The 72,089-nt window shown below is 48.8% G+C and overlaps 1 protein-coding gene across 1 annotated transcript; it reads right to left on the reverse strand.

The window, feature by feature from the left end:
• Positions 1 to 234: 234 nt before the first annotated feature.
• On the reverse strand, positions 235 to 33,851 carry LOC127568680 (L-gulonolactone oxidase-like). The gene is made up of 12 exons (XM_052012706.1): positions 33,720 to 33,851; positions 28,772 to 28,873; positions 27,702 to 27,827; positions 25,763 to 25,857; positions 19,433 to 19,523; positions 17,479 to 17,664; positions 10,423 to 10,530; positions 8,518 to 8,594; positions 4,426 to 4,575; positions 1,950 to 2,114; positions 994 to 1,084; positions 235 to 414 (listed from the first exon to the last, which is right to left on the reverse strand). The coding sequence occupies exons 1-12, from the start codon at positions 33,720 to 33,722 to the stop codon at positions 286 to 288; spliced, it is 1,323 nt and encodes a 440-aa protein (XP_051868666.1). The 5' UTR covers positions 33,723 to 33,851; the 3' UTR covers positions 235 to 285.
• Between the last annotated feature and the right edge of the window lie 38,238 nt (positions 33,852 to 72,089).

Genomic DNA, 72,089 nt, shown 5'->3' on the forward strand with positions numbered 1-72,089 from the left:
AACAGGCAGGGAATGGAGGAATATGGATGGTGTGCAGGCAGATGGGATTAGTTTGTTCGGCTCAGGGTTAGCACAGACATGGTGGGCCGAAGGGCCTGTTCCTGTGCTGTACCGTTCTATGAACTGAGTCATACAGCACAGAAACAGGCCCTTTGGCCCACCATGTCTGTGCCGGCCATCAAGTATCATCTGTACTGATCCCAGATCTGAAAGAATGAATCCATTGAAGTCCTGAACGGTCACCAATAACTTTGTTTATTGAGGGAGAGACAAAACCATTAATTCTTAGAAAAAGGCTTTTTCCAGAAAGTTGTTGAGGAACATGCCTGAAGGATCCAGCTTCTCACGGATGCTGCAGAAATTCTTGAAAGCAGGATACATGTTTTCAAAGTCCTTGCGGACGCAGCTGTTGGCCTGGATTGTTAACAGAAAGCAGATTAGTACAAAAACAGCAAACTCTGCAAATACCCAGCAGGTCAGGCAGCATCTGTGGAGAGAGGAGCAGAGTTAACCTCTCAGATCGACCAGAGGTTTAGGCTGAGGAGGAATTGAATAAATGACCTGTATTCTCATAGAACACAGAACAGCACAGCCCAGGAACCGGCCCACCGTGTCTGTGCTGATCATGATGGCAAATGAAACTAACCCCACCTGCCTGCATGTGGTCCAAATGCCTCCATTCAAGAGATTCTGCAGATGCTGGAAGTCTGGAGCAACACACACAAAATACTGGAGGAACTCAGCAGATCAGGCAGCATCCATGGAGGGCAATGAACAGTCGAAGTTTTGGGCCGAGACCCTTCACCAGGACTGGGCAGATGGTCTGGGAGTTAGTTGGCAGATGGTCTTTGGAATGTTGCAAGAGGCCATGGGATCCATTGTTTCTTCTGTTCTTATGGGGTAAGGATCTTGTGATGAAGGTTTCTGACCTCTCTGCTTTGTCTGGCTGTGGCCAGTTCCATTTCCTTGGGGAGTGTGAACAATGTTACTCACCTTGGCCCAGTGTGGTCTCCCCCCGTTCCTCCTCATGATCTCTTCATACATCGCCCAGTACTTCTCGCGGGGAACTTCCTTCCCATAGGGTCTGAGAGGGAGAGAGAGAGAGAGAGAGAGAGAGAGAGAGAGATAGATCACACCAGTCACAGGGGAGATGCACAGGACCAGTGGATCAGCACACTTATCCCACACTCTGGGATGACATTGTCCGAAATGTTGGCTCCGTTCCTTGCCAGAACTATTCACAGTTTGTCACTAACTCGCAAACTGGGTATACAGGAGCTGAGACACACACACACACACACACACACACACATACACACACACATGGCATACAGTGTCTGACACTGGGACACACACGCATGGGGTGTACAGTGTCTGACACTGGGACACACACATGGGGTGTACAGTATCTGACACTGGGGGACACACATGGGGTGTACAGTGTCTGACACTGGGACACACACGCATGGGGTGTACAGTGTCTGACACTGGGACACACACATGGGGTGTACAGTATCTGACACTGGGACACACACATGGGGTGTACAGTATCTGACACTGGGACACACACACACACACACACACACACACACACACACACAGGGGGTGTACAGTGTCTGACACTGGGACACACACACACACACACACACAGGGGGTGTACAGTGTCTGACACTGGGACACACACACACACACACACACAGGGGGTGTACAGTGTCTGACACTGGGACACACACACACACACACACACACACACACACACACACACGGGGTGTACAGTGTCTGACACTGGGACACACACACACACACACACACACACACACAGGGGGTGTACAGTGTCTGACACTGGGACACACACACAGGGTGTACAGTGGACTGTCCCCGACATGGTATCCTATTGGTGAAGCTGATCCCGTTGCCTTGCTCTCTCTCTCGGCTGCCTCTCCCGTTACCTGTACATGATAATGTTGATGAAGCAGCTGTCTTGCTTGTAGCAGGGGCTGAGCAAAATCTCATCAGCACGAACAAACCGGACCTCGACCGGAAAATGGACCCGCACGTCAGGATTTCTGTCCAGCCACTCGCTCAGTTGCCCCAGCACCACACCCGTCTTCTCACTGCACCCAACAAAGTGTGGTTCAGAAACGTTTCGTCTCAGTCTTCCCCAGACTCCGTTGAGGGGACACCGACCCACTGATCCCGGGAATATTGTGCCCAGATCTCCTAAAGCAAAGTCTGGGCTGATATTGAAGCAGCAGGAAGATACAGAAAGAGGTAGAGGCAGAAACAGAGATGTGGGATGTGATTGTGGGAGCAGGGGTCTGGCAGAGAGGTTAAACTAATCTTTGGATCTGTCTTCACTGTAGAAAATAGTCAAAACACAAGGTGGTGCATCTGCTGGTGTGGCTGGTGGACACTTTCAGTGACCCTGGTTCGATCCTGACCTCAGGTGCTGTCCTTGTGGAGTTTGCATGTTCTCCCTGTGACTGAGAATTTCCCCTGGGTGCTCCAGTTTCCTCCCACGTCCCAAAGACGTGCAGGTCGGCGGGTTAATCGGCCGCTGTGAACTTCCTCCCGGTGTGTAGGTGAATCTGGGCGTATATGGTTACTGATGGTCGGTGTGGAGTTGTAAGCCAGAGGGCAAGTGCCCGTGTTCCATAACTCTACATTCATTAGTGTTCTTGGAGGGTAAATAAAGGGGAAGTGGTAGATGTAATATATTTGGATGTCCAAAACTGTATTTGATAAGGAGCCACATGAATCCCAAAAGATAAAATATAAAATAGTAACAGATGAAAAACTGGCTAACTGTCAGAAAGTCGGAATAAAAAGACTGTTTGGAAAACTGTAACTGCAACTACTTATTGTCCGTGTTAACGACATAGCTGAAGAGAGTGTAATGTATTACAGCTTGCTGATGACACAAAAATAAGAGAGAAAGGAAACTGTGAGACTACAGTGACTGCAGAGGGCTACAGACTGGTTAGTGAGAGGGCAAAGGCAGCTGGCAGATGGAATACGAGGGCAAAAGTCAGGTTGCGACAAGGAGAAAGAATGCAAAGTCAGAATATGAACCAAACAGGGTGAGACCTTTGGTGTTCAGAGATATTTGCAGTATTGTTCTGGGAGCATTGAATGGAAACACACAAAGTTAGCATGTACTGCAAGTAATTGACATATTGTACAGTCTGTTGATCGCAGTCCAGAAGGAAGGATGGCTTGAGGTGGCAGTGTGGAGGAACAGAGGGATCTTGGGGTCCACGTCCATAGATCCCTCAAGGTTGCCATGCAGGTCGATAGGGTTGTTAAGAAGGTGTATGGAGTATTGGCCTTCATTAGTCGGGGTATTGAGTTCAAGAGCCGTGAGGTGATGTTGCAGCTCTATAGAACTCTGGTTAGACCACACTTGGAGTATTGTGTTCAGTTCTGGTCACCTCATTATAGGAAGGATGTGGAAGCTTTAGAGAGGGTGCAGAGGAGATTTACCAGGATGCTGCCTGGATTGGAGAGCATGTCTTATGAGGATAGGTTGAGTGAGCTAGGGCTGTTCTCTTTGGAGAGAAGATGGATGAGAGGTGACTTGATAGAGGTGTACAAGATGATAAGAGGCATAGACCGAGTGGACAGTCAGAGACTTTTTCCCAGGGCGACAATGGCTAACACAAGGGGGCATAATTTTAAGGTGATTGGAGGAAGGTGTAAGGGGGATGTCAGAGGTAAGTTTCTTATACAGAGAGTGGTGGGTGCATGGTACGCACTGCTGGCAGAGGTTGTGGGGGCAGATACATTAGGGACATTTAAGAAACTCTTAGACACAATGGGTGATAGAAAAATAAGGGGCTATGTGGGAGGGAAGGGTTAGACAGATCTTAGAGCAGGATAACATGTCGGCACAATATTGTGGGCCAAAGGGCCTGCACTGTGCTGTAGCGTTCTATGTTCTATGTTCACATTGGACTTCAAGCAGGGCCTCGTGGGTCCCTAAACACTGGGTGCCAATCTTTCCCCTGCAAAGAATAAATATTGAAGTCCCTCAGAAAATGTCTATCACTCCCCCAGGAGCTGGTACAAAAACAGGAGGACTCTCAGCCACACAACTGCTCACTGAATAATTAGATCTGTGCCTCAGCGGTATTTATCCATCTTGTTCAGGAACCCTTAAAACCCCTGCCTTAGAAAGCCCTCCAAATATACAACACGAGCCAGAGAGACTAGGAGAGAGAGGGAGAGAGGGGAGTGAGATAGTGAAGAGTGTGAGAGGCTCGAGAGGGAAAGACGGACACGGGAGGGGCGAGGGGTAAGAGGAGTGGGAAGGAAGGAGGAAGAGAAACCGGTTAATGTGGGGAGGCTGAGAGGAAGGAGAAACAGAAACCGAGCGAGGCTTAGGTTGGTGGAACCCCATCACCACGGGATGGATGAGCTACTTACATGGGGACGGCCCAGTCCGATACGTGTTGCTTGAAGAGGCACTCAAAGTTGAAAGCTTTGTCGCTCCGTTTGACCTGTGTGACCTTTGCTGAATAAACCAGCCAATAGAAGAAGCGGGTGACCCAGGGCAACAAGCAGGGCAAGAAGGTGCTGCAAGAGAAGGTCATTGGTTAGTGTTTGACACAGGCACCTCACTGACCATTGGTTGGACGTCGTTGACCCAAAGTCTGAGGGTCAAAGCCCAAGAGGAAACAAGAGGGCAGTCTCATTTAGTGAGGTCATGGATGTGGGTGTGGGAACATGGTTGGTGGGGGCCACTGCTTTAGCAGGGAAACTGAGGAAGACCATCGGCTGATGGACATGGGATTTTAGATCCATGGAGTCCAACAGCACAGAACAGACCCTTCAGACCAGTTCTGTGCAAACTATCAATGACCCATTCACACTAATTCTATACTAATCCCATTTTACTCTCCCCACATTCCCACCAACTCCCCCCAGATTTTACCCCTCAACCACACAGAAGGGGCAATTTACAGCAGCCAATTAACCCACCAACCTGCACATCATTGGGATGTGGGAGGAAGCCGGAGCATCCGGGGGAAACCCACGGGGTCACATGCAAACTCCACATAGACAGCACCGGAGGTTGGGATTGAACATGGGTCTCTGGAGCTGTGAGGCAGCACCTCTACCAGCTATGTCACGGTGTGGCCCTATCTTTAATGTATTCAAAGGATTTGTCCAAGACCATTGCCTGTCTCTGTTGTCCATTGACGGAATAGCTTCTGAGGAATATTTTCATAAGGCAGTTAAAAGTTAACAATTGGTATTGGAATTGGTTTATTATTGTCACATGTACCGAGGTGCAGTGAAAAACCTGTCTTGCATACCGATCGTACAGGTCAATTCATTACACAGTGCATTGAAGTAGTACAGGGTAAAATAATTACAGAATACAGAGTAAAGTGTCACAGTTACAGAGAAAGTGCAGTGCAGGCAGACAATAAGGTGTAAGGTCATAAGGAGGTAGATTGTGAGGTCAAGGTCAACAACATTGGTGGGTCTGAAATCACAAGCAGTCAGACGGGGTAAAGACAACAGATTTCCATCCCTGAGGACATTAGTGAACCAACAGTCTGGTAACTGCATCTTCACTTACTTCCCCAGCTGCCGTGTCAGATTTGAGCACACGGTAGTGTAGCGGTTAGCGTAACGTTTTACAGCACCAGCGACCCGGGTTCAAATCCGGCCTCTGTCTGTAAGGAGTTTTTACGTTCTCCCCGTGTCTGCGTGGGTTTCCTCCGGGTGCGCCGGTTTCTTCCCACATTCCAAAGACGTATGGGTTAGGAAGTTGTGGGCAAGCTATGTTGGTGCCGGAAGCGTGGCGACACTTGCGGGCTGCCCCCAGAACACTCTACGCAAAAGATGCATTTCACTGTGTGTTTCGATGTACATGTGATGAATAAAGAGATCTTATCTTTAAACTGGCTCTGGTCTCCTGCTCCACTGGCAGCAGTGATCCCTGCCCTACAGAGGTGGACAACTTCCAGTAGGAATCTCACCGGAGATTGACCACCAATTCCCTAAATCCACCGAGGGGACTTGCGGGTGGACACCTCAGCATCCGAGGCTGTGCTCACCTTCAGCCTGCCTCGATGGACAGACCTCATCCACCTGCCAGCAGTCAGACTCCCAGCACAAGCACACTCTGCTCAATCAGCACAAAGAAAATGCTGAACAACACTCTCAAAGAATCCTTGCAACATTTTACCACCCCCCATCCTCTCGTGGGTATTCCTGGCCAAAGGTGACTCCAGCTGAGAGAGACGCATCAGGCTGACACTGATCCTCTCCAGTGTCCCCAGAAGGAGTACATGGAAGTGTCTGATCTTCCTGCCCGCCCATCACTATCCACCTACCCCAGCTATGGCTTCCACATCGGCCTCATCAGTTGCCCCAGAGCCCAGGGCACCAGCGTGGGAGCAAGTCTCCCTTGATGGTGTGTGTGTGTGTGGCGTCACACTCTGATACCCCAGCAGAGGGCAGCACATGGCCAATATTAAATCCATGGCTCTGCATGCCAATGGATTGGGCTGTCTCTGACTTTACTGACCCCACCACCCCATCCCACCCCCAACTCCCAGCTCAAGTGAGGCAACTCGATAAGTTCTACAACTGCTCTCTGAGCTGGGCTTAATCCCGATAAAGAGCAAAAACGCCTTTCGGGGAATAGATAAGGGGGATGGTCGCAGTCTTTCCCCAGGGTAGGGGAGTCTGAACCTAGAGGGTACAGGTTTAAGGTGAGAATGGAAAGGTGTAAAAGGGACCTGAAGTGCAACTTTTTCCACACAGAGGGTGGTGGGTATATGGAATGAGCTGCCAGAGGAAGTGGTAGATGTGAGGACAATTGCAATATTTAAAAGACACTTGCTCTACTTCATTAGGAGTTTGGGGAGATTTGGTACGTCACCAAAGACCCTTGCAAATTTCTACAGATGTACGGTGGAGAGTATTCTGACTGGCTGCATCACCGCCTGGTATGGTGGCTCCAATGTGCAGGATTGAAGGAGGCTGCAGAGGGTTGTAGACTCAGCCAGCTCCATCACGGGCACAACCCTCCCCACCATCGAGGACATCTTCAAGAGACGGTGCCTCAAGAACGCGGCATCCGTCACTAAGGACCCTCACCACCCGGGACATGCCCTCTTCTCGTTACTACCATTGGGGAGGAGGTACAGGAGCCTGAAGACCCACACTCAAAGATTCAGGAACAGCTTCTTCCCCTCTGCCATCAGATCTCTGAACAGTCCGTGAACCCATGAACACTATTATTCCATTTTTTTGCACTATTTATTTATTTTTGTAACTTATAGTAATTTTATGCCTTGCGCTGTACTGCTGCTGCAAAACAACACATTTCACGTCATATGTCAGTGATGATAAACCTGATTTTGATTCTGACTCAGACAGGTCCATGGATAGGAAAGGTTTAGAGGGACATGGGCCAAACACAGCAAATTTGACTAGCTCAGATAGACAACTTAGTTGGCAAGCACGAGTTGGGCTGAAGGGTCTGTTTCTGTGCTGTGTGACTCTATGACCCTATACCAGACTACAACACACACACAGTATCCAATGCTCCCCACAGGACTGTCTGAGGTTGGCCCATGTGCAGAGATGTTAGAGGACACACCTAAAACCTGGAGGTGTTTAGGGTCATCTTAAATGTTGACAGAGAGGTGGTGACGAGCAGGGTTTTCCAGAGCCCAGGGTCTGGGCAGCTGAAGACGTGAACACACCAGTGGAGAGGTTAACATCAGGGGTCATCAGACGGACAGGGTTGGAGGAACACAGGGATCCCCGGATTTTCCCAGAGCTGTGGCAGGTTACAGAGAGTGGGAGGGCAAAGACCAGGGAGGAATTTGAAGATGAAGACGAGAACTTTAAATTTGAGACATTGTTTAATGCAGAGTCAATGTGGGCCTTGTGGGGAGGTGTGAGTCATGGGATGGGCAGCAGATGCCCTGAGTGAGGTTAGCATTTTACTGTCCCTTGAATCAAGTGTTTGATTCAGAGGGCAGTTAAACATCAACCATGTTGGTGGTCAGGAGTCACAAACAGGCCAGGCATCAACTCTCCTTCCCTACAGGACCCAAATGGATTTTTTAGTGAGTTATGTGTAATTTATGTTAATTCAAGTTTATGTTAACACGTTTGTCCTGTCTGCAACGTACTGAGCTGCTGCTGCAAAAAGCTGATCTTCATGGCACGTATACCCTGGGTGTGTCTGCCTGTGACAACAGACTTGAACTTGATACAGAGGGTAGGTGGAGGGGCTGTGTTGCAATGGTTATGTCTCGGTGTGACCAGGAACCTTTTCCCCATGTATTCACAGCCGGAAGATTCGCTCCCAGTTCCAGACACACTTGCTGTTGTGCGTTTGCTTTGATTGATGTATAACGTGGACTTCGATGGGCTTGGGGCTTAGGTGGAGCGATCAGTGACGTTTGACCAGAGGGATTTGGTGGTTTAAGGAGTGGTCGCTGACCTTTGACCCCAGGCTGGTGGTCTGGGCAATGTCTGACTGACCTGATCCACAGAAGCAGCTCCAACAGGTAATAGCCGATGGCATAGTCCCACAGCCAGTTGGAAGTGGTCTTGATTGGCTGAAAAACACAGAACACACAGCAGCCGTCAGACAGCGGTGGAGTGTGAACACCTCCAGATGGGGAGTGAGGGCACATTCCCTGCCATCCCCCGGGCACAGTGTGGGGGCTTCAGGAGGTGACAGTTGGCAGGGCACCAGCTTCCATGGGCTCTGTCCTGAAGCTGTTGTTGATGGAGTCATTGTGTCATGCAGCACAGAAACAGGCCCTTTGGCCCAACGCATCCATACCGACCAAGATGTCCACGTAAGCCAGTCCCATTTCCTCATGTTTGGCCCACATCCCTCTAAACCCTTCCTATCCATGTACCTGTCCAAGTGTCTTTTAAAGCTTGTTCCACACACCCACCACCCTCTGTGTGAAAAAGTTGCCCCTCAGGTCCCTTTAAATCTTTCCCTTTCACCCTAAACCTGTGCCCTCTAGTTTTGGACTCCCTTACCCTGGGGAAAAGACTGTTACCGTCCACCTTATCTCTGCCTCTCATGATTTTATAAACCTCCATCAGGTCACCCCTCAGCCTCCTTCACTCCAGGGAAAACAGTCCCGGCCTGTCCATTCTCTCTGTATAACTCAAGTTCTCCAGTCCCGGCAACATCCTGTGAATCATTGTGACGTTCCATCCCCTGCTCCCCCCCCTCCCCCAGTGCACCCCACCCCAGCCCACCCACACCGTGCCTCCAGTCCTGTCAGAGGGCCCAGACACCTCTTCAGCAGCAAAGCCCCATTCACCCTAAACTCTTGCAGTACAGTGAGAAGGTCGGTTGATGCTGGGGTTCAGTCTGGGTTACAGGGGATGGAGGCTTATGGCAGGGATGTTGGGGGGAGGTGTGTGGGTGGTGGGATGTTGTTGGGAAGATGCCTTCAGGGAAAGGAACCCTGGAGATGTCACATCCCTCTGCATGACCTGCACGCTGAGGCTAGCCCACCAACAGCAGGGTAAGGCAAACGCCCAATGCAATTACCCAAGACTCCCCTCCTCCTCTCCCCTCCTCCTCTCCCCTCCTCCTCCTCCCCCTCCTCCTCCTCTCCCCTCCTCCTCTCCCCTCCTCCTCCTCCCCCTCCTCCTCCTCTCCCCTCCTCCTCTCCCCTCCTCCTCCTCCCCCTCCTCCTCTACCCTCCCTTTACCCCTCTCCCACCTTTCTGTCTCTCTACCTCTCTCTGTCTTGCTTTCTCTCTCTTGGTGTTCTTTCCCTCTCTCCCTCTCCCCTCCTCTCTCCCTCTCCCTCTCCCTCTCTTGCACTCTCTCTGATTCTCTGTCTCTGTCTCTCTGTCCAAGCTTTCTTTCTCATTCTGTCTCCCCTTGTACTACCTCCATGTACTTATGTACGGAATGATCTGTCTGGATGGCACGCAGACAGAAGCTGTTCACTGTATCTCAGTACGTGTGACAATAATAAACCAATTCTTTGGTTCACTCTCTCTCGGCCCCTCTACCCTCACCTCCCCATCCCCTCACTAAACAAATATTTGCAAGTGGACAGCAGGAGTTCAGAGCCTGTGTTGCCTCTGTGGTGTTTGTGTAATGAGGTGTGGAGGGGAGCGAGAGATCTCACTGGGAGGACTGTCTCCACTGTTTCCCTGAGTTTTTGAAGTTGTGATTGATCTTGAAAAAGCTGAGTTGGGCTGAGGAGCCTGTTTCTATGCTGTTTGATGCAATGACTGAGCGATTTTTGGTCTGTCTAAGAAAGCAGCCATGATATTTTGGTAGCAAGGATGTCTCCCCGGGTCACACACCCGTCAGAGCAGTGCATGCCATGACATCAGGGAGTGAGGTCCCCCTACCGCAGTGATACAGAAACTCAGAGAGCAAACGCACAGCACACTGCACCTTGTCCGTGTGATCGCCGTAGAAAACTGTGGTCTTGTCTGTGTGAGGAAACCAGATGAAACGGAAGTACTCTGTCTGTTTCAGGTGAATGTCCAGCTCATTCAGAACCTGCAGAAGTTCAAAGACAATTGTTCAGAGCTACAACAGAACTCTGAGCTCAGGAGTAAATACTGAGCCAATGTTTACACCACATCCAACATCGCTGAACAGATTGCCAGTTCATCAGTCTCATTACTCTTCGTAGGAGTTTGCCACATACAAACTGGATGCATCCCAACATTACAGGACTGTCTATATAACAAGACCGCTCATTGTCTGATTGATACCCTGAGGTTGAAGAACTCTGTGATGCAGCATTATCTTCTTGCCTGGATGTCACTCACAAAACTCCAAGGCAGAGCAGCCTGCTTGACTGGCACCCCATTCCTCGTGGGTCTCCTGCTGGGCCTGGCCAAGCTGGCCATCCACGGGACGCGGCGGCGGGTGGCCGAGGGTACCGGCAGGTCGGCCTGCCTGCCCGTCTTCCACGCTTACGTGCGCGTGCGGGTGTGTTTAGAGAGGGAGCACGCAGTTTCCGCGCTCGGTGGGCCCCTCAGGGGATCGCGTGTGTGGTGGACGGCACGAACGCGATTCTTATTTGAAGTGTCGCGTGTTGCGTTAACGGGTGTAGCGTTGCGTGTTTCGTTAGTATTAGTTTGCATTCTCTACTGTAGTATGTCGTTGCCTAGTTTCTTCTTCTCTGTATTAGATGTAGTGTATTGACACTGGTTGTCTTTTTGTAGTGCTTTTAGTGAATAAACGTTTATATATAAACAAAAAAAAACTGGCACCCCATTTCATCACGTCAAACGTTCACTCCCTCCAACACTGGCAGGCAGTGGCTGCAGTGTGTACCAGCTACAAAACGCACTTCAGTTACTCACCCAGGCTACTCCCACACCTCCTCCTAAACCTGGATCCCCACCATCCGGGCCATGCCATCTTCCCGCAGCTCCCATCGGGCAGGAGGTACAGAAGCCTGAAGTCCCAGACCACCAGGTTCAGGAACAGCTACTTCCCTTCAACCATTCAGTTCTTGAACCAACCGGCACAACCCTAATCACTGCCTCAGTACAGCAACACTATGAATGCTTCGATCACTTTGCACTGAAATAGACTTCGTTTTCCTTTGTTCTAATTGTTTTGTTTCTTGTAAAAGTCGTGTATAATTTATGTCTAATTTATGTTTTTCTTGTGAACGCTGCTTATCTGATGCTCTGTGCCTGTGATGCTGCTGCAGGTAAGCTTTTCGTCGCACCTGTGCACACCTGGACTTGTGCAGATGACAATAAGCTCGACTCTGACTTTGACTGTCACCTCTGATATCAGATCAAGAGCAGCAGATCCGTGAGTATACCTGCAAGTTCCACACCATCCTGACTTGGAAATATATCCCTGTTCCTTCATTGTTGCCAGTCTAACCCCTGGAACCCCCTCCCCAAGAGAAAGCGCCTTCACCAGAAGGACTGCAGTAGTTTGCTCCTACTTTCTCGAGGGCAGTCGTCAGTGGGCATTGAGTGATGGACTTGCCAGCAATGCCTACAACTCATAAGTGAATGTTAATTTGTACTTAGATAGCCAGAGTCTGCTTCCCATAGCAGGGATGCCTAAAACTAGAGGGCAAGAGGTTGAAAGGGGGAGGTTTAAAGGGGATCTGAGGGGTAAATCTCCCACACACAGGGTAGTTGGTATCTGGAATGAGCTGCCCGAGGATATGGTGTGGGCAGGAAGAGTAACAACATTTAAGAAATACCTGGAGAGGTAATTGAATGAGCAGGGCCTAGAGGGAGATGGAATTAATGCAGGAAAGTGGGATTAGTATAGATAGGCATGATGGTCGGCATAGACACAGTGGGCAGAAGGGCCTGTTTCTATGCTGTACAGCTCTGTGACTCCATGCAGTGGGCGTGTGATTAGCTGCTGAGTTGGTGGGTGTGAAGGTCTGTCAGAGTGATGGGCTGTGTTGTATAACAAGAGGTGCAGATTTGAAGATAAAAGATACGGATTTTGGAAGTTTGCATTAACTGGGAGCTGAACTTGCAGAGAAATAGAGCAGAAGGAATTGAATGAAGAAAGAGTGAAGCTGTCTGGTGCAGAATCTCACAGCAGTCTGAGCCCGAGGCTGACTGAGGCCCATCCTTATATGGGTCACTGTCCTCAGGCACACACGACTACACTGCACACATTAGGACAATGAAGGCAGGCGAGTGTAACTAACAGAGAAAGAGCATCTTCGAGACTCTGTGCCTCACACAATTTATTCATGTGTGCTTTGGGAATACAGACACAGGCATCCTCACAGACACAGATGGAGAGGAATTACTGTACACAGTGTGCACGGCAAGTACGGACATGTACAGACACATCCAATCATATGCCTCCTGTTCACACTCATACACCCGTCACACTCAAACACAGCCTTTGCTCTCCGGGACTTTTACACTAAGTGTGACCATTCACACAGCTTCTGTTCACACTTAAAGTCATGCAGCATGGAAACCACACTGAACATCACTCATGGAACAGTACAGCACAGGAACAGGCCTTTCGGCCCACCGTGTCTGTGCTGACCACGATACCAATCTAAACTTAATCCCATTTGCCTGTGCATTAAATTGGTAGATTTACCAATTTTTAATTTAATCCCATCTGCCTGCACATGGTCAATACCCCTCCATTCCCTGCCTGATCATGTGCTCTCCAAATGCCTCTTAAATGTTGCTACTGTATCTGCCTCCACCCCCACCCCAGGCAGCCCGTTCCAGGCACCCACCGCTCTCTGTGTAAAACACTTGCTCCACACATCTCCTTTAAATTTTCCTCCCCTCACCTGAGATCCGAGCAGTCACTGGTTGCCTCTTCTCCTTCTAAATCAGGAAAGGTGGGGTGGTACAGAGGCTAATTTTCACCCGCGTCGATTATTGGTGACGACGCCCTCTGAAACCATAGACATCTCCACCTCTGCCGAGACCCCCATCTCCAGTGACAGTACTGAGTCCCACCCTGTTCCAGATCTGACGAACGAGAGGGGATCTCACTGAAAGGAACCAAGGTCTGAGGGGCTCCACAGGCTAGGTGTGAAGTTCCCACTGGGTGGGAAGTCTAGAACTGGGTCAGTCGCAGTCTCAGGTTACAGGCAAGAGATTTAGATGAGACCTTAGATGTCTTCCCATAGAGGGGGTGGACCTGTGGAATCCCCACCTCAGCAGGACTGCTGAATATACTTGCGAAGGAGGTGGGTGAGTTTCTAAATAAAACAACAGGATACAAGGAGGGAGTGGGAGGATGGTGTTGAATAGAAAATGGCTGCTCCTCCTCCTATAAACCAGGGTTTTAAGACATCTGGTCATTGTCAGGACACACCGGTCACTGTCGGTCACTCTCGTCACTGTTGGGACGCATTGGACATTATCGGGATACTGGTCACTCTCGGGACTGGGCACTGTTGGTCACTCTGGTCACTGTCGGGACACAGTCATTATTGGGACACTGGTCATTGTTGGTCACTGGTTATTGTTGGTCACTGGTCACTGTGGGACACTAGTGACTGTCGGGACCCTCTGGTCACTGTCCCTGTTACTGAGACTTGTTCTCCACACTTATGTTTGCATGCCCCGGTTGCCATGGTGAGATTCCAGCTCCTGTTACAGGACCAATAGACCAGGGCTGTGAATCCCTGTGCACTAAGTGAGCACCGACCACCCACCACTGCTGGTCAGACAGAAGGAAATGCAAGGAATGAAATCAATTTGCAATCTTCCCCTGACAGGACCTCTCACCTCCACCTTCTCTGGGCTGCTGACCCTCTGTAACGGGTTTCCTGGTCTGAGCTGCCGGCACCACAGGTTGCCGACCCGACCAAACATCACAAATAAAATAATCTAAACACAAGCGCTACAAATTATACTGCATGACGTTTCCTGAAATTATATCCCTTCAACCCTTATCTGCAACTCTCTCTCTCTCTCTCTCATCTCCCCTCCCCCTCCTTTTTCTCTCTACTCTTCCCCCTCTCCTTCTCCAGCTCTGGCCCTTTACTGCAGATTTTAGTGAAAAGTTTAAAATGCAGTGTCTGAGGTTCCACTGCATGGATCCCCACAGCAGAGGACAGGACAGTTCCTCCCTACACACAGGGCAGCTTCCCATCACGGAGAGCCATCAGACTGAATGCTGCAGTCCCAAGGAGGTACATGTGCATAAATCCTTCAAAGTGCCAGGGCCTGTGACAGAGGTAGTTGTAAAACTCCTGGGATCCTGAAATTTATTAGCAGACGCTTAGAGAACGGAAGCAAGGAAGTCTGTTGTGCAAGACACTGGTTAGACCAGATGTGGAGTAGAGTGTCCAGGTGTGATCTGGAAGCCCTGGAGAGGGTACAGAGGAGGTTTACCAGCATGGTACCAGGGGTGAGGGATTTCAGCCACAACAGGGGGTGGGATTGTCCTCCTCGGAGTACAGGAGGTTGAGGGGAGGTATACGAGGTCATGAGTGGTTTAGACCTGGTAAAGGGGAGGGAAGCTGGTCCCAATTGGCAGATGTTCAGGGAGACGGATTTACAGCTATAGGTGTAAGGAGGTGTGTGGGAAAGGTGGTGCTGATCTGAATGTGAGGGTGATTGGCTGTCAGCCCCTTCACAGGGAGTTAGATAAGAACTGGAGAGTGTATCATTTGTGGGACCATGGGGCGATAGGGTGTATGTATGAGACCAACAGGATTAGTCTAGCAAGGGCCAGTATACACTCAATGGGCTGAGTAGTCTCATGTAGAAAAATGAGAAACTGCCAGCGTCAAGTGTTAGTTATCGCTGGCGGCAGAGGAAGGCCAGACTTGTGAAATGAATGGACTCCCCCCCCCCCTCTCTCTCTCTCTCTCTCTCTCTCTCTCTCTCCCGAACTCTCAGTTTAAACCACGATTGATTCACCTTCTGTATTGTTAAAAAACAATACTTTTGTGAGGAAGTGTAATTTGCTTTTTTGATTTAGACCGGAGGGATTTAAAATTGCTCTTACGGCTGTGGCTTTTAATTCCTTCTGTAAACAATTGCTTTGTCACAGTTCAGCTCTGAAGAGATAATTTAATGATTGTGATCTTCATTGTCGACAAGCCCCACTGGTTTGAGGAGGAAATAACTCTCCATGTTAGAGGGCTGGATGCCACCGGCAACACCAGCATTTATTGCCCACCCTCACTGCCCCTTGAGGAGGAGGTACCTCCTTCAACCGCTGCAGTGCTCCTGGTGAAGGGGCTCCCATGGTGCTGTGGGGAGGGAGTTCCAGGATTTAGACCCGGTGACGGTGAAGGAACGGTGATGGTTTTTCCATTCAGGATGGTGTGTACTTGGAGGGAACCTGCGGGTGGTGGTGTTCCCAGGGATAAAAGACTCTTCTGTAGCACGAAGGTATCCTGCCTCTTATCAGCCCGTGCCTGAACGTTGTCCAGGCATTGCCGCCTGCAGGCATGGGCTGCTTCACTGATTGAAGAGGTGTGTCTGGTACGAGCCTTGTGCAATCATGGGCAAACATCCCCACTTCTGACCTTACGACAGAAGGAAGGTCACTGATGAAGCAGCTGTTGGGCCCAGGACACTGCCCGGACGGACTCCTACAGAGATGTCCCGGGACTGAGACGACTGACCTCCAGCACCCACACCCCCCTCCCTCTGTGTGAGGGACAGCTCCAACCACTTTGATGCCCACTGACCAGTTTTACCAGGACTTTGAGTCCACACTGGGTCAAACAATGCCTTCATGGCAAGGGCTGTCTTATCTCATCTCATCTCTGGGTTTCAGCTATTTTGTCTGTTTGGACCAGGGATCTGGGGCTGAGGGGTAACTGGGCATCAGGGGGCAGGGGAGTCAATGCCAATTCAACCCACACTCAGTCATGCCTTTTCTGGTGAGAGTAGACTGGATGGTCATTAGCTAGATTGGATAGGTGCTCCCTGAAAATGGCAATGCAAGTCGATAGGGTGGTAAAGAAGGTGTACGGCATGCTTACCTTCATTGCAAAGGGCATAGAGTATGAGAGTCAGGAAGTCATGTTGCAGCTGTATAAACCTTTGGTTATGCTGCACTTGGAGTATTGTGTGCAGTTCTGGTCGCCCCGTTACAGGAAGGATGTGGAGGCTTTGGAGAGGGTGCAGAAGAGGTTCACCAGGATGCTGCCTGGATTAAAGGGTATGAGCTTTAAGGAGCAGTTGGACAGACTTGGGTTGTTTTCTCTAGAGCGGCGGAGGCTGAGGGGAGACCTGATAGAGGTTTATAAAATTATGAGAGGCATAGACAGGCTAGACAGTCAAAATTTTTCTCCCAGGGTAGAAATGTCGACTTTAAGGTGAGAGTGGGCAAGTTTAAAGGAGATGTGCGGGGCAAGTTCTTTCACACACAGAGTGGTGGGTGTCTGGAACGGGCTTCCAGGGGTGGTAGTGCAGGCAGATACGATAGTGAAGGTGAAGAGGCCTTAAGACAGATACATGAATGTGCAGGAAATGGAGAGCTGTGGATACACACAGAAGGGATTAGTTTAGTTTGGCATCGTGTTCTTCTCAGACATGGTGGGTTGAAGAGCCCGTTCCTGTCCTGTTCTGTGCTCGACCTTTTGTAGGAACACCCTTCATCAGTCCATCCATTCTCCCTTCATCCTACCTTTGCAACATCATCCGTCCTCTGCAACAGTGGGACGGAGAAGCTGAAAGGAATTTCCCCCATTCCTGACCTTACAAACTCGAAAGGTCATCAGGGACTGGTGCTGAGTCTAGAGGTTCGATCACCCGTGGTCAACCTTTATATGAGAGAGGTGAGGTCGCGGATCAAGCACAGCCTTGTGTCTGGGCTCTCATTTATGTGCAGGATGTACAAGCAAGTGATCCCAAACAGAACAAAACACCCAGTGGAGTCACTCCCCCACCCCCACCAACATGATCCACCTGATCCCACCCCTGTATCAGGAGCAAGACCTTGGTCCCCAACGCAGGCTCACCCCCCCACTGCTGTGCCCGGTGGTGGCGGACGATACCGTACCTCTGTCAGAGTTTTCGGAAATTGCTGGAGTTGAATGTGGAAGGCCGGCATGCACTGGATGGTGACGGTGAGAATCACCCCCAGCGCACCGAGGTGCAGCCGGGCAGCCTGGAATATCTCATGGTTCACGGAGTCCGAGCATTCGAGAACCTCACCGGCCGCGGTCATCAGGGTCAGAGACACCACCTGGGGGTGCAGAGCCAAGTTAGTGGTCTGGGTTACAGCAACGGGAGCCATGGGTGGTAAGAACATGAAGACCCCAGGAAAGTCTCTCAACAGCCTGGTCCTGGTGCCAATCAGCAAGCTGTTGCTGGTGTCCTGCTCGAGGGGATTGGAATTGGTTTATTATTGTCACTTGTACCGAGGTGCAGTGAAAAACTTGTCTTGCAAACCGATCGTACAGATCAACTCATTACACAGTGCATCGAGGTAGTACAAGGTAAACAATACAGAATGCAGAATAAAGTGTTACAACTACAGAGAAAGTGCAGTGCAGGCAGACAATAAGGTCCAAGGCCATAACGAGGTAGATTGTGAGGTTAAGAGTCCACCTTATCGTACTAGGTGACCGTTCAATAGTTTTATAACAGCAGGATAGAAGCTGTCCTTGAGCCTGGTGGTACGTGCTTTCAGGCTTTTGTATCTTCTGCCCTGTGGGAGACGGGAAAAGAGGGAATGTCTGGGGTGGGAGGGGTCTTTGATTATGCTGGCTGCTTTACCGAGGCAATGGGAAATGTAGACAAGAGTCAAAGGTGGGGAGGCTGGTTTCCGTGATGTGCTGAGCTGTGTCCACAGCTCTCTGCAGTTTCTTGTGGTCCCGGGCAGAGCATTTACCATACCAGGAGGAGCAGGACATCGACTTCAGGAAGGGGGCACATTGCACACACTCCTGTTTACATCAATGGTGCTGAGGTCAAAAGGATTGCGAGCTTCCTCAAACATCACCAACAGCCTGCCCTGGTCCAACCACGTAGATGCCACGGCCCAGAAAGCAAACCAGCGCCTCTACTTCCTCAGGTGGCTTAAGAAATTTGGCATATCCCCTTTGACACTCACCAACTTTTATCGATGCACCATAGAAAGCATCCTATCTGGATGCAACACGGCTTGGTACGGCAACTGGTCTCCCTGGGACTGCAAGAAACTGCAGGGAGTTGTGGACACAGCCCTGCACATCACGGACACCAGACTCCCCTCAATGGACTCTGTCTATACCTCCCTCCGCCTTGGTAAAGCAGCCAGCACAATCAAAGACCCCACCCACCCCGGACATTCTCTCTTCTCCCCCCTCCCATCAGGCAGAAGATACAAAGGCCTGAAAGCACGTACCACCAGGCTCAAGGACAGCTTCTATCCCGCTGTTATAAGACTATTGAACGGTTCTCTAGTACGATAAGATGGACTCTTGACCTCACAATCTACCTCATCATAGCCTTGCACCTTGTTGTCTGCCTGCACTGCACTTTATCTGTATCAGTAACACTCTACTCTGCATTCTGTTACTGTTTTCCCTTGTACTACCTCAATGCACTGTGTGATGAAATGATCTGTATGGACGGCATCAAGACAAAGTTTTTCACTGCACGTCGGTACGTGCGACAATAATAAACCAATTCACCAACATCCATGGAGTCTGGTGGGTCAGAGGAACTGGGTGAAACTAGTCCCCGGCCCTCCTAACCCAGCCTTTCTGATGAAAACATTGACCAATCTCAGTGAACCTCAGTCAGGTTCAGACATGAGGTGCAGCAGCCCCATGTCAGGGAGTCAGTGCTGGTGGAGGGACAACCGCCAACAACATCAGCTGGCTCCCTCTCCACAGCTGCTGCCTGGCCTGCTGAGTATTTCCAGTATTTGCTGTCTTTGCTTTCAGAGACCCCAGAGCAGAGAGAGAGAGACTGTGAGAGGGGCAGTTTCTGTGCTTCACTGGATTGTTGAGGGGCAGGGCTGGTACCTGGGTTGCCAGAATGCCGTGCTTGATGCCGGTGTTGTGGGTGCCAGTTCCAATCACTCCAGCGACAGACACGTTGGACACTGCGCCGATACTGCAAGAGCAAAGACACACCATTAGTGTACACACAGGCGCAGTCCCCCCCGCTCATCCGGTTCTCGGGGAAACGAGCAGGTCGGCAGAGAAGGGATAGCAGGCGGCAGGGACCAAATGGCCTCCTTGGGTCTGCCTGGATCTGTTCTCGGTGCTGGGGCCTGGCTGTAACACTGAGCAGCAAACCGCCTCTGTGGGGACAGAGTGAGAGGAGGGAGGAAACACGGGCTCAGCAGCAGTCTGCACACAGCACACACACACAACACACATCACACATGCACATAGCATGCACACAACACACTGAAAACACACATAAGCACACGGAACACACAGAGCAAATGCACCGTGCATACACACTAGCACAGAACATGCATCTGCATAACGCAAGCACCATGGATGCATCTCACACACACACACACACACACACACACACACACACACACACACACTCACACACACTCACACACACTCACACACATACACACATACACACACACACTCACAGAACTACAAACATTGCACACTTGTACAGAGACACCCACATGTGCCCATGCACCCCTCTCCCCCACCAACAGACATGACCAGTATGACAGTCTAACCCTGAACGTAAATTCATCAAACGTGTCTTTGCCTGTTCCTGAGGCAGGTTATGAAGAGACACACTGACCAACTTCTTAGTTAGGTCCCCCTTCCCCCCCCCACCCCAGCCCCAGCCCCCGGCCCAGCCCCAGCCCCAGCCCCCAACCACTCCCGGAGACTGATGGAGTTGATTTTGTGCCTGTGTAATCTCCCTGCTTGTGTGAAAACAATGATGAAGAGCACACTTATCAAGACTGATCAGCACCCAAGGATTTTAATGACTCAGGGAGAGAACAGAAATCAAATCTTGTCAGATTGCATTTCAGATCCTGTTCAAAAGCCTTTCTGCTGTTTTATGAGACTGACAATTAAATAAGTGGTGAGCCAGGGCTGGAAGCTGGGCTCCTGGCAGTAACTCAGAGCTCCTGACACCCAAGCTCTGGTGTGTTCCTCTCACTGGGCCTCTACGTCTTCACCTGGATTCACCCCTCACCTCCAGCCGTCTTCCTCACTCTGGGGGCTCACATTCATTGCAGGTCATGATGGACTTCACCATGGATCAGCCCCACCTCTGTGCTCTCGGTCAGTGCCCATCCCCCCCTGGCGCTACCCTCCACTCTCCCGTCCCTCCACTACTGGAGAGAGTGCAGAGGAGATTCACCAGGATGTTGCCTGGATCGGAGGACTTTAGTTATGGGGAGAGATGGGACAGGCTGGGCTTGTTTTCCCTGGAGCGAAGGAGGCTGTGGGGTGACCTGATGTATAAAATAATAAGAGACATAGATAAACTAGAGAGTCAGTCTTTAGGCAGGCACGGTAGTGTAGCGGTTAGCGTAACACTTTACAGCACCAGCGACCCGGGTTCAATTCCGCCCGCTGTCTGTAAGGAGTTTGTACGTTCTCCCCGTGTCTGCGTGGGTTTCCTCCGGGTGCTCCGGTTTCCTCCCACATTCCAAAGATGTAGGGGTTAGGAAATTGTGGACATGCTATGTTGGTGCCAGAAGTGTGGCGACACTTGTGGGCTGCCCCCAAAACACTCTACGCAAAAGATGTATTTCACTGTGTGTTCGATGTACATGTGACTAATAAAGAAGTCTTGTCTTGTTTTATCTTATCATCTTATCTTTTTCCCATGGTAGGGCTATCAAAAACAAGAGACCGTAGGTTTGAGGAAGGAGATTTAAAGGGATTTGAGAGGAAAGTTTCTTACGCAGAGAGCGGGTGATATCTGGAACTTGCTGCCAGAGGAGGGTGGGTGGAATCAGATACACACCACACAAGAGATATTTTAGACAAGCAGGGTATAGAAGGATATGGTCCTAATGTTGGCAAATAGGATTGGTGTAGATGGGCAGAAAGGTCAGCATGGATGTGATGGGCTGAAGGGCCTGTTATTGTACTGTACAGCTCTGACTGTGACACCTCCCCCTCAGGTCTGTCTGTCCTGGTGTGAGAGGTGGTGGGGGCGCTGTGAGTGTTCACAGGCTCAGAGAGAGTCTGGTTTCCTGCGTCTGCTCCTGTGCCTGGAGTCAGTTGTAATGGGAGCGTTGAGGCACTGGTGCTATTGCAAAGCTCTGATGTTCAACAACTCATGATGTTGCAGAAATCTCACAGCAGGCAGTCAATAAATAACCTTTATTTAATAACCTCACTGTAAAATATTGATAGTTGCTGAACGCAGTTTGTTGTATGCTGTGATAATTAATTGGCAAAGTTCCACTGGGGCAGTAACCACACGAGTGTATCCCCAGCTGTAATCATTAAGGTCAGTACATGACACATGTTAATTACTCACACTCTCTGTGCAGTAAGGTCACTAACCTGCAAGATTTCAGTGAAAGAATACAAGTAATTTATAAACTATTCATCGGTCTTGTGTACCACTTTAATCCTGATCAAGGCAGAGTATGTTCTTGGAAATGGTGAACGTGGTTGTTTGAACCCTGATCTATCACCCCAAACATGTGCATGAATGTCCATCTCTCTGCCTGGTCAGGGTGAAAGGTTATGGGAGGAGACTGCGTGGAGAGAGGCTCTTGTCAGGTCTGACCGTTTCTGCTATTTAAGGATCCTCTGGGGAATAGTGATCACAATGCGGTAGAATTCTGGATAGAGACTCTCAGGAATTGCAGCTGCAAACCTCACTGTGCAACTACAAAAATATGAAGGTGGAGTTGTCTGGACAGTCATGGAGTTACACAGCACGGAAACAGGCCCTTCAGCCCAAATGGTCCGTGCTGACCAAGATGCCCCATCCAAGCTAGTCCCATTTGCCAGCATTTGGCCCATAACCATCTAAACCTTCCCAATCCATGGACCTGTCCAACTGGCTTTTAAAAGTTGTTATTGTACCTGTCTCAACCACTTCCTCTGGCAACTTGTTCCACAAAGATACCACCCCCTGTGTAAAAGAAAGTTGCACTCAAGTTCCTATTAAATCTCTCCTCTCTCATGTAAAACCTGTGCCCTCTAGTTCTTGATTCCCCAACCCTGGGAAAAAGACTGAGTGTCTTCACCCTATCTATGCCCCTCACGATTTTATACACCTCTATAAAATCACCTCTCAGTCTCCTACACTCCAAGGGATAAAGTCCTAGCATGTCCAACCTGTCCTTATAACTCAGTCCCTCAAAGTCCTAGCAACATCCTCGTAAATCTTTTCTGCACTCTTTCCAATTTAATAACACCTTTTCTATAGCAGAGCGACCAAAACTGAACACAATACTCCAAGTGCAGCCTCACCAGCATCTTATACAACCACACCATGACCTCCCAACTTTTATGCTCAATGCCCTGACTTATGAAGGCCAGTTTGCCAAAAGCTTACTTCATCACCTTGTCTACCTCAGTGAACCTGTCTCTGTCTCCTGTCTCCCTGTCTATGTACATGTACTCCAAGGTCCTTCCGTTCTACAACACTCCCCAGGGCCCTGCTGTTCTGCGGGCTGGGGAAATAGGCTAAAGGAAAAGTCAGTTGATGAGCAGTGGCAGATATTTATGCAATAATTTCATCAGTCTCAGCAGAAATTTATCCCAATTAGAAAGTGGGACTCAATAAGAATGACAAACCATTTGAGGTCAAGAAAAGTATTAATTCACACAAAGTGGGAAGGGTTAGTGGTAGACCGGAGGAGTGGGGATTTTGCAGGAAACAACAGAGAGCAAAAAGTTAATAAGAAGGAGAAAATAGTTCACGAGAGAAAACTGGGAAGTAATATCAAAGCAAACAGCAAGGGCTTCTCAGGATTTATAAAAAGGAAGAGGGTAGCGAGGGTACCTGTGGAACCCCTGGGCAATTAATATTGGGAAACAAAGGAACGGCAGATAATTTAAACCAACACTTTGCATCAATGTGATGGTGGAGGACGCTGAGAGTAGCCCAGGGGTAACAGACCCTCCAAATGACGTGGAAGGGTTTACAACAGTCCTTGTTGTGAGAGGTAGGTATCAGAAAAGCTGAAGCAGTAAAGGTGGGCACGTCACCAGGACCCAAAGGGAGGTGGAGGCAGTGGTTGAGGATCTTCACAGCGCACAGTTCTGGGAGGATTTCTGTGGCTTTGTTGTTCGAGAAGGAGGGAGAAGAGAGCGGGAAACCTTAGGCTTAAGTCTGTTGTTGGCAAGATGCTGGAGTCGGTAATCAAGGAAGAAACAGCGAGTCACTTAGGGAAGCTGAATGTAATCCGAGTCAGCATGGTTTTATAAATGGTTAATCATTCTGACAAATTTGCCTGAGTTCTTTGAGTTTATAACAAGCAAAGTCAATGGAGAGGAACTTGTATATGGTATAGAGTCATAGAGTCAGTGAGCAATACAGAACTGATACAGGCTCTTCGGCCCAACCAGTCCATGCTGACCACAGTACCCACCCAGTTAGTCCCAATTTCCTGCGTTCGGCCCATATCCCTCCAAGCCCCACCTCTCCATGTCCCTATCCAAGTGCTTCTAAAATGATCCTGTTGTGCCTGCCTCACCCACTTCCTCTGGCAGCTCGTTCCACACACTCACCACCCTCTGTGTGAAAAAGTTGCCCCTCAGGTCCCTTTTAAATCTTTCCCCTCTCACCCTAAACCAATGTCCCCTAGTTTTGGACTCCCCTACCCTTGGGAAAAGACTGTTACCGTCCACCTTGTCTATGCCTCTAATAATTTTAAACACTTCTATAAGGTCGCCCCTCATTCTCCTACATTCCAAGGAATAAAGACCCAGCCTGACCAACCTCTCCCTATAACTCAGGCCCTCGAGTCCTGGCAACATCCTCGTAAATCTTCTCTGCACTCTTTCCAGTGTAACCACATCTTTCCTATAACAGGGCGACCAAACTGTACACAGTGCTCCAAGTGCGGCCTCACCAACGGCTTATACAACTGCAACATAATGTCTCGGCTCCTGTACTCAGAGTCCTGACTGATGAAGGCCAACGTCATAAACACCTTTTTCACCATCCTGTGTACCTGTGATGCTGCTTTCATCGAGCTATGCATTTGTACTCGTAGGATTTTGGAATTCCAGAAAGAATTTGACAAGGTGCCACATTAAGGCTGGTGCAAAGGTGCTTATGATACAGGAGAAGGGTGTCAGCACGGATTGAAGACTAGTTATCACATAGAACTGGAGTAAACCTCAGGCTGGAAAGACGCAATTAGTAGAGTGCCCCAGGGACCAGTTCTTGGCCCTCAATTATTTACGATTTGTATTGATGACCTGGAGGAGGGTTCAGAGTGTCAGGTATCTGAAGCAAAAAACAAGATGCTGGAGGAACTCAGCGGGTCGGGCAGCATCTGTGGAGGGAAGTGGACAGTCGACATTTCGGGTTGAGAACTTGTTGAGGGCACAACAAAAGATAAGAGGGCATGTTGGAATGAGGGTCGTGTAACTCTGCAATGGGATATAGAGAGGTTGAGTAAGTGGGTGAAAATTTGGCAAATAGAGTTTTAAGTGTGAGGTCATGCACTTCAGTAAGAGAAATGTGAATGGAGGGAGACTGTAGATGAGTGGTGCATGGAAGACTCTGGCTGTTCCTGTGCATGAATCACAAAATATCAGCAGACAGCTGCTGCAAGTGGTTAAGAGGACAAATGGCAGGTTGGCTGATATCGCTGGAGGGTTGGTTTAAAAATAGGGAAGTGTTGTCACAGTTGTACAGGGTATTGGTGAGGCCTCGCTGGAATTCTGTGCTCAGTTTTGTTCCACTTACTGAAGAAAAGATTTACTGGTGTTGGAGGGAGTCCAGGAAAGATTTGTTTGGCTAATTCCTGGGATGAGAGGTTTGTCCTTTCACCAGCAGCTGAAAGTTTGGTCGTGTATTCTTTGGAGTTCTGAAGAATGAGGAGGGGACATGACAGGGCAGATGTTGAGATGTTTCCACGAGTGCAAGAGTCACAAAGATGGGGACATAGTTAGAAGATAAGGGGACAGTCATTTAAAACGAAGCTGTGAAGGAAATTCTTCTCACAGAGGGAGGTGAATCTCTGGAATCCTCTAACCCAGAGGGTGGTGGATACTGGATCACTAAGGGGCTTGAGGGAGGAGGGAGATAGATAGTTGAAGGATCATCCTGCCTCCCCAGCCCTGGCTTTGGATGCTGGCCAGTTCAACCCGGTGTGGATGGTTGGAGGGTGTGTGGGAAGGTTGTGCGAGGTAGCCCCCAGCTTGCACACTCACTTGGACAGCGCCAGTCCGAGCGAAGCCAGCTCCTCGTTCAGGTCAGACAGCACCATTCCTGCCTCCACTGTCACTTGCTGCTTCTCCTTATCCACCTGCCAAGGAAGGGCATCAATCAGCACTCTCTCACTGCCGGGCAGCTGACGGAGGCAACCCCAGCACAACCCCCACAAAATAGGCACAGCAGGAGACCACTCTGCCCATCCTCCCTGCTCTACCATTCTATAAGATCAGGACTGATCTGTCTCAAACACCATTTCCTTGCCATATCCCCATATCCTTGGTTCCCCAGATACCCAGAAACTCAACAACCTGAGACCTCACAGCATTTCAGGGTGGAGGATTCCTAAGATCCTCCTTTGTTGGGAAAGGTACAAATATGTTGGAAGCAGTTCTGAGACTGGCTGCTGGAATGGGTGAGTTCTCATAGGGAAAGGTTGAACAGGCTGGGCTTGTGTCCACTGGAGTTTAGAAGAGGGAGAGAGGAGGCTTGGAGACATGGGAGACTGCAGATGCTGGAATTAGGAGCCACACACAAGCTATCGGAGGAACTCAGCGGGTCGGGCAGCATCTGTGGAGGGAGATGGACAGTTGATGTTTCGGTTCGAGACCCTTCATCTGGACAAAGATAGTCAGTGTAAAGAGGTGGAGAGAAGGGGTGGGGTAAGAGCTGACAGGTGGATCCGGGTGAGGAGGGGCGATAGGCTGATGGAGGGAGGGGAGAGTGGGAATAGTGACAGAGGTGGAGGTGAGGGCTGCAGATGGTGGGATCTGATAGGGGACGAAAGTGGAGCCTGGAACCAAATGAGCGAGGTGGGGAGGGCAGTTGGGAACAGTGGGGGGAGGGGACCCAGTGGGAGGGGTGTGTGGGCGGTGGGCAGATGGAGGGGGTGGGGAGGGGAACGAGACAGGGTGATGGGGGCTGGGAGGGTGGAGGAGGAACTGGGTAGATCAGGAGGAGAGAGGAGGGGCAGAGGGGGGAGCTGGTTGCCGAAGTTGGAGAATTCACTGTCCACGCCGTCGGGTTGTAGACGACCCAGGCGGGATACGAGGGGCTGTTCCTCCGGTTTGCGCTTAGCCTCACCCTGGCAGTGGAGGAGGCCGAAGACAGACACGTCGGTGCCGGAACGAGGAGGTGAATTAAGACAGCCATGGCTGAAGGAGCGCAGGTGTTCACCAAAGCGGTCGCCTGGTCTGTGCCTGGTCTCGCCGATGTAGAAGTCGCATTGGGACCTCCGGATGCATTGAACAAGGATGGACGGGGAGCACGGGAATGTCTGCCTCACCTGGAAGGGCTGTTCAGTGCCCTGGATGGTGGTGAGGGGATTTGACTGAAACATGTTAGATCCCGAGGAGTCTTAGCACAAGAATGTGGAGAGGGTGTTTCTTCGTCTGAGAATCTATAACCAGGGCTTAAAAATAAGGGGTTGTCGATTTAAGTCAGGAATAAGGTGACATTTTGTGAGTTTTTGGAACTGTCTTCCTCTGAGGACAATGGAAGCAGAGTTTTGGCTTCATGCTGAGATAAGAACATCAGAACGGGAGATCCCCACCATCACTGGAGCCAGTCTCCAGACAATTCTATTCATTCTTTGGGATATCAGGAACCAGCGGAGAGCCCTGGATACAGGAAGGTCCCGGGATCAGACAACGTCCCAGCTGTAGACCTGTAGACCTCTGCTCCAGAACTGGATGCGCCTCCAGCCAAACCGTTCCCGAACAGTTGCAGCACCGCTGTCTACCTGACAATGTGGAAAATTACGGAAAGTAGGACAAATCCAATCCATCAACACTGGGCTTGGGTTAATCTCCTGCACTTTGTACACACAGCTCGATTGCTGTGAGATTTTGACAGACCTGTCCCTGAGTAGTCCCAGGGCAGATTACCCATGCCCTGCCCAGGGATGACCTGGACACTGAGCTGTGGTGTGAACCTAACCTTAATCAGCTTGTTGAGATGGTTGAGCCTGATGAGGTAGTCGTCAGTGCACACGATGTCCGAGGGCGAGTGCCCACAGCCCACGATCTTCACACGCTTGCTGCGCTGCTTGGCCAGGTCCAGGATCTGCGGAGAGGGACACAGGCAGTGTGAGGGGCAACTGCCCTCGTCTCGCTGGGGCCTGAACCAGGACGAGGTCCATCCAGGGGTGACAGCCGGAGAAACCGGGATCACAACTGGACAACTGGGAGCAGTCAGCTGAAGAAGCCCCTTCCAATGGGTGCATCCTGTACCTCACTGTCCTAGTGTGTGCACCCTGCACTTCACTGTCCCAGTGTGTACACCACACCTCACTGTCCCAATGTGTACACCCCACACCTCAGTCCCAGTGTGTACACCCCACACATCACTGTCCCAGTACACCCCACACCTCACTGTCCCAGTGTGTACACCCCTTACCTCACTGTCCCAGTACACCCCACACCTCACTGTCCCAGTACACCCCACACATCACTGTCCCAGTACACCCTACACCTCTGTCTCAGTGTATACACCTCACACCTCACTGTCCCAGTGTGTACACCCCACCCCTCACTGTCCCAGTGTGTACACCCCCTACCCCATGCTCAGTGTGTACACCCCACACCTCTGTCCTAGTGTGTACACCCCGCACCTCTGTCCCAGTGTGTACACCCCGCACCTCTGTCCCAGTGTATCACCCCACACCTCTGTCCCAGTGTGTACACCCCACACCTCTGTCCCAGTGTATCACCCCACCCCTCACTGTCCCAGTGTGTACACCCCCTACCCGACGCTCAGTGTGTACACCCCACACCTCACTGTCCCAGTGTGTACACCCCCTACTCCACGCTCAGTGTGTACACCCCACACCTCTGTCCCAGTGTGTACACTCCACACCTCTGTCCCAGTGTATCACCCCACACCTCACTGTCCCAGTGTGAACACCCTGTGTCTCCCTTCTCCGTCTTCCGTGCCCTTCGCCTCCTCTGTTGATGGTGTGCCACCACTGCCACCCTCGTTGTGCGGCGGGTGTTGTACGAGTCACTCACCTGCTGCAACTCCTCCACAGAGACGGGCTCGAAGTACAGCTCTGGCTGGCAACTGTAGGTATTAGCCCAGTTCCTGAACCGGTAGCCCTCGGTGCCTTGAACCTGAATCAAAGGCATACAGGAGGTGGGTCTCAAAGCTGTAGAGAGCAGCAAAGCCACCGACTCACTCGCAGAATGTGGCCGGGGCCCACCCTGTGATCACATCAGCGATGTCCTGCCCAGTCCGTGATGCAGCCACACACAGTCTGCTGGGGGAGCTCAGCGGGTCGAGCAGCATCTGTGAGGGGAGAGGAATTGTCAATGTTTTGGATCGAAGCCCTCCAAATCCTGATACAGGGTCTCGACCCAAAACGTCGACAATTTATTCTCCCTCCTCCACAGATGCTGCTCGACCCGCTGAGTTCCTGCAGTAGATTGTTTGTGGCTCCAGGTTCCAACATCTGCAGCCTCTGGTGTCACTGATGACCAGCGCAGAGTCTGGAAGGGTCGGCGGGAGCGGCGGGGACCACGGAGTGTGCTTGGTGTCGCTGATTCCTGCCTGGAGCACTTCCTCGTTGTTCGATGTCCCTCAGGGCCCCTCCTGAGGGTAAACGGACCCTTACAGGCCCTTCAGCCCAACACGTCCGTGCTGACCCTCAACCTGTCTCATTCTCCCCACATTCCCGTCAACTCCCCTCACATTTTACCCCTCACCCACACACCAGGGGACGGTTCGCAGCGGTCAGCTAACCACCTGAGTAGAACTCTGAGCGATGTCCCAACTCTTATACTCAAGTGTTTTAATCTATGAAGGCAAGTATGTCAACTGCCTTCTTCACCACCCTATCCACCTGTGTCACCACTTCATGGGAACTATGGACTTGCACCCCATGGTCCCTCCTAAGGTCCCTGCTATTTATTCTATTTGTCCGACCAGAATTTGACCTCCCAGAGTGCACACCTCACACTTGTCTGGATTAAATTCCATCTTCTATCACTCTGCCCAACTTTCCTTCCAATCTCTGTCCTGCTGTATCCTTAGACAACCCTCTTCTTTCTCTATCCTAGAGAGACTGAGGAAGGGTCCTGACCCGAAACGTTGCCCACCTGCCTTTCCCAGCAGATGCTGCCCGGCCTGCTGTTCCTCCAGCATCGTCGTGGTTTTCTCCTTCTCTTTCCATGTCCTCCAATTTTAGCGTCATCTACAAACTTATTAGTCACACCACCTACACTGTCAGAGAGTCATAGAGTCGTACAGCACGGAAACAGGCCCTTCGGCCCAACTCTTCCATGCCGACCAAGTTGCCTGCCTATTTTCCTGCATTTGACCCATATCCCTCTAAACCCTTCCTATCCACGGACCGGTCCAAATGTCTTTTAAACGTTGCAATTGCACCCCTTTCGACCACTTCCTCTGGCAGCTCGTTCCGTTTACCCACCACCCTGAGTGGAAAACTTGCCCTTCAGGTCTCCTTTAGATCTTTCCCCTTTCGCCTTCTGGCTTTGGACTCCCCAACCCTGGGAAAACGACTGTCACCATGAACTTATAAACCTCTACAAGGTCACCCTCAGTCTCCATTTATCCAGGGGAAAATGACCCAGCCCATTATAAGGAAACTCAAGCCTCCAGACCCACTAACATCCTTGTGGATCGTTTCTGCACTCTTTCCAGTTTAACGACATCCTTCCTATTGCATGGTGACCAGAACTGCTCACAAGTCTCATCCAAGTCATTAATATAAAGTACAAGCAACAAATCCCTGTGGCACACCACTGGTCACAGGCTCCCAGTCTGAGAAACACCCATCCACCACTACCCCCTGCCTGCTATCACCAGCTGCTTTTGGGCAGTTTCTAGGGGACTGAGAGAATCTGCTTTTGGGGAAGTTTTTAACGGGAAACAATGAAGAATCCTTCTCTGTATTTGTTATTTTATAAATCCTTCTTGGGACGTGAGGATCTTGAAGACCAGCATTTAGTGTGTGGGCTAATATTCCTTTCACAGTGTCGCTTGGCAGCAAGTTCTTGGATCCACTCCCAGCAGCAACAACAATATATTAACGGGACAAGATGATGTGCGGTTCTGTGACTCGATGTAGGAAACATGATGGGAAACTGGAAGTGGTTTCTTGGGTTTATAAATCAGATTGAGTGTCTGATCAACCTTCAGATGTGTAATTAAATGACAGACAGAGTCCTTTGGGAGGCTGCTCTCTGCGATTAATTTCACTTCTCTTTCCGCTGCTATTTTGAATTCACGGGCAAGGTTATAAAAATCTGGGGCAGTGTTCACAAGTGACTCAGTGATATAAACAGCAATCCCAATGCATTGAAATTATTTCAGTTAAAGAGAGGGGATCAGGTTTTCAGAGACAACGAGAAAATTCACAACTCAAGACTCTGGGTTTCAAGTTCAATTTGTTCAAGAAGCATCTTGACTGAGAAAAGTGACTCTATCCAGGGCACGTTCAGACACAGGGTGAAGCTCCCTCTACACTGTCCCATCACACACTCCCAGGGTCAGACATAGAGTGAAGCTCCCTCCGCACCGTCCCATCACACACTCCCGGGGTCAGATACTGACTGAAGCTCCCTCCACACCGTCCCATCACACACTCCCGGGGTCAGACACAGAGTGAAGCTCCCTCCACACCGTCCCATCACACACTCCCAGGGTCAGACACAGAGTGAAGCTCCCTCCGCACCGTCAGAGTGAAGCTCCCTCCGCACCGTCCCATCACACACTCCCAGGGTCAGACACAGGATGAAGCTCCCTCTACACTGTCCCATCACACACTCCCAGAGTCAGACACAGAGTGAAGCTCCCTCCGCACCGTCAGAGTGAAACTCCCTCCGCACCGTCCCATCACACACTCCTGGGGTCAGACACCGACTGAAGCTCCCTCTACACTGTCCCATCACACACTCCCGGGGTCAGACACAGAGTGAGGCTCCCTCTACACTGTTCCATCGTGCACTGTCAGGATGAGGACAACACGGGTCAGATACAGACTAAAGCACCTTCTACACCATCCTGTCACACACACTCAGCACAGGGCAGGGCAGCACAGGTTTGATACACAGAGGGTGCCCTGTTAACTGAGGCCCCGTTTTCCCTGACCTGAAAGGAGAAGATACTTTTCAGGAGCACCGTGTGTGAACATCCTCGGTAATATTGATAAAGGGTTACAACAAGCAAAATATTGGGGCACTCAGATCATGAACAGACCCTGTGTATGAATTCATTGCTGAATAATTCGCCCAACATCAGTGAGTATATCTCAACCAAATCTTGATCATGAAAAAAGTCATGCATTCTTTCGGTACCATGAAAATGTTGTTAAACTTGCAGCTTGTAACCTTCTAGCTTGTTGCCTGAGGTAAACTCACAAAGACCATGTGTTTAAACTTTGAGCTGAATGCTGTCTGTCCCAGGTAATGTCGAGCTGAAGCGGCAAACTGAGTGATTAACCCATTGCTGGGTCCCAGCCAGTCCTTCCTGGTTGTCAACGTCTTGGAGGATCTATCCTGATGCAATCACAGAGGAGGTACGCCAGCAGCTCTATTTCGTTAGGAGTTTGAGGAGATTCGGGACGTCACCAAAGACTCTTGCAAATTCCTACAGATGTACGGTGGAGAGCGTTCTGACCGGTTGCATCACCGCCTGGTACGGAGGCTCCAATGCTCAGGTTCAGACACAGAATGAAGCTCCCACTACACTGTCCCATCACACACTCCTGGGGTCAGACAGAGAGTGAAGGTCCCACTACACTGTCCCAACACACACTCCTGGGGTCAGACACAGAGTGAATCTCCCTCCACACCGTCCCATCACACACTCCTGGGGTCAGTCACAGAGTGAAGCTTCCTCCACACCGTCCCATCACACACTCCTGGGGTCAGACACAGAGTGAAGCTCCCTCCACACCGTCCCATCACACACTCCCAGGGTCAGACACAGAGTGAAGCTCCCTCTACACTGTCCCATCACACACTCTCAGGACACAGGTTGGACACTGACTGAAGCTCCTCTACACTGTCCTGTCATACACTCCCAGAGGCTGCAGAGGGTTGTAGACTCAGCCAGCTCCATCACGGGCACAACACTCCCCACCATCAAGGACATCTTCAAGAGGCCGTGCCTCAAGAAAGCAGCATCCCTCACTAAGGACCCTTACCACCCGGGACATGCCCTCATCTTGTTACTACCATCGGGCACGAGGTACAGGAGCCTGAAGACCCACACTCAACAATTTAGGAACAGCTTCTTCCCCTCCGCCATCAGATTTCTGAATGGTCCACGAACCCATGAACACTACCTCGTTATTCCTTTTTTTTGTACAATTTATTTTTATAATATATGGATTTTTATGTCTTGCGCTGTCCTGCTGCTGCAAAACACCACATTTCACGCTATATGTCAGTGATAATAAACCAGATTCTGATTCTGATTGTCCTTCCCTCAGATCCCATTCCCTGATCCCAGCCCCGATCTCAGTCCCAATCCCTGCCCCAGGTCCCAGCCTTAAATCCCAGTCCCACACCCCAAACTGGATCCCAGTCCCAATCCCTGCCCCAGGTCCCAGCCTCAGATCCCAGTCCAGATCCCGAACTAGATCACCATCTCATTCCCTACCATGTGCCATTCCTAAATCCTAGTCTCGGATCCCAACCTGGATCCCAGTCCCAATCCCTGCCCCAGGTCCAGTCCCAGATCTGCCATTCGCTGTAAGTCTGCATCCCTGGGACCCTCCCTGTAGAAACAGTTCCTCCTTCCCACTCAGTCAAAACCCCTCACAAGTTCAAGCTCCCCTCAACCTCCTCTGCCAGAGGGCAATTACTCCAAATCCTCCTGCCCATCCTAGTATCTTGGAACATAGCCCACCCAGACCAGTGGGTGAATTATTCCACAACACTGCCAACCACATTCAGCCTCACTCTCGCCGACACAAGTAGAGAAACACCTTACCATGGTGGGTGAACGTTCAGTCAGAGCAGGGAACGGCTGCAGGAGGAGGGAGAGGGGACCTGGACAGAGGCAGATGGTGATACACAATCCCTGCTGGCCTTAATGTAACTGAACTACCCTTGTAGGAGGTATGTGGTTGACATTCCTGATGATGATAATGGGAGTAATGATTAACCAGCTGGCTTAATCCAGTGCTGGGTTTATGTCTCTGATTTGTTATCAGATGATGGGAGGAGTGAGGGATGAGGGCATTCAACAGGACGGGCAGTCGAGTGTCCCTCACACACTCTGGCCTCAAAGCCTTGCTGTATTTTGGCTCATCCCTTCATGTTTATCCATTGCCTCGGGACTTTTCACAAACTGTCCCAGGCAGGAGAGGCATCAGCAAGCCCGGAGCCTGAGTAGTCGATGGCTCTGTGAGACCTTTTGGGTTAACTGAGGGTGGTTGCGAGGGGCTGGATCCTCTGCTTCAAGGTTGTCAGTCCACCTGAGACTGTGTGCAGTGCTGGGCCCATTATTTAACAAGGGATATACTGGCATTGGAGGCAGTCCAGAAAAGATGCACGTCTAATCTTCCCTCAAGCTCCTCTGCTGGAGGGAGATTATGTCAAATTCTCCTCACACACATGAATGATAGAGGACTATATGTGAGGGAAGGGTTAGATAGATCGTAGAACAGGATAAAATGTCGACACAACATCGTGGGCTGAAGGGTCTGTACTGTGCTGTTGTTCTATGTTCTATGCCCTGCAAGTATCTTGGAAGATAATCCACCCAGACCTGGAGATGTATTATTCTACACGTCACTAAGGATGAGAAGGTTGTACTAACAACTAAAGAAATTGGATTTAAAATTCTCTGGGGTTTAGAAAAATTGCAGGGGTGGGGTGGGGGTGGTGACCCAATGAAACATATGGTATCCTGAGGGTGTACGGCAGGGTGGACCTTGGGATGTTTCCACCAGTGGCAGAGTCTCAAACAAGGGGACACAGATACAAGGTTAGGGGCTGGTCATTTAAAACTAAGATGTGTCCGTACATCTTCTACAGAGGGTAGTGAATCTCTGAAATTCTCTGCCCCACAGGGTTTAAACTTTTTAAAACTTTATTTCTACAGCATCGTAACGGGCCCTACTGGCCCAACGAGATCGCGCCACCTGATTACACACACGTTAACCGACTAACCTGTACGCCTTTGGAATGTGGGAGGAAACCGGAGCGCCCGGAGGAAACCCACGCAGACACGGGGAGAACATACAAATTCCTTACAGACAGCGGCAGGAATTGAACCCCGATCGCTGGTGCTGTAAGTCACGTTATCCTAACCGCTACACTACTGTGGCACCCTGTGTTGGTTGAGAAAGCTGGATCATTGGGGGCATTTAAAGAGGAAGGAGATAAACTATTGAAGGATCAGAAGACTGAGGGCATGGGGTCTGGCACAGGAGGGGAGAGAGGATCCAAGGCAGATCCAGTGGGTCACCCATTGGCTGCAGAGAGAGGCAGATCATCATTCCTTTTGTACTGATTTGGGTGTTTATCAGTAGTTAACCTTTTAGTAATGTTCTAATCATTTATTTATATGATGGGATTTTTAACGTTGAATAGTTTTTGAGAGATTCTACATGTCTGTGGTGGTCAGGGTCACTCCATAGCTGGTTTAACCAGTCTCCGATTCCTGCTCAGGGTTTTACCAACATTCCTGGGAAAGAGTGTTGCTGGGGTCCTGCCACAGTCTGCTGTGGGGTCTGGGTAACGGGCAGGTGTAGTGAGTCAGGAGGGTCGGAGTGGAGCAATGGGGTGACACAATGGGATTGATGGAGTGTGTGTGTGACAGGAATGGGTGTGAGACACGGTGGGTGCGACACGTGGGTGTGACAGTGGGAAAGAAGGGTCGAGTGTGACGGGGGCGTGGCAGGGTGGGTGTGGTGGATTGGGAGTGTGTGGGGTGGGTGTGAAAGGGTGTGTAAGGCCAGGTGGGTGTGACCGATCAGGTGGGACGTGGTGGGATTGCTGGACTGAGTACTGGTGTGTGACAGTGCTGGAGGGTCCAGGTGGGTGTGGGGGCGTGCGTGAGGGGGTGGGTGTGAGGGGGAAGGTGTGAAGGGGAAAGTGTGAGGGGGTGGGTGTGAGGGGGACGTGTGAGGGTGTGTGAGCGAGAAGGTGGGAGGGGGAGGTGGGAGGGGGAGGTGTGAGGGGATGTGTGGGGGGGAGGTGTGGGGGGGAGGTGGGAGGGGGAGGTGTGAGGTGGTGGGTGTGAGGGTGTGTGGGGGGAGGTATGGAGGTGGGAGGGGGAGGTGTGAGTGTGTGGGGGGTGTGAGGAGGAGGTGGGAGGGGTGAGGTGTGAGGGAGGAGGTGTGAAGGTGTGTGAGGGGGAGGTGGGAGGTGTGAGGGAGGAGGTGTATGTGGTGGGAGGTGTGAGGGGGTGGGTGTAAGGGAGGAGGTGTGAGGGGATGTGGGGGGAGGTGGGAGGGGAGAGTGTGGGGGAGGTGTGAGGGGATGTGGGGGGAGGTGGGAGGGGGTGGGTGTGAGGGGGAGGTGTGAGGGGATGTGGGAGGAGGTGGGAGGGGAGAGTGTGTGGGAGGTGTGAGGGGGAGGTGGGAGGGGAAGGTGTAGGGGGAGGTGGGATGGGGAGGTGTGAGGGGGTGTGGGGGAGGTGGGAGGGGAGGGTGTGGGAAAGTGTGTGGGAAGGTTGGGGCGGTGTGAGGGGGAGGTGGGAGGGGGAGGTGTGAGGGTATGTGAGGGAGGTGTGAGGGGGGAGGTGTGAGGGGGAGGTGGGAAGGGAGGGTGTGTGGGAAGGTGCGGGGGGAGGTAGGGGGGAGGTGCGAGGGGGCGGGTGTAGATCAGTGTATCAGGGCAGGTGTGTGCAGACACTGTTTGGGGCTGGGTGTGAAAATGTGGGTGAGGTGGAGGTAGAGGTGGGTATTCCTGATACCATGAGCTGTGACTGCTCCGAGGGTGGGGGTGGTGGGTGCGGAGGGAAGGGGGGTGGGGGGAGGGGCTGATGACAGGTTGTCGAATTGTGGGAGACGGAGCCGAAAAGAGAGTGTGGACGTGTGTGAAGGAAATTCAGTGCACACTCACACACACACACACACACACACACACACCCACACACACACTCACACACACACACTCACACACACACACACACACACCCACAAAGGCGCACATATACACAGATACCTATACAGTTCACACACACACAGATGCACCACAGACACACACATACACCACACATACACCACACACACACACACACACACACACACACAGTATGACCTTGTTGGGGTGGTTAACTTGAAACTATGAAATGTTCCTGTTCTGTAATGAACAAATAGACGGGGAAATCAGTGATGGAGATCGGCTGGGGAAAGTGAGTCTAACTGAGGGTTACTGTATAACTGCAGAGCAGTGCTGCACCAACCCACTCCAGACACTTTAATGAGCAGCCAGCCCCAATTACAGGGAAGGGATCACCCCTTTCCTTGCTGGGGCAGTAACCCTACCTCTTTGGGCTAAGTTGTACAAGTGGAGTGTGTTCCATCCCTCACCAGCCTCTCCGGCAGTGAGGTCCAGACCTCAAATACTTCTGGGTGAAATATTTTCATCATCCCCTTTCATGCTATCAATTAGCAAATCATCAGTGTCTCTTCACAGTTATATCTCTCCATCCCTGGCAACATCCAGGTAACATCCTATCAGCCAAGAGACCTCATATCCCATATGACTTCTACCCTACCTGTCCTGTTATCCAAGGGGATCTGTGGATATGAATTCCAAGATCCCTCTGACCTCAGTATCCTATCATTTTATCTGTAAACCCATCAGCCCTGCCTCCATGGACTCTGTCTACACTTCTCACTGCCTCAGTAAAACAGCCAATATAATCAAAGACCCCACCCACCCCGGACATTCTCTCTTCTCCCCCCTCCCATCAGGCAGAAGATATAAAAGCCTGAAAGCATGTACCACCAGGCTCAAGGACAGCTTCTATCCCACTATTGAACAGTCCCCTAGCACAATAAGATGGACTCTTGACCTCACAGTCTACCTCATTGTGGCCTTGCACCTTATTGTCTGCCTGCACTGCACTTTCCCTGTGACGGTAACATTGCATTCTACATTCTGTTATTGTTTCCCTTGTACTACCTCAATGCACTGTCGTAATAGAACATAGCACATTATAGCACAGTACAGGCCCTTCAACCCACAATGTTGTGCCGACATTTTAACCCACTTTAGGATCAATCTAACCCTTCCCTCCGGCATAGCCCCCCATTTTTCTATCACCCATGTGCCTGTCTAAGAATCTCTTAAATGTCCCGAATGTATCTGCCTCTACCAGTACCCCTGGCAGGGCGTTCCAAGCACCCGCCACTGTAAAAAAACATGCCTTTGATATCCCCCCTGTACCTTCCTCCAATCAACTTAAAATTATGTCCCCTCATGTTAGCCATTTCTGCCCTGGGAAAAAGTCTCTGACTGACCACTCGATCTATGTCTCTTATCATGCTGTGCACCTCTATCAAGTCACCTCTCATCCTCCTTCTCTCCAAAGAGAAAAGCCCGAGCTCACTCAACCTATCCTCATAAGACATGCTCTCCAATCCAGGCAACATCCTGGTAATTCTCCTCTGCACCCTCTCTAATGCTTCCACGTCTTTCCTATCATGAGGTGACCAGAATTGAACACGATACTCCAAATGTGATCTGACCAGAGTTCTATATAGCTGCAACATTATCTCGCAGCTCTTGAACTCAATCCCCCGACAAATGAAGGCCAACACACCGTAAGCCTTCTTAACCATCCTATCAACTTGCATGGCAACTTTGAGTGATCTATGGACTTGGAACCCAAGATCTCTCTGTTCCTCCACATTGCTAAGAATCCTGCCATTACCCTTGTATTCTGCCTTCAAATTCGACCTTCCAAAGTGAATCATTTCACACTTGTCCAAGTTGAACACCATCTGCCACTTCTCAGCCCAGCTCTGCATCCTATCAATGTCCCATTGTAACCTTCTACACTATCCACAACACCACCAACCTTCGTGTCATCTACAAACTTACTAACCCACTCTTCCACATCCTCATCCAAATCATTTATAAAACTCACAAAGAGCAGAGGTCCCAGAACAGATCCCTGTGGAACACCACTGGTCACCGACCTCCAGGCAGAATAGGCTCCATCTAGCACCACCCCCTGTCTTCCATGGGTGAGCCAATTCTGAATCCACACAGCCAAGTTTCCCTGAATCCCATGCTTCCTGACCTACTGAATGAGCCTATCATGAGGAACCTTATCAAACACCTTACTAAAGTCCATGTACACCACATCCACTGCTCTACCTTCATCAATGTGTTTTGTCACATCCTCAAAGAATTCAATCAGGCTCGTGAGGCACGATCTGCCCCTCACAAAGCCATGCTGACTATCCCGAATGCTCATAAATCCTGTCCCTAAGAATCTTTTCCATTAATTTGCCCACCACTGAAGTAAGACTCACTGGTCTATAATTCCCTCCTGCCTTTCTTGAACAAAAGAATAACATTTGCCATCCTCCAATCATTTGGCACTGCTCCTGTGGCCAGTGAGGATGCAAAGATCATTGCCGAGGGCTCAGATACCACACACTCACCACCCTCTGTGTGAAAAACCTGCCCCTCAGGTCCCCTTTAACTCTTTCCCCTCTCACCTTAAATCTATGGCCTCAAGTTTTAGACTCCCCTACCCTGCGGAAATGTGTGTGACCATCCACCCTATCTGTGCCCCTCACAAATTTCTGTCGCCTCCCATAATAACCTTGGATATATCCTGCCTGGCCCAGGGAATTATCTATCCTAATGTTTTTCAAAAGTTTCAGCACATCCTCCTTCTTAACATCGACATGTTCTAGCTTATCAGCCTGTTTTACGCTGTCCTCACAAACGTCATGAAATGATCAGTATGGATGGCATGCATAGAACATAGAACATAGAACAATTATAGCACAATTCAGGCCCTTCGGCCCACAAAGCTGTGCCGAACATGTCCCTACCCTAGAAATTACTAGGCTTACCCATAGCTCCATATTTACTCGGCTCCATATGCCGATCTAACAGTTTCTTGAAAGACCCTATCGTATCAGCCTCCACCACCGTTTCCAGCATACAAAACAAAGATTTTCATTGTACCTCAGTACATGAGACAATAATAAACCAATTTACCAATTTACCTCTCACTTTTCCAGACTCTGTTTCATTTGCCATCCCTGCGACCACCTGACCAACCCATTTGATATCTTTGTGCAGTCCACAGATTTCTTTTTCTCTCTCTCGATCAATGCTGCTAAATTTGGTGTATCTGTTAACTTCTTAACCATGGCTCCTACACTGGTCTAAATCATTAATGCAATATCAGAAAATTCAAAGGGACCACGTGCGGTCCTCGGACCAGCACAGCTCACATCGGAGACACCAGAGACAGCAGATGCTGAAATCTGGAGCAACACACAAACTGCTGGAGGAACTCAGCGGGTCAGGCAGCATCTGTGGGGTGAAACGGACAGTTGACATTTCGGGTAGAGACCCTTCATCTGGACTGGAGGGCTAGAGCTCTCAGGAGAGACTGGACCGGCTGGGAGTGTTTTCCCTGGAGCGAAGGAGGCTGAGGGGTGACCTGAGAGAGGTTTATAAAATCTTGAGGGGCATAGATTGGGTGGATGGTCACAGACATTTCCCCAGGGTAGAGGAGTCTAAAACTTGAGGGCATTGGTTTAAGGTGAGAGGAAGATTTAAAAGGGACATGAGGGGCAGGTTTTTCACGCAGAGGGTGGTGGGTGTGTGGAACGAGCTGCCAGAGGAAGTGGTTGAGGCGGGTACAGTTGCATTTAAAATACATTTTGACAGGTATTGGTATTGAAATTGGTTTATTATTGTCACTTGTACCGAGGTTCAGTGTAAAACTTGTCTTGCATACCGATCGTACAGGTCAATTCATTACACAGTGCATTGAGGTAGTACAGGGTGAAAACAATAACAGAATGCAGAGTAAAGTGTCACAGCTACAGGGAAGTGCATTGCAGGTAGACAATAAGGTGCAAGGTCACAACAAGGTAGATTGTGAGGTCAAGAGTCCATCTCATCGTATAAGGGAAATGTTCAATAGTCTTATCACAGTGGGATAGAAGCTGTCCTTGAGCCTGGTGGTATGTGGCCTCAAGATTCCTGTATCTTCTGTCTGATGGGAGAGGAGAGCAGAGCGAATGACCCGGGTGGGTGGGGTCTTTGATTATACTGGCTGCTTCACCAAGGCATTGAGAGGTATAGACAGAGTCTACGGAGGGAAGACTGATTTCTGTGATGTGCTGGGCTGTGTCCACAATTCTCTGCAGTTTCTTGCAGTCCCAGGCAGAGCAGTTACCATACCAAGCCATGATGCATTGGGATAGGATGCTTTCTCTGGTGCATCGATAAAAGTTGGTGAGTGTCAAGGGGGACATGCCAAATTTCTTTAGCCTCCAGAGGAAGGCTACCATGGATAGGGAAGGTTTAGCAGGATATGGACCAAACACAGGCAAATGTGACTAGCTCGGATAGACATCGGTCAGCATGGAGAAGTTAAACCTGCTCTGTATAACTCTGTGACTCTAATCTGCAGAGGTCTTAGGGCCACTGCCTCTCCCCACCCACCCTGATCCCCACCAGCACAGCAGGGTTGGACATTCCAGCCGGCGCCCAACATTACACCCACTCTCCACCACTGACTTCACCAAGATTGGAGGTAAAGGCAGGCAGGGTGACGGAGAGCTGAAACCCAGCAAGCTCAGCTTCCACTGCCCCTGTCATTTCACAGTGAAGGCCATTCTACGGAGAGGGATGGAGAGAGAAGATAGTCAGTATTTGTTCAGGCCCAGCTTTGTCCCTTTACTCTCACTCTGGGCAGCAGTGTCAGAGCCACTCAGAGCTTGAGGACAGGTGAGCTCGACTCTCTGGGTCTGGTTCCCAGTGCTCTCCTCCACCTCTCCCTTCTTGGTCTTGGGGATGGACACCTGGTGAAGGGGATTGACTCATCAGCTCCATGATTGTTGGACAATGTGACCCCAGTGGTCTCTCCGTATCCCACTACTCCCTGGAGACGAGGGGAGGGTGTGGAGGGAAAACTACACTGGTGTGGAGGGGACGTTAGTGATGGAGTAAGGTTAAGGTCAGGAGTCTGCTGACAATCTAGAATGTTCTACATAAGGTCGGCCGGCAGACATGCCGACACATCAGGGTTGTCCGACATGCAGTCTTGGGCGAAGTGGCCCATTAAACCACTGGTTAATGTTCATCTGCCGATGACCTTAGAGAATGAATAATTAGCCTGTGTTTTCTTTCAACTTTGGAATTAATTAACTTGATTGAGGTAAAGGATCTGCACGTCTTCCCCGAAACAAGTTACTCATTAAACCTGCTCTTGTTCTCAGGATGTGACTCACTGTCCATCAGCCGAAACTGCTGGGAAGGGAGATGTGCAGGGAGTGGGATCTGGAGTAACTGGCATGGCACCACACCCCGCCATCTCTCCACCCTCCCTCCCTCACTCCCTGCTTCACCCATCTCTACCCACCTAGAATCAGAATCAGAATCGGGTTTATCACTGACATATATGTCATCATGTGGTCAGTGTGTCCGGTGTGTGAGGTCAGATGATGGAGCCATTGGTGTAAAGATAGATGCATCATGCAGAGAGACTGTGAGGAAGGATAGGCAGGGGATGCGGCATAAACGCAGTCAGTTGGATGGGTTGAAATGTGTTTACTTTAATGCAAAAAATATTAAGAATAAGGGTGATGAACTCAGAGCATGGGTCGGTACATGGAATTACGATGTTGTGGCCATTACAGAGACTTGGCTGTCGCAAGGGCAGGATTGACTGCTGGATGTTCCGGGGTTTAGATGTTTCCAAAGATATAGGGAGGGAGGTAGAAGGGGTGGGGGCGTGGCATTGCTAATCAGGGACAGTATCACAGCTGCAGAAAGGGAGGACATGGTGGAGGGATCGTCTACTGAGTCAGTGTGGATGGAAGTCAGGAACAGGAAGGGAGCAATCACTCTATTGGGAGTATTCTATAGACCCCCCCCAATAGCCACTTGAACACTGAGGAGCAGATAAGTAGGCAGATTTTGGAAAGGTGCAAATGTAACAGAGTTGTTGTCATGGGAGACTTCAACTTCCCTAATATTGATTAGCACCTCCTTAGTGCAAAAGGTTTAGATGGGGCAGAATTTGTTAAGTGTGTCCAGGAACGATTCCTGACACAGTATCAGGACAGGCTGACTAGAGAAGAGGGTGTACTGGATCTAGTACTAGGCAATGAATTTGGTCAGGTGACAAGCCTCTCAGTGGGCAAACATTTTGGTGATGGTGACCACAACTCCCTGACTTTTAGCATAGCCATGGCCAAGGATAGGAGCAGACAATATGGGAAAATTTTTAACTGGCGGAGGGCTAATTATGACGGTATTAGGCAGGAACTTGGGAATGTAAATTGGGAACAGATGTTCACAGGGAAATGCACAGAAGAAATGTGGAGGCTGTTTAGGGAACACTTGCATAGAGTTCTGGATAGGTTTGTCCCACTGAAACAGGGAAAGGATGGTTGGGTGAAGGAAGCATGGTTGACAAGAGAGGTGAGACTGTAGTGTAGCAGTTAGCGTAACGCTATTACAGCACCAGCGACCTAGGTTTAATTCCGGCTGCTGTCTGTAAGGAGTTTGTATGTTCTCCCCGAGTCTGTGTGGGTTACCGCCGGGTGCTCCGGTTTCCTCCCACATTCAAAAGACATACGGGTTAGGAAGTTGTAGGCATGCTATGTTGGCGCCGGAAGCGTGGCGACACTTGCGGGCTGCCCCCAGAACACTATGCAAAAAGATGCATTTCACTGTGTGTTTCGATGCACATGTGACTAATAAAGGTATCTTATCTTAGCATGGCTTTGTGAGGAGCAGGTCGTGCCTCACGAGCCTAACTGAGCTTTTTGAGGAGGTGATAAAACAAATAGGTGAAGGTAGAGCAGCAGATGTGGTGTATATGGACTTTAGTAAGGTGTTTGACAACGTTCCCTATGGAAGGCTCATCCAGAAAGTCATGAGGCATGGGTTCCATGGAGACTTGGCTGCCTGGATTCAGAATTGGCTTGCCCACAGAAGGCAGAGGGTGGTAAGAGATGGAGAATATTCTGCCTGGAGGTCGGGGACTAGTGATGTTCCACAGGGATCTGTTCTGGGATCTTTGTAATAACTTGGATGAGGATGTGGGGGAATGGTTAGTAAACTTGCAGATGACACGAAGGTTGGAGAGATTGTGCATAGTGTCGAAGGTTGTCATAGGTTACAACAGGATATAGATAGGATTCAGAGTTGGGAGGAGAAGTGGCAGATGGAGTTCAATCCGGAAGAGTCCAGGTGTAGGTAGATGGGACTAGGCACAAAACTGGGCTGGCATGGACTAGATGGGCTGAAGGGCCTCTGTGCTGTAGTGCTCTATGACTCCAAGTGTGAAGTGATACACTTTAGAAGAACAAATTTGAAGGCAGAATACAAGGTTAATGGCAGGATTCTTAGCAGTGTGGAGGAACAGAGGGATCTTGGATTCAAACTTGCCGTGCAAGTTGATAGAGTGGTTAAGAAGGCATATGGTGTGCTGGCCTTCATTAGTCAGGGGATAGAGTTCAAGAGCTGTGAGGTGATGTTGCAGCTCTATAGAACCCTGGTTAGACCAAACTTGGAGTATTGTGTTCAGTTCTGGTCGCCTCATTATAGGAAGGATGTGGAAGCTTTAGAGAGGGTGCAGAGGAGATTTACCACGATGCTGCCTGGATTAGAGAACCTAGGACTTTTATCTTTGGAGCGACACAGGATGACAAGTGACTTGATAGAGGTGTACGAGAGGCATAGATAGAGTGGACAGCCAGCACCTTTTCCCAGGGCGGCAATGACCAATACCAGAGGACATCAGTTTAAGGTCAGAGGAGCAAAGTTTGGGGGAGATGTCAGAGGTAGGTTCTTTACACTGAGAGTGGTGGGAACGCACTGGTGCCTGGAATGCACTGCTGGGGGTGGTGGTAGAGGCTGATACAATGGGGACATTTAAAAAACTCTTAGATAGGTACATGGATGTAAGAAAAATGGAGGGCTATAGGCTGTGCAGGAGGGAAGGGTTAGATTGATCATGGAATAGGTTTATATAGGTCAGCACAACATCGTGGGCTGAAGGGCCTGTACTGTGCTGTACTGCTCTATGTTCTATGTTTTGTGGCAGCAGTACAGTGCAAGACAGAAAAATAACTATAAATGACAAAATAAATAAATAGTGCAAAAAAGCAGAATAACAAAGTAATGTTCATGGGTTCATGGACCGTTCAGAAAGCTGATGGTGGAGGGGAAGAAGCTGTTCCTGGATCGTTGAGTGTGGGTCTTCAGGCTCCTGTACCTCCTCCCTGATGAGGGCATGCCCTGGGTGGTGAGGGTCCTTACTGACGGATGCCACCTTCTTGAGGCACCTCCTCTTGAAGATGTCCACGATGGTGGGGAGGGTTGTGCCCATGATGGAGCTGGCTGAGTCTACAACCCTCTGCAGCCTCTTGTGATCCTGTGCATTGAAGCAGGCATGGTAGTGTAGCAGTTAGTGTAATGTTATTACAGCACCAGCGACCTGGGTTCAATTCCAGCCACTGTCTGCAAGGAGTTTGTATGTTCTCCCCGTGTCCTCTGGGTGCTCCTGTTTCCTCACATATTCCAGGTGAGAGGGGAAGGCAGGTGGGTGCGGGTGGGGAAGGAGATAGCAATAGGCAGGTGTGGGGGAGGAGGGGAGAGCAGATCCACTGGGGGATGGGTCAAAGGTAAGGAGAGGGGGCTAGAAAAAAGACAGATAGGTTGGGAAAGGGAAGATAAGAAGAGGCCTGGTTGTCGGGGGGGAGGAGAGGGGGAAGGGGGGGTGGGGATTTCTCAAAGTGGGAGAATTCAATGTTCATGCCGTTAGGCTGCAAGGTTCCAAGACGGAAAATGAGATGCTGTTCCTCCAGTTTGTGCTTGGAATTTCTCCTGGAAGTGGAGGAGGCCGAGGACTGACGGATCAGTGATGTGTGGGAGGGGGAGTTGAAGTGACTGGCAACGGGGAGATGCAGGTCGCGGTTACGGACAGAGCGCAGGTGTTCTGCGAAACCGTCACCTAGTCTGCGTTTGGTCTCACCGATGTAGAGGAGGCCACACTTGGAGCACCAAATGCAGTTGATGATATTCAGGAAGGTGCAGATGAATCTCTGTCTCACCTGAAAGGACTGTTTGGGTCCCTGGATGGAGGCGAGGGGGGTGGTGTAGGGGCAGGTGTTGCACCTATGGCGGGGGCAGTGGAAAGTTCCTGGGGTGGGAGCGGGATGGGTGGGGGGGTTGGGAGGAGTGAACTAGGGAATCATGGAGAGAGCGGTCCCCGTAAAAGGTAGAAAGGGGTTGGGAAGGAAAGATATGCTTGGTGGTGGGGTCCTGCTGGAGATGGCGGAAGTGGCAGAGATACATAGCCTGGTGGGATGAAATGTGAGGACAAGGAGGACCCCATCATCATCCTTACCTTTGACCCATCCCCGGTGCACCTGCTCTCCTCCTATCCCCCGCACCAGCCTATCACTATCTCTTACCTGCATCACCACCTTGTGCCCACCCCGCCTCCCCTCTTTTGTACACCTAGAACCATAGAACCATAGAACAACACAGCACAATACAGGCCCTACGACCCACCATGTTGTGCTGCCCTTCAAACCACTCCTAAGACTATCTAACCCCTTCCTCCCACATATCCCTCTATCTTAAATTCCTCCATATGCTTATCTAACAATCTCTTGAACTTGACCAATGTATCAGCCTCCACCACCGCCCCAGGCAGCGCATTCCATGCACCAACCACTCTCTGGGTGAAAAACCTCCCCACCCAATACCTTAAAGCCATGCTCTCTTGTATTGAGCATTGGTGCGCTGGGAAAGAGGCGCTGGCTGTCCACTCTATCTATTCCTCTTAATATTTTGTATACCTCTATCATGTCTCCCCTCATCTCCTTCTCTCCAGTGAGTAAAGCCCTAGCTTCCTTAGTCTCTCCTCATAATCCATACCCTCCAAACTATGCAGCATCCTGGTAAATCTCCTCTGCACCCTCTCCAACACCTCCACATCCTTCCTATAATGAGGCGACCAGAACTGGACCCAGTGCTCCAAGTGTGGTCTAACCAGAGTTTCAGAGTGTCACTGTTCTGCTTTTCCCTCCTATATATTGGGCTTTCCTTTTTCCTATCTTCAATCCTGAAGAAGGGTCCTGACCCAAGATGTTGACCGCCTGCTTTTCTCCACAGATGCTGCCCGGCCTCCAGCATCATTGTGTTTTCCATCTGGATGCTATCCTATCACAGAAACCAGCCTCCCCTCCATGGACTCTGTCTACACCACGCTGTATCGATAAAGCAGCCAACATAATCAAAGACCCCTCCCTCCCCGGACATTCTCTCTTCTCCCCCCTCCCATCGGGCAGAAGATACAAAAGCCTGAGAACATGTACCACCAGGCTCAAGGACAGCTTCTTCCTCACTGTCATAAGACCACTGAACGGACCTGTTATATGATAAAGACAAATTCTTGATCTCCCAAGCTACCTCACCGTGGCCCTTGCACATTACTTGTCTGCCTGCACTGCATTTTCTCCGTAACTGTAACATTATATTCTGCATTCTGTTTTTTACCACCTCGATGTACCTATGTATGGAACGTTCTGTCTGGATGGCACGCAAACCAAAGCTTCCCACTGTATTACCTTTACTTGAGTCATCACTTTGAGACCCTCCTCCTCTCAGCAGGATGTTTATGTCCCAGGGCACTTTCTGAGGAGGAGCAGTGGAGGTGACCTGGCTGGTATTTAGCCTGGGTCAATGTCACCCTCTCAACCTTTATTCAGTAGTGTAGCAGTTAGTATAATGCTATTACAGCACCAGCGATCCGGGTGCAATTCCCGCCGGTCTGTAAGGAGTTTGTACGTTCTCCCCGTGTCTGCGTGGGTTTCCTCCGGGTGCTCCGGTTTCCTCCCACATTCCAAAGATGTTCAGGTTAGGAAGTTGTGTGCATGATATGTTGGCGCTGGAGGCATGGCGACACTTGTGGGCTGCCCCCAGAACACTCTACGCAAAAGATGCATTTCACTGTGTGTTTCAGTGTACATGTGAATAATAGAGATCTTATCTTATCTGATTACACTGCTTTTTATGGGAACTTGCTGACTGTAAATTGGTTTTGTCAGTAAGGTCATGTAAAAAATTGGCTGTAAGATACAGGTGTACAAAATATTAAGAGGAATAGATAGAGTGGACAGCCAGCGCCTCTTTCCCAGGGAACCAATGCTCAATACAAGAGGGCATGGCTTTAAAGTAATGGGTGGGAAGTTCAAGGGAGACGTCAAAGGGAGGTTTTTTACCCAGAGAGTGGTTGGGGCGTGGAATGCGCTGCCTGGGCCGGTGGTGGAGGCAGCTACATTGGTCAAATGCAAGAGATTGTTAGATAAGCACATGGAGGAATTTAAAATAGAGGGATATGTGGGAGGAAGGGGTTAGATAGTCTTAGGCAAGGTTTAAAGGTTGGCACAACATTGTGGGCCGAAGGGCCTGTATTATGCTGCACTGTTCTATGATTCTAAGTTGGTTGGTGAGATGGGTGGTGACTGGAAGTGTAAGTGTTGGTCTGGTTTTGGATTTGTTGTCTGTGCTTTATATTTCTGTATGTTGGGTTCCAGTTGTCAATATTAATTACACGTTGTGGTTGCGGGCAGGCTGTCATGATGTGTTGGAGCGTGGCATTTAATCAACTCTTCAGTTTATTCATATGCTATTCAGATCCTTGCTCTCGATGACTGGCACATTTGTAACCAGGACTGAGCTCAGGGGCTCCAGAGCTGTGTGTTTCAGGCACATCTCCCTGGAGTCTCCATCTCAGCAAAGTCACGGGTCAAGCAATCTCTCTCCTGTCACTTCCTATCCATCACTGCCAATAGTTCCTTCATTTCAAACCCTCCGACAACTGACGAGACAAGCTTAACCATCAATCTGCCTCTTACAAACTGGAGCTCCGGGTAGCTAATTCCCCTCCCCATTCCCACCCCGACCTGTCTGTCCTCAGCTTCCTCCACTGCCAGGGTGAGGTTAACCACAAACTGGAGGTACAGCACGTATTCCCCCCGGGTCGTCTACAACCTGATTTCATGATCACTGAATTCTTTGATTTCCGGTAACTGCTCCCCCTCTGTCCCCTTTCTCTCTCCCTCCTGATCTACCCAGTTCAGAACCAGAATCAGAATCAGAATCAGAATAAGGTTTATCATCACTGACGTATGTCGTGAAATGCGTTATTTTGCGGCAGCAGTACAGTGCAAGACGTAAAAATTACTGTAAGTTACAAAAATAAATAAATAGTGCAAAAGAGGAATAACGAGGCAGTGTTCATGGGTTTATGGACCATTCAGAAATCTGATGGCAGAGGGGAAGAAGCTGTTCCTGAAACATTGAGTGTGGGTCTTCAGGCTCCTGTACCTCCTCCCCGATGGTAGCAATGAGAAGAGGGCATTTTCCGGCTGGTGAGGGTCCTTAATGATGGATGCCGCCTTCTTGAGGCACTGCATCTTCAAGATGTCCTTGACGGCGGGGAGGGTTGTGGCCGTGATGGAGCTGGCTGAGTCTACAACCCTCTGCAGCCTCTTGTGATCCTGTGCATTGGAGCCTCCATACCAGGCGGTGATGCAACCAGTCAGAATGCTCTCCACTGTACATCCGGAGAAATTTTTGGCAATCTCCTCAAACTCCTAATGAACTAGAGCCGCTGGCGTGCCTTCTTCGTGATTGCATCAATGTGTTGTGCCCAAGATAGATCCTCTGAGACGTTGACGCCCAGGAACTTGAAGCTGCTCACCCTTTCCACCGCTGACCCCTCAGTGAGCACTGGTGTGTGTTCTCCCGAATTCCCCTTCCTGAAATCCACAGTCGATTCGTAACACCCTCCTACACCCACCCCAGACCCCAATCACCCTGACTCTTCCCCCCCCCACCCCCTCCATCTGCCCGTCACCCACACACTCCTCCCACTGGGACCCCCCCCCCCCAGTTCCCATCTGTCCTCCCCACCTCCCTTATTTGGTTCCAGGCTCCACCTTCCTCTTAGACCAGATTCTGCCATCTGCAGCCCTTTGTTACATCCACCCATCACCTCCCGGCCCTCCTCCATCCACCCATCGCTATCCCCACCCTCCCCTCCTCCATCTGCCTACCCCCCCCGCTCACCTGGATCCACCTATCACCTGCCAGCTCTTGCTCCACCCCTTCCCCTCACCTTTTTATTGCTGACTATCTTTTAGTCCAGATGAAGGGTCTCGACCCAAAACGTTCAGTCCATTTCCCTCCACAGATGCTGCCCGACCCGCTGAGTTCCCCCAGCAGTTTGTTTGCTCCAGAATCCGCGGTCTTTTGTCTCTCTCTCTTTGTCTTTTGCCTGACTGAGAGAGGAGGTGACCACCTCCCCCCCCCCACCAGCCCCTCCCTGAGCAATCCCTCCCTGTCTCACCAACAAGAACCCATGACAGGCTGCATGGATGGGAATTATCCAGCATCATTGACAAAATTCACAGAATGAAGCTCGTCAGGAGGCTCAGCACTCTCACCTTCCTTCAGACTGTCTGCAGGGTGCCCACAGGTGGGAGCAGAGTTAGTGAATAGTTTTAAGGTAGAGGGAGGTGGGTTCTTTTTAAATAATGGAGAGAAATGTTACTGAGTATAAATGGGAATATGGGTGGATGGAATTAATACTGATGGGTGCCTGCTGCTCAGTGATGTATGAATCTCCTCTGAAGTCCCTCCAGCACTATCACATCCTTCCTACAGTGTGGTGACCAGATCTGCACTCAGTACGACAGCTGAGGACTGACCAATGTTTTATAAATTTGGAGCATCACCTTCCTGCTCTAGTGTTCAGTGCCCCGACTAATGAAGGCCAGTGTCCCACCTGCCTTCTTAAGCTCATTATCTACCTGCGTTGCCACCTTCAAGGATCTTTGGACTGCTTCTGGCAGAAAGGTGTGCGGTGACCCCTGGGTTCTCCACAAGCTGTAGCCCCTCAGGCCACAGCTGACAACCACTGGCCATCAGAGATTAGTCACTGTGTTCCACACCGGCCATGAGGACAGCTGCTCAAGGTGAACATTTTGAACTCTCTACCCGAGAGAGTCTGGTAATTGTTTAATTGGTCATTGATTTATTACTGTCACACATACTGAGATACAGTGGAAAGCTTTTGTCTGCCTGCCATCCAGTCAGATCATTCCATACATCCGTACATCGAGGTAGTACAAAGGGAAAGCAATAACAGAATATAGAATATAATGTTACAGTTACAGAGAAAGTGCAGTGCAGGCAGACAATAAGGTGCAAGGCCACAATGAGGTAGACTGAGAAATCAAGTTCATCTTTATTGTACAAGAGGTCCGTTCAAGACACTTATTACAGCGGGATGGAAGCTGTCCTTGAGCCTGGTGATAGGTATTCTCAGGCTTTTGTATCTACTGCCTGATGGAAGGGGGGGGGGGGGTGGTGAAGAGGGAATGTTTGGGGTGGGAGGGGTTTTTGATTATGTTGGCTGCTTTCCTGATTTCCTGAGGCAGCGAGAAGCGTTGACAGAGTCCATGGAGGGGAGGCTGGTTTTTGTGATGTGCTGAGCTGTGTTCAGAACTCTCTGCAGTTTCTTGCGGTCTCGGGCAGAGGAGTAGCCATACCAAGCTGTGATGTATCTGGATAAGATGTTTCTATGGTGCATCTATAAAAATTTGTGAGAGTCATCAGGGATATGCTGAGTTTAAGAACATAGAACAGTACAAGACAGTGCAGGCCCTTCAGCCCACGATGTTGTGCCAACATTTTAACATACTGTAAGATCAATCTAACCTCCCACATAGCCCTCCATTTTTCTATCATTCATGTGCCTTTCTAAGAGTCTCTTAAATGTCCCTAATGTATCTGCTCTACCAGCACCCCTGGCAGTGTGTTCCACGCACCCACCACTCTCTGTGTAAAAAACTTACCTCTGACATCCCCCCTGCACTTCCCTCCAAATTATGCCCCCTCACATTAGCCATTTCTGCCCTGGGAAAAAGTCTCTGACTGTCCACGATTTATGCCTCTTATCATCTTGTACACTATCAGGTCACCTCTCATACTCCACTCCACCCCAGCTCACTCAACCTATCCTCATAAGACATGCTCTCTAATCCAGGCAACATCCTGGTAAATCTCCTCTGCACCCTTTCTAAAGCCTCCATATCCTTCCAATAGTGAGGCGACCAGAACTGAACACAACAGAACATAGAACATAGAAAACCTATAGCACAATTCATGCCCTTTGGCCCACAAAGCTGTGCAGAACATGTCCCTACCTTAGAGATTACTCAGCTTACCCATAGCCCTCTATTTTTCTAAGCTCCATGTACTTATTCAAAAGTCTCTTAAAATACCCTATCGTATCCGCCTCCACCACCGTTGCCGGCAGCCCATTCCACACACTCACCACTCTCTGAGTAAAAAACTTACACCTGACATCTCCTCTATACCGACTCCCCAGCACCTTAAACCTGTGTCCTCTTGTGGCCACCATTTCAGCCCTGGGGAAAAGCCTCTGACTATCCACACGATCAATGCCTCTCATCATCTTATACACCTTTATCAGGTCCCCCCTCATCCTCAGTCGCTCCAAGGAGAAAGGGCTGAGTTCCCTCAACCTGTCTTCATAAGGCATGCTGCCCAATCCAGGCATATTCTAAGTTCTGTTCACAGAACTTGGAAATGTTCACAATATTCCTTAGCCAAGGCATCTACATGGCTGGACCACAACAAGTTGTCGGTGATACTTACATCTTGGAACTTGAGGCCTCAACCATCTCCACCTCAGCACCATTGATACAGACAGGGGTGTGTACTCTGCCCTGCTCCCTGAAGTCATGAAACAGCTCTTTAGTTTTGCTGATGTTGAGGGAGAGGGTGTTGGCTTGTGCAGCCTCAGTTGCTAAATATATTGAAGGCAGAGATCTTACTCACTTACTGACTATCATTCAGAAGGAGACCATTTGGCCAATCCGGTCCATGCTAGCTCCCAGGGGAGTAATCCCATCGGTCCTGTCCCTGCTGTATCACAGATAGATATTTGGATGTTCAGGGAAGCCAGGAGTTTGCACAGGAATGATCTCAGCCATGATCCGGTGACTGGCAGGGCAGGTATAAAGGGCGGAATGGCCTGCCCCTGCTTCCATTTCTTTGACTAGCATTGACCACTACTAACCACATCAATCACTGGTGTTCACCACACCAGTGCCCACCACTGACCCTGCCCCCTTTACAGGAACCTCCACAAAACTGGGGCACCGCTCAGCGTCAATGCCGAGCGGGATGAGGGGAGCTTGAGGGGGGGTTGAGGAGGGAATGTTGCCACCGGCAGCAGCACAGATTTAAGAAGATTGGTGAAAGGACAAGAGGGGAGACGGGAAGTTTCCTCCAACGGTGTGGGAGGGCTCTGTGCAGTGGGATGGGCAGGATCACTCCCTGAGGAGCTAGATTGAATGGCCTCCCATTACCCTGTGCAGGGAGGTGGGGGTAAAAGAACCAATAAAGTGGATTCATATTTGGGCCTCCTGAGGAGAGGAAAGGATGTGGGAGTATGTGGGGAACCCCTTCAAAGGGCCAGCCCTAGCAGGATGGACCAAGTGGCCTCATCCTTTTTTTTTGCAAGAGACTTTGATCAGAAGTAAGCAACTGAACTGGTGGGTGTTTGGACAGAGAGTGGGTCAGTCTGCAGTGCGCTCCTCTAATAACCCGGCACTGACGGATAAGAACACTGCCAGTAATCACCTTGTGCTATTACTAACATGCTAATTAATCCCACCATGGGCTGCGGGTTAGAACAAAATTCAAATATCCCTAATGACATGAATTATTCATTGTGCTGCAGAGTGTTTGGCCCCAGGATGAAGGGGGATATTAACAACAGGCTGCAGGGTCAGACCAGTGCTCCTGTGGACGAGAGGGAAGTGAGAGGGAGCCCTCATCAAACACTCACGTACGAAGCTCACATACGGCTCAACAGCGAGCAGCGCAGACGTGAGTTGGCAATTATACAAAGTATTTAAAGAACAGAAAGAAGCATATTAAATTATGAGAAGCATAGATAGGATAGACAGTCAAAATCTTTATCCAGGGTAGAAATGTCCAGTACTAGAGGATATGCGTTCAAGGTGAGAGGGGGAAAGTTTAAAGAAGTGTGGGGCAAGTTTTGTTACACAGAGATCGGTGGGTGCCTGGAATGTGCTGCCGGGGTGGACAGGCGGGGAATGGTGGGATCTGGATCATGTGCAGGCAGAAGGGATTAGTTTAATTTGCATCGTAGTTGACACAGACCCTCAGCTCTTTACAGTTTATATAAATGACTTGGATGAAGGCATTGACAATAGACAATAGGAGCAGAAGTAGACCATTCCGCCCTTCGAGTCTGCACTGCCATTTTGAGATCATGGTTGATCCTCAACAATCAATATTCTGTTCCTGCCTTGTCCCCATATCCCTTGATTCCCCTATCTATAAGAAACCTATCTAGCTCCTTCTTGAAAGTGCCCAGAGAATTGGCCTCCACTGCCCTCTGAGGCAGTGCATTCCACAAATTCACAACCCTCTGGGAGAAGAAGTTTTCCTCACCTCTGTCCTAGAATGGCCTAGCCCTTATTCTTAAATCATGCCCCCTGGTCCTGGACTTCCCCAACATCTGGAACATATTTCCTGTCTTTATCTTGTCCAATCCCTTAATAATCCTGTATGTTTCAATCAGATCCCCTCTCAATCTTCTCAATTCCAGTGTGTACAATCCCAGTCTCTCCAACCTCTCAGCATAAGACAGTCCCGACATCCCCGGAATTAACCTCGTAAACCCTACGCTGCACGCCCTCTATAGCCAGGATATCCTTCCTTAACCCTGGAGACCAAAACTGTACACAATACTCCAGGAGTGGTCTCACCAGGGCCCTGTACAAATGCAAAAGAACCTCCTTGCTTTTGTACTCAATTCCCCTTGTAATACAGGCCAACATTCCATTAGCCTTCATCACTGCCTGCTGCACTTGCTCATTCACTTTCAGTGACTGATGAACAAGGACTCCTAGATCCCTTTGTATTTCCCCCTACCTAACCCCACACCATTCAGATAATAATCCGCCTTCCTGTTCCTGCTCCCAAAGTGGATGACCTCACACTTATCCACATTAAACTTCATCTGCCAAGTACCTGCCCACTTACCCAACCTATCCAAATCACCCTGAATTCTCCTAACTTCCTCTACACATGTCGCACTGCCACCCAACTTTGTATCATCAGCAAACTTGCTAATGTTATTCACAATGCCTTCATCTAAATCATCAACATAGATGGTAAAATTGAAGTTGTGGTTCTTAATTTTCTGATGACACAGAGATAAACTGGCAAGTGAAGAGAACGAGGAGGCTATCAGAAGAGATATAAAACAGAAACAGAAAATGCTAGAAATACTCAACAGGTCAGGCAGCATCTGTGGGAAGAGAAACAGTCAATGTTTCAGTAGTGATAGAGAGAGGGGTTCACCAGGATGTTGCCCGGAATGGAGGGCTGCAGTTGGAAGGAGAGTTGGGAAAGGCCGGGTTTATTCTCACTGGTACTTCGGGAGCTGTGGGCAGATCTTATAGAAGTTTATAAAATTATGATGAGCATAGCTAGGGTGGCTAGTCACCCAGGGTGGCTTTTTCCCATGGTAAGGGAGTCTAAAACTGGAGGGCACAGGTTTAAAAAGGGGCAAGTTTTTCACACAGAGAGTGGTTGTTATCTGGAACGAGCTGCCGGGGAGGAGGCAGAGGCAGGTACAATTACAATACTTAAAAGACATTGGGACTGGTACTTGGATACAACTGGCTCAGAGGGTTATGGCCTAATACAGACAAATGGCATCAGAGTAGATATCTAGGGCAAAGGCCATTCCTCAGAACTGGGAAGGAGACAAAAGGAGGTTGTTAAGCTGCAGGGAGGGTGACGGAGGGGGATGTCTTTGATAAGGTGAAACCAGGTGACCATTGGGATAAACTGCAGTCCAGGTTATCTGGTCAGTGAGTGGGAGCAGTCGGAGAGGGAGAATGTGGACAAAGGGACCTAGACAAATGGATGTAGGAGCTGTGAAATGCAGAGTAGGAGGACATGCCTGGCAGGTCAGGCTGGGAACGTCCTCCACTCCCAGAGGGAAAAGAGCAATCATGCTGAGCCACTGTCACAGATGGATGAAGGAGACAGACAGAGAAACCAAGTTACCTGAAGTTGTAGAATCAGTGTTGGGTTCAGAAGGTGCGACATGCCCAGAGAGAAGATGAGGTGCTGTTCCTCAAGCTTGTGTTGGTCCTCACTGTAACAGTGCAGGAGGTCACAGACTGATGGGTCAGAGTGGGAGCGGGATGGGGAATTAAATTAACAGCAATGGGATGTCAGGGTCCCTCCTGTGGACTGAGCCCAGGTGGTCTACCCAATCTGTGCTCAGTTTCTCCAGTGTAGAGGAGACTGCACTGTGAACATCCCCCTTCCCCTCCTCTCTGCACCTGCTGTCTCCTTCCCAGTTCTGAGGAAGGGGCTTTCACCTGAAATGTTGACCCTTTCCCCTCCCGCAGATGCAGCCTGACCTGCTGAGTCTTTCCGGCATTTTCTGTTTCTGTTTTAAATTTCCAGCATCAGCAGTTTTTTTGATTTTCACCAACAGGAGGATATAGATCAGTGGGGAAAGATCTGGCAAATGGAGTGTAATGTGGGAAATGTGAAATTGTCCATCTTGACAGGGGAATCGAACCCAGCTCTGAAATGTTGAGAAGCTGCAGAGCTTAGAGGTGCAGAGGGATCTGGGAATCCCAGGGCATGGTTCCCCAAAGGAGAGTGAGCAGGGAGTAATTAGGATTGCTAACAATGTTGATGCTTATTACCGAGCAACTGAATACAAAAGGAGGGAGGGAGGTTGTGTTTATAGGTTTGAGACCAGAGGCGAGAGATTTAAAAGGGACATCAGGGGCAGCTTCTTCACACAAAGGGTGGTGTGTATTTGGAACGAGCTGAAATAGTGGTTGAGGCGGGCACATTAGCAACATTTAAAAGCCACCTAGATAAGTCCAGGGATAGGAGAGGTTTAGAGGGCTGTGGGCCAACCGCGAGCAGATGGGACCAGCTCACTGGGCAGCACAGTCAGCATGGACGAATTGGGCCGAAGGGCCTGTTTCTGTGCTGTGTGACTCTATGACACTGGGTGCCTCAGCTAAGTAGGGAATTGGTGAGACCACATCTGGAGCACTGTGGACAGTATCGGGCTCCTCGTTTAAGGAAGGGTGTAACTGCTGTGCGAGCAGTTCAGAGAAGGTTCCCTGTTCTGGTACCTGGGATGGGGGGGGTTGTCTTATAACGAAAGGTCGGACAGGCTGGGCTTGTATTCATGGGAGCTTAGAAGGAATGATTGAAACATTCGGGTGTGGACAGGGTGGATGTGGAGAGGAAGTTTCCTCTTGTGGGAGGATCTAGGACTAGGGGACAAGGTGAGGCAGGGCTTTTACAGTCTGCCCAGCCTGTATTATGCTCCCGTGGATTCTCCTTGGTGGTGACGCCAAATTCCTTCTCCAGCCCAGTATCCCACTGTGGTTATTAATATACCCACCAATACTTGAATGGGTCTTGCAATGATTATCATTTGGATCCAAGTTATAAATCAGCCTCACACACCAGGGCACACCTCAGCACTCTCCAAACTGCCCTGCACCATAACGGTGCGACGGGCAGAGAGAAGGATCAAGTGGTGAATGAATGTGAAGAACAGGAGGATGACTAGAGTGAGGGTAGGACCGATCAGGAATAAAAGAGGAAACGTGCCTGGAGTCGGAAGAGGTAGGGGAGGTCCTTAATGAATACTTTGCTTCAGTATTTACCAGTGAGAGAGACCTTGACGTTTGTGAGGATGGTGTACGATGGGCTGATACACTAGGGCATGTCGACGTGAGGAAAGGGGATGTGCTGGAACTTTTGAAAAACATTAGGATAGATAAGTCACCGGGGCCAGAGGGATATATCCAAGGTTTTTACGGAAAGTGAGGGAAGAGATGGCTGCACCTTTGGCGATGATCTTTGCGTCCTCACTGGCCGCAGGAGTAGTGCCAGATGATTGGAGGGTGGCAAATGTTATTCCTTTGTTCAAGAAGGGATAACCCTGAGAATTACAGACCAGTGAGTCTTACTTCAGTGGTGGGCAAATTACTGGAAAAGATTCTTAGAGACAGGATTTATGGGCAATTAGAGAAGCATAGGCTGATTAGGAACAGTTAGCATAGCTTTGTGAGGGGTAGGTCATGCCTCATGAGCCTGATTGAATTCTTTGAGGATGTGACAAAGCACATTGATGAAGGTAGAGCAGTGGATGTGGTGTACATGGATTTTATTAAGGCATTTGATAAGGTTCCTCATGGAAGGCTTATTCAGAAAGTCAGGAGGCATGGGATCCAGGGAAACTTGGCTGTGTGGATCAGAATTGGGCTCACCCATAGAAGGCAGAGGGTGGTGGTAGATGGAGCGTATTCTGCCTGGAGGTCAGTGACCAGTGGTGTTCCACAGGGATCTGTTCTGGGACCCCTGCTCTTTGTGATTTTTATAAATGACTTGGATGAGGATGTGGAAGGGTGGGTTAGTAAGTTTGCTGATGATACAAAGGTTGGTGGTGTTGTGGATAGTGTAGAAGGTTGCTGTAGGTTACAACAGGACATTGATAGGATGCAGAGCTGGGCTGAGAAGTGGCAGGTGGAGTTCAACCTGGAAAAGTGTGAAGTGATACACTTTGGAAGATCGAATTTGAAGGCAGAATATATTAATGGCAGGACTCTTAGTGTGGAGGAACAGAGGATCTTGGGGTCCACATCCATAGATCCCTCAAGGTTGCCGCGCTGGTCGATAGGGTTGTTAAGAAGGCGTATGGAGTATTGGCCTTCATTAGTCGGGGTATTGAGTTCAAGAGCCGCGAGGTAATGTTGCAGCTCTATAAAACACTGGTTAGGCCACACGGAGTATTGTGTTCAGTTCTGGTTGCCTCATTATAGGAAGGATGTGGAAGCTTTAGAGAGGGTGCAGAGGAGATTTACCAGGATGTTGCATGGATTGGAGAACATGTCTTATGAGGACAAGTTGAGTGAGCTGGGGCTTTTCTCTTTGGAGTGAAGGAGGATGAGAAGTGACTTGATAGAGGTGTACAAGATGATACAGTAAGAGACATAGATCGAGTGGACAGTCAGAGACTTTTTTCCAGGGCAAAAATGGCTAACATGAGGGGGGCATAATTTCAAGGTGATTGGAGGAAGGTATAAGGGGGATGTCTGAGGCAAGATTTTTACACAGGGTGTGGTGGGTGTGTGGAACGCACTGCCAGCAGAGGTTGTGGGGGCAGGTATATTAGGGACATTTAAGAGACTCTTAGACACATGAATGATAGAGAAATGGGGGGCTATGTGGGAGGGAAGGGTTAGGTAGATCTTAGAGCAGGATAAAATGTCGGCACAACATTGTGGGCCAAAGGGTCTGTACTGTGCTATTGTGCTGTAGTGTAGTGCTCTCTCTCTCTCTCCCTCTCTCTCTGTCTGTCAGTCTGTCTGTCTCTGTGTCTCTGTCTCTCTCTCTCCACTCCCCCAAAGGACAAGGCTTGCTACCAAATAATTAATCATCTGCCTTGAAAATCTGCTAACAATGAATGCTGTGTGCGTGGAAGTCATATAAATGTCTTTATCTCTGGCTTTGCAGCTTTCTGGAGAAGAAAAGGAATTAAACTGGTTCTATCATGGTCACAGGGAGTGAATGTCGGATTATATCCCAATCTTCCCAATTTAATTTGATTCCTGAATCCAGCTCAGGCTTCTGCCCAATCCAACATTCATGGACTTTTATTAAGCCTTAGTCCTGCCGATTGGTTTGCGTGCCATCCAGACAGATCATTCCATACATCAGTACATTGAGGTAGTAAAAAGGAAAATAGAATGCAGAATATAGTGTTACAGTTACAGAGAAGTGCAGTGCAGACAGACAAAGTGCAAGGGCCACGATGAGGTTTATCTTTTAGCGTATGAGATGTCTGTTCAAGAGTCTGATAACAGTGAGATAGAAGCTGTCCTTGAGCCTGGTGGTATGTGCTTTCAAGCTTTCTGGAGAAGAAAATGAATTAATCTGGTTCTTATCATGGTCACAGGGAGTGAATATCAGATTATATCCCAATCTTCCCAATTTAGTTTGATTCCTGAATCCAGCTCTGCCCGATGGGGAGGGGGGAGAGAAGGGAGAATGTCTGGGGTAGGTGGGGGGCTGAAGGGTGACCCTATAGAGGTTTATAAAACCACGAGGGGTATAAATAAGGTGGAAGGCACCTTGGTCGGCATGGACGAGTTGGGCAAAAGAGCCTATTCCCATGCTGTATGACGCTGTTTCAATGTGATACAAACAGAAAATGTTGGAAACACTCAGCAGCTCAGAGCATCTGTGGAGAGAGGAACAGAGTTAATGCTTCAGGTCAAAAGAAAGAAAGAAAACAAGTAGTTCCCTGTTGCTTGGGAGATGGGGACGGATGGGTAGAACAGAGGGAGTGTCTCTGATGGGGTGGGGAGTGGAAACAGGAATGTCAGAGACATTAAACTCATGGAGCTGATCGAGGTGTACAAATTATGCAAGGCAGAGCTAGGGTAAATGTTGAGAAACCTTTGCCCATTGAAAAGTAGAGAGCATAGGTTCAGGATAAGGGGTAAAAGGTTTAGAGGGGATCTGAGGGAGAATTTTTTTCATCCAGATGTAATGTATGTGGAACGAGCTGCCAGAGGAAGTGGTAGAGACGGGAACTGTCGCTTGTTGCTGCCAATTCCCCCCTTCCTCACACCCCCCCAAAGATTCTACCTCTCACGCAGCTCTGCTAATGTGTCACCCATTGGATCATGCTGTGCCTGTGTTCCAGGGTTGTCATTTTGGCTCCAGTGTGCCTTGGGTCCAAGGACTTGAAGGTCAAACTCCTCCAGTTGCTAAACTGAAGTGAAGAACTAGGAAAACATGGATCATCAATCATTAGGACAGTGAAGCGTCCTCGTTGTCCCACCATCCGAGACGACCTTCCACGGAACATGCCCAAGGCAAAGTTGAGAGTTAGGAGTTAGTGTGACACTCTAATTCTGTACAGGTCCCCTTCGAGCTCCTGTACGTCACTGAGCCTTGCTCGGCTCCTGCGTTGCCACAGTCCACTGGATGCCAAAGCATTTCGTTGGCCAGCGAAGTGCTGTGGGATGGTCCTAAAGTCAACAAGTGTCAGGACAGGTGCTATGGGAATGCACGCCCTGTCTTTCATTCTGTCTGCAGCTTTTGGGGAAATTTGCCATGAACTGTCACCTTTGTAAACAGTTAAACCTTGCTGATTACACAGCCTCTGCTGCCCTGCTCCTGGCAGTGACTCTTGTTGCGATAGGTTTCCCTTCAAGCTTCTGCTCCTGATCCAGCCACCGTCACTGTGAGAGCCAACTCCCTGTGAATTGGACAGAAAGTGCTACAAACATGTAAGTAAACCTGTGTGGAAAGCAAGGCTCAGTCTACACAATGGAAAACGTCCTGACATTTTACAACCTTTTCACCACCAGTCATCTGATCATTATACCGTGAGTCATTGTTCCTTCTCCTCTCAGCTTCCTTACAAAGAACTTCAGTTTCTAAAGCTCCCTGTGGAAGTTTGTATCTGGCATTAGGATCAACAAGAGGCACACAATCTCACCGAGCACTCTGTAATTGATTGCAGATGATGGACAGGCTTTGAGGAAGATCGAACAGTGGCTTTAACTACTCCACCCAAAATGCCCCTGTCAGTCGCCCGTCAACCCTCCAGCCCTCTCCTCCCCTCCGCCAGAGCCAACTATCCACAGCATTGATACATCTTGTTGTGATTAGGGCAGCAAAAGAAAAGGCAGGTTAAAGCAGAGTGAAACCTTCCCAAGGACTGCCGACGTTCACATTCAAGTTATTGTCATTCACCCAGATGCTGTAAAACACATGGATGAACGAAATGTCGCTTCCCCCAGACTCACACAATAGAGGACACACAATAAACACAGGCAGAAAAATTGTGCAAGCACAAATAGTGCAAAAAAAACGGTATATACAGGATACAAAATTAGTGCAAGGTTAGTGCAAAACTGAGTTGGACAAAGAAAATACAGAACTCAGTGTGCTGCACTGTGTACAAACATGTTCCGCAGCAGCCAAAGTTCAAGAAGGCAGCTCACCTCTACCTTCTCAAGGGCAATAAATGCTGGTCTTGAGGCACTTTATACTTACATTAAAAACAAGAGGATACCCAGGGAGAGGGTAGGACCACCCAAGGATAAAGGAGGGAATTTATGCTTCGAGGCAGAGGATGTGGGTGAGGTACTAACTGAGTACTTTGTATTCACCAAGGAGAAGGACATGGAGGACAGTGAGATCAGTGTGGAGGGTGCTAGTGTGCTGGGGCGTTTTGAGATGGGCAGAGTATGAAGGGATATGGATCATGTGCAGGCAGAAGAAATATAGTTTAATTTGGCACTGTAATTGGCACAGACTGTGGGCTGAAGGGCCTGTTCCTGTGCGCTACTGTTCGATGTTCTATGTGGACATTGAAGCCCACATCCCAGCTGTGAATTAAAGCAAATTTCCTTGCACTTCAATCTCTGCCAACTGCCAACCTAATTTCAATCAAATTACATTGCTTAAAAATACATTGGGACAGGTACACGGATAGGAAAGGTTTGGAGTGATATGGGCCAAACACGGGCAATGAAAGTAGCATAGAAAGGTGTCCTCTATCTTTCAGTTGTGATGAAGGGTCTCGACCCCAAAACGTCGACTGTCCATTTCCTTCCACAGCTGCCTCCTGACCTACTGAGTTTCCTCCTTGACGTTGAGGTTGAGACCTTGCATCAGTCCCAAAGCATCAGCCATCTCTTCCCTCTCCAGCAGTTCGACCTTTGCTCCAGATTCCTGCAGCTGTGGTCCCCGGTGTCTGCAGTTTTACAACAGTCTAATTGCTTCACGGTTATTGAGATGGTTTGATTCCAGATTTCTTGTGGATCATTGGTCAAGGTTTAGGATTGCTGGTGTCCTCACGTTACCACGAGGCTGGTTCCTCCACAGTCCCTGCAGTTACCTCCAAAACAACAGGAATCACTTCAGGATAACCCACGGCTCTGAGCAGGCCCTGTGGGTCTGTGGAGGTGTAGCTTGTTCCGTCAGTGTATTCATCAGGGGCACAGATAAGGTGAAGGCACACAGTCTTACCACCAGGGAGAGAGAATCAATACAGGGCAGAGGTTAAAGGTGAGAGGGGAAAGACTTAAAAGAGACCTGAGGGGCAACTTCTTCACACAGAAGGTGGTCAGTATGTGGAACGAGCTGCCAGAGGAAGTGATTGAGGCAGGCACATTACCACTTATAAAGACACTTGGACGTGGATAGGAAAGGTTTAGAGGGATATGGACCAAACGCAGGCAAATGGGACTAGCTTTGGTACATGTGACAATAATAAACCAATTTACCAATCTTGGTCGGCATGGACCAGTTAGGCTGAATGGCCTGTTTCCTTGCTGTATGACTCTATGACTCGAATTCTCCCTGGTAATCCTTTCCAGGGTGACTATGATTGATCCCAAGCAAATGGACGGCCCTTCAGAGAGATGGTACCGGGGCCCTGAGTTCAAATCCACAACTAGTGTCAGGAACCCCGGGGGAGGTGGTTACCACCAGCTCCCAGCAGGCCTGTACCTGCTTGGGTAGGATGAGTGCAGGGTTGGCTCTCACCCAGGGGACTGGGTCAGAGGAGGGGCTGAGCCCTGGGGCAGATCAGCCACGATCCTGTTGAATGGTGGGGCAGGATTGAGGGGCTGAGTGCCTACTCCTGCTCCTGTTATGTTGCGTTCCTGTTCTCACACTGGTTGAGAAGAGGGAAACTGAGGAGGCTGGAAAGTTAAAAACAAACTTTTTACAAAGTGAGGGAGTTGAAGTTAGTCTGGAGCCAATGATGACATCAGCAACATGCCAGGACACACACACTCCCGGAAAGATGCCAACATTCCAACAACAGCCTGTTTGGTGGAACTTGTGTTTGGTTACCCTGGGATACTTCTTAACCTTTATCACCCAGACATTGTTTGCAGCTTTGGATGTTCCCAGACTTCAGCTCCACAGTGAAACACTGGCCACTGCCACAGGCAGTTGGATTTTAACCCCGTATTGTCCCCTGGCATCTGGCAGGCCTCGCATTTCTTGCCTCCTTTTCTTGCCCCCATGAGGTATTGGGATTGGTTTATTATTGTCACTTATACCGAGGTCCAGTGAAAAACTTGTCTTGCAAACCGATCGTACAGGTCAATTCATTACACAGTGCAGTTAGATTGGGTTAGTACAGAGTGCATTGATGTAGTACAGGTAAAAACGATAACAGTACAGAGTAAAGTGTCACAGCTACAGAGAAAGTGCAGTGCAATAAGGTGCAAGGTCACAACAAGGTAGATAGTGAAGTCAGAGTCCATCTCACTGTATAAGGGAACCGTTCAATAGTCTTATCACAGTGGGGTAGAAGCTGTCCTTGAGTCTGGTGGTACGTGCCCTCAGGCTCCTGTATCTTCTACCCGATGGAAGAGAAGAGAGAATGTCCCGGGCGGGTGGGGTCTTTGATTATGTTGGCTGCTTCACCAAGACAACGAGAGGTAAAGACAGAGTCCAAGGAGGGGAGGCTGGTGTCCATGATGCGCTGGGCTGCGTCCACAACTCTCTGCAGTTTCTTGCCAGGGCTGCCAGGCTGTGAGTGAGGAAGTTCGATAGACCCAGTTTTCTGGGACACTGGTTTGGTCAGCATGGACTGGTTGGGCCAAAGGGCCTGTATCTATTGATCTATAACTCTGTTGAGAGTTAGCTGCTGTGTTGTGGGACTGGAGTCACATTGAACTTTGGCCTGGGGGTAGATTAAAAGGTTTCTTTCCACCTTCATGAGACAATGGAGAGACCAGCTGGAGTTTTCCAACAATCTACTAGCCTCATAGACATTTCGAGTCACATAACACACAGACCCTTTGGCCCAACTCATTCATGCCGACCAAGCTGCCCATCTAAGCCTGTCCTATTTGCCCGTGTTTAGCCCATATCCCTCTAAACCTTTCCCATTCATGTACTTTTTCCCATGGTACCTTTTAAATGTTGTTAATATACCTGCCTCAAACACTTCCTCTGGCAGCTCGTTCCATATACCCACCACCCTCTGAGTGGAAAAGTTGACCCTCAGGGCAGACACGGTAGTGTAGTGGTTAGCGTAACGCTATTACAGCGCTAGCGATCTGGGTTCAATTCCCGCTGCTATCTGTAGGGAGTTTGTACGTTCTCCACGTGTCTGCGTGGGTTTCCTCCACGTGTCTGCGTGGGTTTCCTCCAGGTGCTCCGGTTTCCTCCCACATTCCAAAGGTGTACGGGTTAGGAAATTGTGGGAATGCTATGTTGGCGCCGGAAGCGTGGCGACACTTGCGGGCTGCCCCCAGAATTCTATGCAAAAGATGCATTTCACTGTGTGTTTCGATGTACATCTTATATGTCAAATCTCTCCCCTCTCACCTTAAACTTATGCCCAACCCTTGATTCCCCAACCCTGGGAAAAAGACTTGTCACAAACCAGCAACAAAAGAAACACACTGAGCATGATTCAGTGTTAAAAACTATTTTATTAATCACTACTTATGATAATACGTAAAATAAAAGTAAAAATGTTAGTATGTTAGAATTCAAGAATGTTAAACCTCGAACGTTAACCCCAGAACTAAACTCGTCGTGTGTGTGTGTGACAAAGTCCAAAACTCCCAGTTCCTGAATGGTTCTTAAAGTTCAGTTCCGCAAGCCATAAGGTGAAACATGAGCAAGGGCTTCTTCAACAACCACCGTTGTCTGAAGATAAGATGTAGATGTAGAAAAACATAGAGAGAGTACATATGAAATCCAAATGTTCCACGATGGAACCCAAACGACACTTCAGTGTTTACTCGGTAGTGACTTGCTCACCCCGAAAAGCATCCGAACCGTGGTCGTCCACACACAAATACCTGTTTCCTTCTACAGGTCAGCAACAAAGTGAACTCCACCGGATTACTTCCAACTTCCATACATGGATTTCAGTGGCAAACACAGTTATTGTTTCTCATCCATCGATAGAGAAAACAAGCAGGCTGGTGTCTCTCTCCCTTCTCTCTCTCTCTTCTTCTTCTTCTTCTGACTTCTTCAACAACGTCATTACGTCCTTTATCTTCTATTGACGTAAGCACGCCCCACACACACATACACACACACTCTCTATCTTAAAGGGACTTTCACTGAGTCCGTAACACCTCCCACCTAAAAAAAATAATTTTTTTTCCGAGAAAATTTTAACCGCGCATACAGTTAGTAATGTTAATGATTATCATGCTACACAACTACAGACTATCAGATTAGTACAGATACATGTTTCCCATTTAACATCGGGAAAGACAATCAGCAATCACATTATCTTTGCCTTTAATGTGAGTTATCATGAGATCAAACTCTTGCAAAATTAAACTCCAGTTTAACAGCCTTCTGTTCTTGTTTTTGACTCGGCTCAGAAACACCAATGGGTTATGATCTGTATACACAGTCAATGGTTTCTGAGCGGTGCAAACATATACACTGAAATGTTGCAAGGCTAAAATAAGCGACAGTAATTCTTTCTCTATGGTGGAATAATTCTTTTGATGCTCATTAAATTTCTTTGAAAAGTAAGCTACAGGATGGTCAATATCATCAAGGTCACCCTTCTGCAACAACACAGCTCCTGCAGCTTCATCACTGGCATCTACTGCTAATGAAAATGGCTTTTCAAAGTCAGGTGTTTTGAGCACAGGATGGTAGCATAAAATGGCTTTCAGCTTCTCAAATGCTTCTTGACAAGAATCTGTCCAAACAAACTTTACTCCCTTCTTCTGAAGATTAGTTAGGGGAAGAGCAATATCAGCAAAATTTTTACAAAATTTTCGATAATATCCAACCATTCCCAAAAATCTTCTAACAGTCCTCGTACCTGTGGGAATAGGGAACTCAGATATTGCTTGAACTTTTGCCTGAACAGGAGCTTGCTTGCCTTGACCTACAACATAACCAAGATACGTCACAGTGGCATGGCCAAATTCACTTTTAGCCAAGTTAACTGTAAGGTTAGCCTTGGAAAGTCTTTCAAACAACCTTTCTAACGCAGAGATGTGATCCTCCCAAGTATCATTCCCAGTCACTAAGTCGTCAATGTAGGCATCTGTATGTTTTAACCCATGAATCACTGAATTAATCATTCTTTGAAATGTTGCCGGAGCATTTTTCATTCCAAATGGCAAAACATTGTATTCATACAATCCAGAAGGGGTTACAAAGGCTGAAATTTCCCTTCCTCTATCTGTTAATGGAACACACCAGTACCCTTTTAATAGGTCAATCTTTGTAAGAAATTTTGCCTTTCCCACTCTGTCTATGCAATCATCCACTCTAGGAATAGGGTAAGCATCTGACTTTGTTACAGCATTCACTTTCCTGTAATCTGTGCAAAATCTAACAGTTCCATCAGGTTTAGGTACAATAACACAGGGCGAACTCCAATTTGAAGTAGAATGTCTAATAATATCATTTTCCAACATGTATTTTATTTCCTGATCAACAAGTTTACTTTTTTCCACATTCATTCGATATGGGTGTTGTTTGATTGGTTTTGCATCCCCAACATCAACATCATGGGTAATTATCGATGTTCTGTTTGGAACATCTGGGAACAGATTTTTAAATTTTAAAATTAATTCTCTCATCTGTTGTTTTTGTGAAACTTGTAAATGGTCCAACTTCGTTTCAAGGTTCTCCATGATATTTTGGTTTTTCAGTTTCGATGGAACAATATTTGGTCTAAATTGGCCTTCCTCAACATCAACATCAGGCATTCTAGAAACAACCTTTACACCATCCACCAAGGCCACCACTGAATCCCTCTCATAATAAGGTTTTAGCATGTTTACATGACAGAGTTGTGTTTTCTTGCGTCTATCTGGTGTTTTGATTATATATGTTAGATCAGTCACTCGAGATTCAATAACATAGGGTCCAGAAAAACGAGCTTGCAAGGGATTATTTTGGCTAGGGAAAAATACCAACACCTTTTGCCCCACTGCGAATGTCCTAGGCCGAGCACGTCTATCAAAATATGTCTTCATTCTTATCTGGCTTGTTTTCAAATTCTCTCTCGCTAGCTGGCAGACTCTCTCCAACCGAGTTTTAAATTTTTGGACATAGTCCAACAGACTCAAGTGAACTTCCTCATTAACCCACTGCTCTCTTAACAACTCCAAAGGTCCTCTCACCCTATGTCCAAATACAAGCTCAAACGGACTAAATCCTATTGACTCCTGGATCGATTCTCTAACGGCAAACAAAAGTAAATGGATACCTTCGTCCCAATCCTTGGTGTTTTCAAAGCAATAAGTCTTCAGCATATTTTTGAGAGTAGAATGAAATCTCTCCAGAGCTCCTTGAGATTCTGGGTGATATGCAGATGATACAATCTGCTTTGCTCCCAGCTCATAGACTATTTGTTGAAAAATTTTTGACATAAAATTACTACCTTGATCAGATTGGATTTCTTTTGGCAAACCAAACAAGGTAAAAAATTTTACAAGAGCCTTTGACACCGTCTTGGCCTTAATATTTCTAAGGGGTATTGCCTCTGGAAATCTAGAAGTGGCACACATGATGGTTAACAAATACTGATTTCCAGTCTTAGACTTTGGTAAGGGGCCAACACAGTCCACAATCACCTTCGAAAAGGGTTCACCAAAAGCAGGAATTGGTTTCAAAGGAGCCACAGGGGGTTTTGATTTGGTTTACCTACCATCTGACATGTGTGACAGGTTCGACAAAACATCACCACATCTTTTCTCAAACCAGGCCAATAGAATTGTTTCAAGATCTTCCCTACAGTTTTATTCACACCAAATGACCACCCAAAGGCATACTATGGGCCAGGTTTAAAATCTCATCCCTATAAACTTTTGGAACAACAACCTGATGAATAACTTCCCATTCCTCAGTAACAGGAACATGAGGAGGTCTCCATTTCCTCATTAACACTCCATTTTTGACATAGTATCCAGTTGGCACTTTCTCAATCTCCTCACATGAGAGAGCTTTTTCTTTCAATTCTGTCAACTCAGGGTCCTTTGTCTGTTCCACCATAAAATCCTTCCTCGACAAAGACAAATCTTTAAATTCAGGCTCACTATAAGGATGTTGATCCTCCAGTGAAGACAGAAAAGTCTCAGATAAGGCATCAAAATTTTCTTCCTGTTTAGGACTGTCACAAGGAACCACATCAGACTGCACCGGACTGTCTGTCTTGGCTAATTCTCTAGCTCTAGCTCGAGTCACCGCACATGATGGGTAAACATCTGGATCATTCTCAGACTCATCAATCCTTGGTTTGGTCGTTAACCGTACCACAGGATCACTTTCTCCATTTGCAAGGTCATTTCCCAATAACAAAGAAACTCCTTCCACTGGCAAACTAGGTCTTATCCCTATCTCGACTGGTCCTTCTACGAACTTTGACTTTAAAATCACCCTGTGAAAAGGGACAGACATGGTCTCACCTGTAATGCCTCGTACTAGATTTACTTCACCAGTGTCACTTTCTTCACCAAAATTTAAAACACTGTCCAGCAAGAGAGATTGACTAGCCCCAGTATCTCTAAGAATTTTCACTGGCACCTGGGGTGACTCATCATTCAGTGAAACAAAACCCTCTGATACATACGAACGGAATTCTTTTCTCACCTCCTCCAACTTTTCCGCTTTTCCCTCTTGCAAGGACTGATCTTTAACAGCATCTCCTGAACCTTTTTGATTTTTAATTGCCTGAAAGCAAGCATTGGGCCCAGCTTCCTTCTTTTTCTTCAAAAGGGCACAATTAGATATCACGTGGCCAGGTTTCCTACAGTAATAACAAGTACGCTCAACAGGTTTCTCCAGCCCTGGCTTCTTTTCATCTTTTCCTTTTTGATTACCTCCCAATTTAATCTCTGGTTTACCTGGATTGTCTTTGTAACTCTTTTGAAAGGTTTTAGGTTGTCCCCATTTGGATTTATGGGTTAAAGCATAATCATCTGCCAACCTAGCAGTTTCTTGTAAAGTTTCCACTGCCTTTTCATTTAAATATGTTGTTAATTCAGCTGGAACACATCTTTTAAAGTCTTCCACCAGTATCAATTCTGTCAATTTATCATAATCCCCATCTACATTTTTAGCCATGTACCATCGTTCAAAACATATTCTCTTTCCATTGGCAAATTCCATATAAGTCTGATCTGCAGATTTCCTCAAGTCTCTGAATTTTTGTCTATAAGCCTCAGGGACCAATTCATAGGCCTTCAATATAGCTTGTTTTACCTTGGTATAATCAGCTGCATCCTCAACAGACAAAGCAGAATAAGCTTTTTGAGCTTTACCTTTAATCACACTCTGTACCATAAGAGCCCATCCTTTCCTTGGCCAGTTTGAACTCACAGCAACCTTTTCAAAATGTTGGAAATACTGATCAACCTGATCTTCTTCAAACGGAGGGACTAATCGAACCTCCCTGCTGGCTGAAAAACCATCATCAGAATCAGATTCCGAACTCCTACGCTTCCTTTGTAACTCATGCTGCCTCTTTTTCTCCTCGTTATCCAGCTCCATCTTCTTCAATTCCATCTGCTTCATTGCTAGATCAGCCTCTATCTTCATCTGAGTTATCTTTTGTTCAGTCTCTAATTTCTTTTGTTCGGCCTCTAATCTCTTTTCCTCTCGTTCAGCTTCTATCTTTAACTGGGTTTGCTCTCGTTCGGCCTCTAATCTCTTTTGTTCTCGTTCAGCTTCTATCTTTAACTGGGTTTGCTCTCGTTCAGCTTCTATCTTTGCCAGCTGCACCTGTGCCTCAGAAATTGCTATTTCACTGCCAGGAAACTGTTTTAACACTTCCTTCTCAAACACCTTCTTTTCCACATAATGGCCAGCTATCAGTCTCTGAATATCTGCCTTTCTCATAGACTGCTTTACTTCTGTAAGGTTTAGCCTTGTAGCAATCTTTATCAGATCATCCTTTTTCGCCACCTCCAATCCCTTTTGGGTTGGTGACTCCAAAAATGCCTTAATATCCATTGCTGCTGGTTTCCACACACACAAGCCAATTAAAAAGAATTTATCAGACCTCCCTCAAAAATCTTTGGATTGAATCTCGAACAAATCTCGTCAATCTGGGGTACAATCCCAGACGACACTCGTTAACCTTGGGAACTATCCCGGACGAGCCCCCAATTTTGTCACAAACCAGCAACAAAAGAAAGACACTGAGCATGATTCAGTGTTAAAAACTATTTTATTAATCACTACTTATGATAATACGTAAAATAAAAGTAAAAATGTTAGTATGTTAGAATTCAAGAATGTTAAACCTCGAACGTTAACCCCAAAACTAAACTCGTCGTGTGTGTGTGTGTGTGTGACAAAGTCCAAAACTCCCAGTTCCTGAATGGTTCTTAAAGTTCAGTTCCGCAAGCCATAAGGTGAAACATGAGCAAGGGCTTCTTCAACAACCACCGTTGTCTGAAGATAAGATGTAGATGTAGAAAAACATAGAGAGAGTACATACGAAATCCAAATGTTCCACGATGGAACCCAAACGACACTTCAGTGTTTACTCGGTAGTGACTTGCTCACCCCGAAAAGCATCCGAACCGTGGTCGTCCACACACAAATACCTGTTTCCTTCTACAGGTCAGCAACAAAGTGAACTCCACCGGATTACTTCCAACTTCCATACATGGATTTCAGTGGCAAACACAGTTATTGTTTCTCATCCATCGATAGAGAAAACAAGCAGGCTGGTGTCTCTCTCCCTTCTCTCTCTCTCTTCTTCTTCTTCTTCTGACTTCTTCAACAACGTCATTACGTCCTTTATCTTCTATTGACGTAAGCACGCCCCACAAACACATACACACACACTCTCTATCTTAAAGGGACTTTCACTGAGTCCGTAACAAGACTACACACATTTTTCACAGAGAGAAGCATCTGCTCAGCAAATTTTCCTAAATTCTCAAATGATGGGCAGTGGGGCTTAAACTCAGATTTCTGTGGTTTTTCTCCAGTGGCCTAATGA

This window comes from Pristis pectinata, chromosome 3, assembly GCF_009764475.1.
Source record: "Pristis pectinata isolate sPriPec2 chromosome 3, sPriPec2.1.pri, whole genome shotgun sequence".
NCBI classification, from domain to species: domain Eukaryota; kingdom Metazoa; phylum Chordata; class Chondrichthyes; order Rhinopristiformes; family Pristidae; genus Pristis; species Pristis pectinata.

Excerpts from the sequence above, each read along its gene's own strand:
- LOC127568680 (XM_052012706.1), bottom strand. Across the intron at positions 10,531-17,478 it reads TTCCGAAAACTCTGACAGAG|GTTCTGAATGAGCTGGACAT; the intron begins GTACGGTATCGT and ends GAACTTCTGCAG. Across the intron at positions 8,595-10,422 it reads ACGGCGATCACACGGACAAG|CCAATCAAGACCACTTCCAA; the intron begins GTGCAGTGTGCT and ends TGTGTTTTTCAG.